Below are 72,089 nucleotides of genomic sequence, written 5' to 3' on the forward strand. Positions count from 1 at the left end.
CAGCCGTGACTATCTGGTTTAAATAAGTGAAACAGGAATGCAAAATATGATTAGACTGCAAGTTCATTACACCAGTAAAACACTGATATTTAATCACTGACCACGGGTCCTCGTTCTCAGCCTGAAACACCATTTGTTATTTAAGCAATTTATAGCAATTTTTATAATCACGATTATAATCATGCATTGATTTATTACTGTGATTTGCCTGGAAAATTAATGAACACCCTTCAAATTCAAGAATTCGACAGTTGGTACGATCAGTTCGAAATTAGCTGGTTAAACAGAAGTTAATTTCATTTTAATTAAAATGCAAAATATGTAACCTATGTGAAGCTTAGCAGTCAATAAAAATTTATAGTTTCCACAGTCAAACATCTTAAATCAAACTTAGCATAATTATGTGTTTGGATACATTTTTTTTTTGCCTTGGACAAAAAAACCCAACAATTTTCCACCACCTAGATCTCTATTTTAACATTTCCTGTAATTGAATCCACTGCAAATCAAATTGTAATCAAATCCACTATGAACTGTGGGTTTGCTGTGGATTTCCGGTGACATGAGACAGACCAAAAGCAGCAGCTTCGTCACCAGGACGACCAAATCTGGCACATTGAAACATTATCATTTGCTAATTACCATTTAGCAGTGTTCAGAGAAATATGAATGTCTTATATCAGGGGTGAAGATCACAGGGCAGCAGGACATACAAATGTACAAGAGTGTCTGGAACAGTTTGATAACCCACCATTATCCACTGATCTGTCATTAGCCTCAATTTCAATAATCACCATGTCAGTGGTGGTGAGACATCCTCCCATGCGACAAGCCAGGATTGGAGAGGAATAGGCAGCATTTATCGATGCGTAGAAGCTTCTAAACAGTGGCTGGCAGGCACCTGGGCCATGATGCAGGATTTGGCCAGCTACAAACATAATTGTTCGAGGGAGGGGCATAGTTGGCAACAGCCGGGAAACCAAAAAACATTGTAATCATTCCCACAATCGCCCAAGCAGAAAGACCCCTCACATTTTCGGTTAAATTGGGGGGGTGGGGAGTGTCTTTCTATCTGTCTATAAGTCAGGGGTGAAAGGTTGAAGTGTTTCTTAGTGCAACTAGAGGTCAGTGTGCAGCAGATGGTATGGCACTGATACCCAACTTGCAGAGTTTGCAGTTCTATTCCCTTGTGCGTGTACGTTAGTTCTATGTTCAATGGCTAATTGGCAAGTGATTGTGTTGATGCCTATTCTCTGACCTGGGTTCATGCCTTGGCTCAACCAAAATTAAGGAGTGAGTGTGGCTTTGGTTAGGACTCTGTGGCTGTGATCTGAAGGTTGCATGTTCAAATCCCACAGTCAGCATAATGATTTCACCATTAGTCCCTTGAACAAGACATATTTGATATATATTATCATGTGGTGCTATTAAACACATACTAGTATGCTATTCTACCAACAAACAGTTACCCATCCATCCATCTTAACATACCACTTTTCCTATTCAAGGTTGGGGGGGGTTCGGAGTCACAAGGCACGGACACAAGACAGGGAACACCCAGAAGTGTGAGGCAACAGCGCTAACCACGGTGCCACCATGCCGCCCCTACAGTTCCCATCATTTTTTGTAAATATTTTAAACTATTTTTATAAAGTGGTTTAATGAACACCAGATTATTATTTCGGCTTCCTAGTTTCAGATCCCAGAATCTTGTGAACAAAGAGAATATGTTGTCTTTGATATTTATTTGAATTCTATGTCTCATGGACCCCTGTCCAGGCAGACTAGGATTGCTGATTTTGATCTTATTCCTAAAGAAAAACACATGAACACAGAACGTCGCTGTTTTGGTCCCTAAAATTTTGGTCACATGACCACATGAGCTAATCCTCCTCTAGTGCATTGTTAAAAAAATGCACTTTTAGGAACATATTCAAAAAAAGAGTAAATGTTATATATTCATTCATTCATTCATTCATTCATTTTCTAGAACATTAATAGGGTCACAAAATGCTTTTTTTAGATGCAAAACATCATGCACAACTAATTTGCATTCAGCCCTGCAGATCATAGTTTCTTATCATTTGGGTTACTCTCCACTGAAGCTTGTATATGCTCAGACTCATATGAAGCACATATATCCTCGATTGCGTTCAGTCATTTGTATGCAGAAAGCAGTAGGGAGTTACACCCAGGTTTTCAGCGTCTTTTATAAATATTCACATTTCTGATAGGCCCCTACACCCACAGAGGCTGCACCAATTAGATGCTGCATTTTAAACAGAGCATTGATGTTGGAAACTCTGTTCAACTGATCTCATATTAAGTTGGAGCCTTCCAGAGCTAATCTGCATTCTGCGTGGGTCCAGGCAAATGCTCAGCGTGATCTTTTTGGAAGGTTTTATGCCTCCCTCTAGTGGCTAATGTTTGAAGTACACCGAGTATGCTAAGTATACAGAGAATGCTAAGTATTCTTAACGTTTCGGTGTGCACATGACTGCATTCACCAAGGCCGAAATAAATTCTCGTCGATGATAGTACACACTCATTTATTTACAACTTAGCAAACTACTTTAAAAATAGAAAATCTGAGTGTGTCTTCTGTTAAATTACAGAATCATAGAATAACCCTACATTCATTCTGGCACGTTGGTCAGAGGAAATCAAGTGTGTTGTGTGGGTGTTTTGTAGATTGAGTGGCATGTTTATCAGTTGAATGACAAAGAATGACAACAAACCTCCACATCCAACAATAATGACCACATACCATTATAGTAATGCCCTAAAGGATGACCTGTTTACGCTTCATGTAATGTATCCAGTGAGTATGGCTGAAGTTGGTGCCTGAAGGCAGACTGGTGAGTGTCACAGGCTTTCCGGGGCCAGATCCAAATGAAGATGGAGACAGGAGTAGGTGTGGATGCAGTATTTTAACAGGGCCAAAGAAAAGACAACAGAGCTAAGGAAAGGAGGAAATCCAGGAACAGGCTTAGGTACAAAACCTATAGAGGCAAAGGAGAAGTCAGCAGGCAGGCAGAGTCTCAATACACAGGGGGGCAAACGATCACTGGCCAGGGTAAGAACAGAGGGCATAAATAAGAACCAGGAAAACAGCATATGATCAAAGACAGGAACAGAAGCACAGGGTAACAAACACAAGAGACCTTGGCAGAGGCCTAAGATAATAAGAAACATGGTGCATCCAAAATCACAAGCTTGTTTGTTATGTAGTAGGTGAAATAAAGTACGCTACGTGAGCAGCAGGTTTGAATCCTCAGTATGGATGACACAGTAGGCGATTGGTAGCTGGATGACATACTACATTCTGCGAAATTCCTATATGCGTGCAACCGATGGATGCTACTCTATCCCACACAGCCACTGGAACTGCAACCAGACACCCAGACCGTCACTTGCTGTGAAGCAAGATGAGTAAGTGCCCTCTCGCTACAAATTTAAGCAAAAAGGAATACCCAGTTAAATTAATTGACTCGAATATGAAGACCTATTTTTTTCGTTGATAATTTTAAATAGCTTTTTAACTTTCATAGGCGTCAAGCTACTTCATTTGGGTCAGATAATATACCAGACGGCCACCGCAGTGTGTCCGAGTGCATGCAAACTGTTTCTCACGCATAGGCCTACATACTGCATTAACGGTCACGCCTTTGGCTTCTAATAGAAATTAACTACCTAATGTGTAAGTATGCGATTTTGGATGCCCCCGGAGAGATAAACAGGCTAGGGCAGAGGTAATCAACGAGGAACCGGTGCTTGACTAATTTAAACAAGCCGATTGGTATTTGCAGTCAAGTGGTCTCTGGAAATGGGAGACTGCATGCACGCCCAAAGCAGATGTACTGGGAAAAGTGAACCAGAATGCAATTAGGGGGCGAAGTGGTACCCATTTACGTTCTCCATTTTGTGTTTCTAAAACGGCGGCGAATGGTGTACCCCGTGAGCTGGAGCTTAAAATGTAAAGGTCAGAAGGCCACCGCCATTCATGATGTGCCCTAACCCTAGATAGACTGGACAGATCATGACATGACACTTAGCCAACTCTGTTTCTTCCCTGATTTTTGTTAAGAAATAGCACGCATAATGGTGCATGAGTTCTAGTGGGACAGCGCATATGAAATAAAAGTATGGCTATGTTACCTAGTCGTACATGTTATTTTTATGTTTTATGTTTTTTGTACGTGATAACAGGCACAGCAACTTCCCGCTAGAGGGCATGGAAACAGGAATCCGGAAGTACAGCGAGTACAAGAGCGTCTTTTGAATATTCGGAGCCCTGAATGATGGACGCGAAAGACATAAAAAGCCAGACCTCCTTGATAGTTCAATGTCTTTTTGATGATGACGATGAAGTACAAGGCAGGAATTTAATTGAGTCTGACTCCCACAGCGGTAAGTTCGTGTTTTAACCGGACTTGACGGGTGGTTACATTTCAGCGTAATTAAAACGAACGCTGTAGTGGCGTATTTTAGGAGTAAACGAACTTTTTTTTGCACAAGAAAGTACATTGTGTGTAGTTCCCGAATAAATTATTATTATTATTATTATTTTGCAAAGTCATATTTCGTTCTTGTTATTTAACTTTTTACGACTTTTTCGCGTTTCTGGTCAAAATAAACTATAATAAAGACGCCCAACGGACAAAATGAAAGGAACTAGATATTCAATACTGTCTATGACAGAGGAAACACGTTAAGGCGAACACAAAACAGAAAAGACCAGAATATAACTCGCAAGGGTGTTATTACGTAGATCCCGCAGTCAGTAGGATACAGTATTATCAGTCATCATTGACATTATCATAGTTAGTATTATAGAGTCGGTATGAGTCACTGAGCCACTGCTCTGCCCTCCGTTTAATGTACATTACTTATGATGTTATACTTTATACAGTACAGAATTTGTTGTGTGTGGCTTTTTTGTCTGCGTTATTTATGACTTGATATATAAAATTTGCCTTGTTATGCAGATGACTCATTTGATCCTATAATCATTGCGGAAAAACTTCGTGAGCTGGGTGATAAATACGAAGAATCCGTGATTCAGCCCCTGCTAAAGAAACTGCAGGAGACTCCTGAAAATCAGGTATTTTTTTCCTTGTGCGTGTGTGTGTTTGTCTTCGGGTGCAGTTGAAGATATAATTAGGTAAAACTATTATCTGCAAATGGCTTTAGTACGAACAATTAAGGAAGTTCACAACAGCACTGACTGTCCATATATGCCACTGCCCATTTAGTGGCTGTTCTGGCATTTCTTGTTTTGTAACTCGGGCAAACGTCACATGTCTGCAAGTCTGGCATAGTTAAGGTGGTCATTAATGGTGTGACGTTTACTTACGATTCATTTGCGGGAAATGAGTCCCTTACAGGAACTATAAGGGACTCAAGTTCCTTTCCCTGATTCGTTCCTGTAGTTCCTCCTCTTGTCCTCTATGAATGCTGCTTCTTTTCTGGACTTTGGTGAATGAGAGCCAGCAAGGCACATAAGGGCGTGCTGTAAGCAAGGATATGGTTGGCTGTAAACTAAACCTGACCGAACGTATATGCCTACGGTGAACCAACGGCTGAGTTGGTGAGGGAGTCGGTGAATGAGAGAGTCAGACCTCGGTGGTGACTGAAATACCCCATCTACTGGTGCAGTATATCCTACATATGCAGTGACTTCCCACATGCTGCAGTTGGGTTTTAGAGATGCAACATTTTCACAATTTTAAACTATTGTAACCAAGATTCGTTTGCGTTTGGATTTACTAGCCGACTATGTGATCAGCTCTTAGATTTGCGTTTTTAACAAACTTGAGTAGCTAAGGTACAATGTTGAGAGATGGTGAATTCAATAACAAATATTATTTTTCGTCACGTGACATACTAGTAGTATTCGGCCTACTCCTTAGCACTATTTAGCCTAAATACTAAACTGTTTTTTGACATATTGGAACACACACGTGTTTGCAATCTATTTTATGCAAATGGAAATGCCACTGAATGAGCTGGTGAACAAATCAGAATTAATCTTTTAGGTGAACTGAATTAAATTTGCTTTGTCCCAAAAGGTCATTTTTCCCATCTCTAGTGGCCATGTGCTTCAAATCAAATCAATGGAATTGGCATCGTTTTAGCAACATGGCGTTGTATGAACCATAATTACCACAGTGATCACCGTTTTGTTCCTCTGCCTAGGCAGGATTACAAAGGAAACTTTGTTTTGTTGTTTGTTTGTTCTGATCCCACCCACTGTCTATGATTTGCTGACATAAATGTGATGTCATGAGGTTGATTAGCAGGACCAACTATGCACTTACCAACATGCCTTGCCACATGCATATGTAAATAGTGTAAATTAATGTGTAATTGTGTGTTTATGTTGTAAATGTTGTAGTATGTAGTGTTTGCCATGGAATGCAAGACTCTAGCTTGTTACCATGAGTTGTTTAAATTGTTGGCTTCCCTGTCTGTGCCTCTGCTAGTATAAAAACAAAAGTGGCTGTTAATAACGACAGCAACTTTCGTTGTAAAGGACCTGTCATCTTCTTTATTAAAATGACTCACGCACTTGCCACAATCCATTTATTTCAGCTCTGCATGTGGGTCTCCTGCATTAAAAACATGCTACGTCCTCTTGATTTGTGTTGTGACATAGAACAAACAAGGCGACAGCATCGTTTTAAGTATTCGGGTTTGTTTGGGCCTGCGTGTTCGAGTTTTGTCTGGATGTCGTTCGAAGTACATGGCTGTATCAGGCTGTATATCTCTGTTGTTGGCTCCAGGTAGAGAGTGTCTTCGGCGAGGTTGTGAACGGCCTGTGTCGGACCCTGAGCTCTCAGGAGTTGGCCCCTGAGGTGCTGCTTCTGAGGGCTGCCATCATGGTGGGGATGGGCGTGAAGAGAAAATTGCCCAACCTGGTTAGAACAGTCCAAAGTGCCATGGTGAACCTCCTCAACAGGGACCTGGTGACATGGATCGAGCAGCAGGGGGGATGGGTAAGTGTCACCGGCACACAGCCTTTCTGCAAGAGCTTCTGTAATTTTTGTGTGCATATTGGCTCTTTTGAAATACATGGACCTCTTTTATGGTTTTGTCTGCAGATGAGGGCATGCTTTTAATAAAATAAAAATTATTTTGCAGCGATCGATAAAGTAAAAATGTGGAAACCTTAATTAAAAATTAGTGAAGATTCTGGGGGGGTAATTCTTGTTCATACAGTAGTAAATAAACTACAAAAGCAAGACAAAGTGTAAGAGAGTACAGGCACATAAACAGTAGGGGGTCAGTCCATGCCAAATCAACCAGGGGCTCCATGGGCATCATTCCTGATTTTGATGAAAACTTGGTATTTTGATCCTTATAGAGAACACTGAAAATTCCCCAAGTTTTATTGAAAAATTCTGATGCAGTCCAAAGTTATGGCCCTTTCAAATTTGGGTGCCACGCCCCTTTTTTGCACTCGCGAATCGCGCATGTCATTTGTAAGGGTTTTCAGGAGACCATATCTTCGCTTCTAAGCATGCTAGAGAGCTGAAAATTGCTCTCCTGGCCCACTTTTCCCTGCTTTTTTACAATTGGTATTAAAATTAAGCTCAGGGGAAGTTATGGACCTGCAAAAATCAGTTTTTGGTTCACTTTTTTCGGATTTTGACCCCAAGCTGTGGGGTCACCACCACACCTACATCCAGTATTCTTCTATATTTTTGTTATTTGAGGAAGATACTGTAAGCAGATGCAAATTCATTCTAAATAACCATTTATTCTTTGCTATATTGCCATCTGAAAATGGTCACAGGTGAGAAATCCCCCACTGGACCCCCTACTTCGGGGGCGTGGTTGACTGTGTAGATAGTTAAGGATGGGAATGAAACTTATACAGTTGAAAGAAGCATATCTGAAATATAAATGCTGAAAATATAACTATCTCAACTCAACTCCTTCAATATAAACTCCCAGGGTCAAATATGACATATTCAAGTCTTTCCATTCAGCTGCCAAGAGGTCATTTTTGAGAATACCCCTCTTGAAATGTGAATCTAATGAGAAGGAGCACTGTCAGACAGAGATACTTAAATCAGATCTTAAATTTGAAAAACCTACTAGTAGCATCATTGAATTAATGAGAAACCATGTTCACAGTTCTTAGATATTCTTTGGTCAATCCATCCGGACTAACACAGTTCCTGTGACAGGTCAGTGCAGAGTACAGTTGAAAGAAGCATATCTGAACTATAAATGCTGAAAATATAACTATCTCAACTCTTGGGGGCGTGGCACCCAAATTTGAAAGGGCCATAACTTTGGACTGCATCAGAATTTTTCAATAAAACTTGGGGAATTTTCAGTGTTCTCTATAAGGATCAAAATACCAAGCTTTCATCAAAATCAGGAATGATGCCCGTGGAACTTTTCTGGACATTGGTTGATTTGACACGGACTGACCCTAGGGCAATAGGGCTGGGCATTGTCAGCCAGCCCGGGATACAATACGCATCATGACCCCAGTGCCACTGTTCATTGCATCATAATATTACCATCGTGTCATAATGGTTAACACTACAGTATTGAAATGGCTAAAATTTAACATTTGGCAAACAGACATTACTAGCCTTCAACTGCCATGGATGAGTCAGTATCTTGAAAATAGTTGTGGACTTGCATGAAGAATGCATTTCTTTTTGCATTCAGGAAGTGTACATTTCTGTTTTTAAAATGGCAAATAGAGAAAAATATAGCATGAACTTGACTTCTACCTGAGGCTGTCACTTCATTGTATTTTTGCATTGCAGTGTAATTAGCACAGGCTACAGAAATAGCATATTTTTAATCAGTAAGTATTGTAAAGTAAGACAGTTGACAGGATTTGACTGAACATGGGTAGTACTGGAGTTTTATGACCACAAAGATGGACTGTTTCCTGATGTGTTGTGGCTGGGAGGCGTTGTGGTGCCTGATAGCAGCAGGTAGAAGGATCTCCAGAAGTTGTTTAGCTCCGCTGGATCAGGGTCCTGTTCTTCCTCTTATCAAATTAATACTGCATGCCATATGTGTACAATCCTGTGCAAAAGATGGGCCAAATCGAAATTGCAGAACATTAAGCTTTGGTCAAGTTTTTTTGCCCAGGAGTGTAGCATCTCCATAGTGGCATGCTGATAGCTTATTGGTCAGATTGGGGCATCAGTGTCAACATTTATGCTAATGTCTCTCTAGTGTCCCGAAAGCAGGCAAAAATAAGCACATGTTGTCATGTGGAATTCTATTAAATGAATTTCAGTTAAAACCAGGCAAACATGGACTGTCGGTTGGAGTATAGCTCTACATCCTCTGAAGTAGAAGGACCAGAGGAAATACCATATAAGACTAGTGTGGAGGCAAAGATATGATTCAGGCTAGTTGCCTTAAAATTTATCTGTGGCTAGAAATAAACAATGATGAAATGAGCCGGTCAGTCTGCAATATCTTCATATTTCCAACACCACAACACTGAGCACTGGAGCCCCCCAGTGTTGTGACCGCTGGTCGGCGAACAAGCAAGAAGCGGGGAAGGACGAGGCAGGTAGGCAGGATGCAGGAAAACGGGGCTTTATTAGGGAAAGATAGAGCAGACGTCGACAAACATCAATGGCAAGTCTGGGGAATACAGACTCAGATGTGGACTAAATATATAAACTGATAGAAAACAGCTGGGCACAATCGGGGAAGCACACATGGATGATCGGGGGAGTGGCACACGCGAGGACTGGACGTGCAGGTCATGACACCCAGGGCTGTGTGCTCAGCACACTGCTGTTCACTTTGCTGACTCATGACTGTGCAGCAATGTACAGCTCGAACCACATCATCAAGTTCGCTCGTGATACTACTGTGGTGGGTCTCATCAGCAAGAACGATGAGTCAGCATACAGAGAGGAGGTGCAGCAGCTAACGGACTGGTGTAAAGTCAACAATCTAACTCTGAACGTGGGCGAAACAAAGGAGATGATTGTCAACTTCAGGAGGGCACGGATCGATCACTGTCCACTGAAAATCGATGGATCCTCTGTGGAGGTCTTCAAGAGCACCAAATTCCTTGGTGTTCACCTGGCGGAGAACCTCTCCTGGTCTCTCAACACCAGCTCCATAACCAGGAAAGCCCAGCAGCGTCTCTACTTTCTACGAAAGCTGAGGAAAGCCCATCTCCCACCACCCATTCTCACCACCTTCTGCAGAGGGGAATATCGAAAGCATCCTGAGCAGCTGTATCACTGTCTGGTATGGAAACTGCACCGTATTGGATCGCAAGACCCTATAGCGGATAGTGAGAACAGCTGAGAAGATCATTGGAGCCTCTCTTCCCTCTATCACAGACACCTATCGCACCCGCGCATCCACAAAGCCGCCAGCGTTGTGGAGGACCCCATGCCCCCCTCACACACACTCTTCACCCTCCTGCCTTCTGGCAAGAGGTACTGGAGCATTTGGGCCCTCACTGCCAGACTGTGCAACAATTTCTTTCCCCAAGCCATCAGACTCCTGAACAATCAGAGACTGGACTGTGATATACACACACACACATACACACCTTTATACACCCCACTATGTCAAGGACTTTTTGCGCAACTCATTGCAAAAGTTGCACTTTACACTTAGCCTGTCTTACACATTATCTCTTCTATTTCCTCTATTTCGCTGTCTCGTGTCGCACTGCCTTTGCAAGGTTTGCACTTTTTGCACACTTGCACTTCATGTAGTACTGTGTTGATGTCGAGTTACATGTCGCACCATGGTCCCGGAGGAACGTTGTCTCATTTCACTATGTACTGTATCACTGTATGACAATAAAAACCACTCAACTCGGCTGTTGTGCAGTCTACCAGCCTGCTGTGAAACGACAGTGTTAATCTGGCAGTCGGTGTGTTTTGCACACAGCAACGTTGAAAAGACACTGAGGAGTAGGATCAGCAAAGCATTAGCCCCGTCCCCTAACAGAAGATAAGTAATCTTTCAATAATTCAGCGTTGGCCACGGCTGTCACCTAGACAGGGCAGGACTGAGAATGGAGGAGACGAGGAGACAGACCAGGGATAATGATGCATGAAGTTGGATCCTCTTTTCAAAAATGAGTTCCCTTCGCTGAGACTCAACCAAGTGCCAAATGTACGTGCAGTAGTAATTTCATGTCTTATGAATAACAAATCTTTAGATTAGAAATTAAACCTAAATCAAGTATCTGAGCTGCTTGGTTGTGATCAAATTAGGATGGCCATAGATTTAATCTGTTCAGATGTATTATTTTTTGAAGAAAAAAAATACATCAACAATAAGTTTATAGCATATTAAACATGCTATTTATGATTGAGATAAATCTAAAAGGTGGATGATTTGAGCCTGCAGTACTTTCATGGTCAAAAGTTTTGAGAATGACACAAGTATTGGTTTTCACAAAGTTTGCTGCTTTTTTTGTTAGATGTTTCTATGGTATACTGAAGTATAATTACAAGCATTTCATAAGTGTCAGAGTGTTTTATAGGCAATTACATTAAGTTTATGCAAAGAGTCTTTTACAAGTTCTCAGCAATTCACCCTGAAATGCTGTCAATCAACTTCTGCGCCATATCCTGACTGGCAGCCCATTCTTGCATAATCAATGCTTGGCGTTTGTCAGAATTTGTGGGCTTTTCTTTGTCTACCTGCCTTTTGAGGATTGATCACAAGTTCTCAATGGAATTAAGGTCTGGGGATGCTCCATCATGCTGAGAAAATTGTTCTTTGATGGTTGGAGAAGTTGCTCTTGGAGGATGTTTTTGTACCATTCTTTATTCATGGCTGTGTTCTTAGGCAAAATTATGAGTGAGCCCACTCCCTTGGCTGAGAAGCAGCCCTGCACATGAATGGTCTCAGGATGCTTTATTGTTGGCATGACACAGGGCTGATGGTAGCGCTCACCTTTTCTTCTCCAGACAATCTTTCTTCCGGATGCCCCAAACAATCGGAAAGGGGACCCTCAGAGAAAATGGCTTTACCCCAGTCCTCAGCAGTCCAATCCCGGTACCTTTTGCAGAATATCAGTCTGTCCCTGATGTTTTTCTTGGATAGAAGTGGCTTCTTTGCCGCCCTTCTTGACACCAGGCCGACCTCCAAAAGCCTTCGCCTCATTGTGCCTGCAGATGCAGTCACACCTGCCTGCTGCTGTTCCTTAGCAAGCTCTGCACTGGTGGTGCCCTGATCCCGCAGCTGAATCAACTTTAGGAGACGTCCTGGTGCTTGCTGGGTTTTCTTGGGCACCCTGAAGCCTTCTTCACAACAACTGAACCTCTCGCCTTGAAGTTCCTGATGATCTGATAAATGGTTGATTTAGGTGCAATCTTAGTAGCAGCAATATCCTTGCCTGTGAAGCCTTTATTGTGCAAAGCAATGGTGACTGCACGTGTTTCCTTACAGGTAACCATGGTTAACAGAGGAAGAATAATGATTCCAAGCACCACCCTCCTTATAAAGCATTCAGTCTGCTATTCTAACTCAATCAACATGACAGAGTGATCTCCAGCCTTGTCCTCATCAACACTTAATTGCAATTCTCTGATCACTCTTCATAACATTCTGGAGTTTATGCAAATTGCCATCATAAACACTGAGGCAGCAGACTTTGTGAAAATTAATATTCGTGTCATTCTCAAAACTTTTGGCCACGGCTGTACATCAGAATCTGAAGGCATAATTAACAACTATACGCTGGATGCCAAATGGATGTTATGATCAGTTGGAAGTTTTTGTTTGTTTGCATGGGAGACTTTTATTGAGATAGTTCAGGTGACTCCCTGCATACGCATACAGTTGGCAGGCACTCTGACATGACGACTGATGTAATCAGTATGCCAGTGGCTCCACCTGACACAGCAGAGAGGGATGTGTCTTGCCAACACTTTGGAATCACCTTTACACATCGGCACGTAGGTGGCGCTGTTGCCCTTTGTTCCCACCTGACATTACTCACATAATTCACAGACCCTTCATTTCCTGTTCTTTGACTTCCAGTCATTTCCTGGCACAAACATGTGCGAAGCTCGGTTTTTACTGGTGTTACTGTCACGCGGCAAAATTCGTCGACATTCACACAGAATGTTATGTAAAAGGTTTTATTTCCTTTGGGTTACGTTGCCGTTTCTTAACTGGGAAGTTCTTTCATCATACAAGTATTTATCTTCAGTTTCAAAAAAAAGCACAATAGATTGTGTCAAGCTTTTACTGCTTAGACTTGATTGTGACATTGTACTTGCGAACATTTTCCTCTGTAATATATACACGTATTTTTACATTAAGAAAAAGATGAGAGAAATCAGTAAATCTCAGCCTACCCGCCTTGGCCGACACATTACTACTTGTGACGTGAGGCAGATGGGGATAAAATGGTGTCTTACTCATTAGAAGGGGCTGCAACGTGAGTGATGTATATTTGTAAATTTTCAGCCAGGTTTAAAATGAAATTTTTTCTTTTGTCTTTTAGGATCGAGTTGCTTCTGAAGAGTGAGATTCCGGTGAGGCTGATGAACCAGCCGTATGTTGATGCGACGCCATCATTCACTCATGAAGGATGAAAACACCTACATGTCAAAAAACCTGCTTTTTCAAGAGTTCTGCTGATTATGGGCCGACATCCGTACGTCCAGCTCTGGATCAAATTACTACTTACACACTTTACTGAACAGGTCAGGGAAAAATCATACATATGCGTGTGCCTTTTGCTCTTCTGTGGTGGGTATGCAGCTTGCCAGAGATAAGGAAAAAGTACAATATGTTAAGGGAAAATGATTTTAAGATACCGTTTTAAACATTCATATACGCTCAGGGTGCATTTTTAGAGGTGGAAAGTTCAGGTCCAGAAAGTAAAAATCCAGACCAAGATTTTGTTTGAACTAACCAGTTCTGCACTCTATGACTAGTTGGTTGAAACAGAATCTTAGTCTGTACTTCTTGGACTTGAACATTCCACCTCTACATTTCTAAATCATGGATCTGGAATAAATCGGGACCCTGGTAATCAAAGGTTGTGCAATTTTATATTTCATTTTACCTCATTTTGTGGGAAGCCTCATTGTCATAAGGCTGAAGGTTTATAATGCTGTGCTGTTTCCTTTAGCACCAGTGCATTATGGGTGCAAGGTTCATGTTAGTTTGTCGTTTTTTTTAGAATCTGAACCTTAAATATGCCTGTCAGCCAAATGAACTTGTTTTATTTAGAATAGATTTCAAAGGTTTACAAATTTGGGTATGTTTGTATGATTTTTAAGTTTTAATGATTTAGTTTTTAAATATTTATAACTATTAAATTCCAAGTAGTGTAAAATCTGTGTCCTGTTTTTTTTAAGTAGTTTTGGGCATTTGTGTAAGCTTGTTTGAGAATAATTTATTTTTTATTCAGTTTTTGACATCATTATCTTTGATACTTACCTTGGTGTGTATACAGGATAGTATGGAGAGTCTATGGAGAGTGTAGAGAAAGATGTAAGCACTTGCCAAATACTCTCATAAGATCTCGGTAAAGAGCTTTATTGCATTATTAGTGGACATCGTGAGTTTTCTAATGAAAACACGACTCCATTTTTCCCTCATTCACACACAGATGTTATTGGATGTATCCCAGAGCCCATATGTCTTTTATTACTAAGGCAAAAAGTTTACCTAGATTGAGATATATATATATATTTGGATTTGGATGGTCTGTCCCTCTTTACATGATTTCCTTCTGGTATTTCAGGGAAATAAGTGGGTATATGAAATGGATGGATAGAATGCATCAAAAAGTTTGAGTTAGAATTAGGTCATGTTAAGTTATCAATGAGGAGGACATAGTTACACACTTGTAAAAGTGGATCATGTACTGGTACTGTACGTATGTACACACCCTCTGGGAGCCACTGATAAGTACCCTGCTTGCCTGCGTACTTTGCCTCCTAATCATCCTTTCCTCAGGAATTTAACATTCATTCCACTGGGCGAGGGCTGGCAGGGTGTGTCGTGCCTGGTGTATCAGCACGGCGAATTTCCGATTGCCTCTCTGTTAATATTCAGGTTTTTTAGCATGCCTTTACTCTTCTCTTTTAGCCCGGGTCTTCTGATTTGGTAAATATATATTCTGTGATTTAGATGGAAGGGAGTTAATTACCTGAGTTTCTTAAGTATGGTATTGTTCAATACAGAATATTTCATACCCATTGTTCAAGGTGTACATTTATATTTTATTTGAACTATGAATTGAGTGTAGCTCTGTTATTTATAAATTTGGTCCTGTATTTTTTTAATGAAAAAACACTGCACTCATATGCCACACTGGTGTAATAATCATTAAGGTATGTTCTGGAAATGCAGCGGTTGTAATGGTCAGGCCAGAAAGCCTATAAGGTCTGGGGAGGTCTATATATGGTCTGTTAAGTCTTAATGATTTGAATAAACTGTGAGACTAAACTAAATTAAATTAGTCATTTCTAGAACGGAGATGGTGATTCCTTGCTGTTGTGCCCTTACCCGGTTGCTTGAGATGACTTACTTGGCTTCACTGAGACAGAGCGTTGCAGCAGCTGTACTCTGGCGGATTATGCTGCCCGCGTGTCAATGCCCAGCCTGGTTCTTTGGTGTTGACACACAGCTCCCATGTGACCTAGTCTACTGACCACCAGGAGGTGCTGTTGCCCTTTGTTTTCACCTGTAGCAGGTTCAGTTTGACTGAGTAACGCGAGTTAATTCGCTGGCTCCAGCGTGGACCGCAGGCAGCGCTAACACAGTGGGGAGACTCTGCAGTTGCTCCAGGAATCCAGCATAGCATCTTTGTACTATTCAAAGAGAAACGATAGAGACGTAAAAAGAAGTGGAACATTTTCTGTGTTAGAAATCACCCCCACCCACCCAAAAGCGTATACTGGGTAGGTGGTTGGAAGATGGATGGAATTAGAAACTAGGTCAAGTCTTTTATTAGCCTCTTGCAACAAAGGTATCATTGATACTGGAATGGCCTCATATTTTAATGGTCTTGTCCTGGCATGATGTGATTTGAGTAATCCTGATGTGCTGTGCCTGTAGGTTGTGTTCTGTTTGATTAATCAAAGGAATACATGTTAAAACAAACATCAAGTCAATGAAAAGTTTTGTTGAACATTAATGTACATTGAACAATAATGTATATTGAAGAAGTGCCCCTGGAAAGCTGTAGTTGGTAAGTGATGGTAGAATGTAGCTCGCTTAAATAAAATATAAAAATCCTTTGGTCTATTATCTGGGTATGTTATTGCTGGTCTTGCTGCAGTCCAAAAAAGCAATAGCATTGTCTTTATCTGGTTTTATAACTAGGTGATAGGAGTCTTTATGACTGACAGAATAGGGTTTGAAAGGTCAAGCATATGAAATTGGGCTGAATTGATTTGATTGGGTTGAATATTATTATTTAAGGCACAAAGTAGAATTAACTTAATTAGGATTAATCATTTGGTCTTTCATCGCATCAGGAGTTTCAGACTATTAGGTAATGAAGTGTTAAAATTGCATTTGAATTTGTATTATTATATTAAGGGCCAAAATGAATAAAATCGTGTAGTTTTCTTATTATAATCTGTGTTCAACAACTGGCCAAAAAATAGTTTGAAAAGTACTTAAACTTAAGAAATGTCAAGATTAGTCAGCATTCTATAGACCATTTTAGCATATTGACATACATATGTTTTATTTGTCAGTAATAATTTTTTGCCAATAACTGACAAATGTAATATGTTCTTAGGAATAAATATGCATCAGAAAAGTTATTAAATATACAGTGTGGTAGAAAGATTGAATGCTGTAAGACTAGAGCCAGCCCTGGTCATCAAATCCCAATTCCCAGGTGTCACCTTTGGTCCGGCAGATTGCTGTCATTGCAGCTTCAGCTGCCTGTGAAATAGTTTTAGTTTCTTTCCACAAGCCAAAGATTATTATTATTTTTTTTACAACTTTAATGGATAGGTTTCTGTAAATTGTGGGCTGCGTGTGTGTGTGTGTGTGGGGGGGGGGGGGGGGGTCCAAGTATACTTTACCTTGTGGGGACCACAACGTGATGAATGCCTGTTTATTTTACCTTATTGGGGTCCAGTATGAGAAACCAATATTTTATTATAATCCGTGACTGCAATGAAAAATCTAAAAAAAAAAAAACTCATGTATTTTGTTTGGTTACTTATGGTTGTGGTTAGGGCTGGGTAGGGGTTAAGGTGGTCAAAGTTAGCATTAGCATTTTTCCCATAGGAAATGAATGAGCGGTCCCCAAAAAGATGTGATTACATAACTCTGTGTGTGTGTGTGTGTGTGTGTGTGTGTGTTTGCCAGGCTGGCATCCTGTCCGGCGTCCCCAGCCTTGTGCTGTGTGGTTATGAATGGTCTCCATGTGCAGTGTGGCTTAACGAGTTGGAACATGTGCCTGTCGAAACTTCAAACCTCATGGTTGGCAGAGTAATTTTAACATTGGCCCTTAACCCCCAACTGTTTTTGAACTGTGTGTTGCTTTGAATAAAATCATCTTCTAAGTAAATAAAAGGTGCTATAGACAGTGTCTGTGCACAGATCATGCTTCATGTCCTGCATTCAGGTTGAAAACTGAACAGGTTGTAGGAGTCTCCGTTCACAATCCTGGGGAGCTCTGATGTGGGGACGTATACGTTTCTGTGGGGCTTGTTGAGGTGGTCACTTGTTTAAGGATCAGAATTTTGCTGATAATCAATTGGATAGCTCACTAGCATTTTTGTCACGACACCATCCAATGAATTTTTAACACTCATCGATTATATTTTGACCCATTAATGTCACACGAATGACAACAACAAACCACTTTATTTCCAGGCCCTGTTTTCTTCAGGAGACACATTACTAAACAGGTAGTTTCCAAAGTCACAGTCTACATATTGACAAATCCATGGCGTGTTTCTCTTTAAGGAAAAATTCGATATAGATATCTTACAGGCGATATTAGATGTTGTGCATTGTAACATTTATCAAACAGTATGTTTTGTGGTTCAGGAGTCGTAGTCAGCCTTTACTATTTCATATTTGTTATATGTACTCTGAAAAAAATCCATTAACGATACACTGCGATATGGTCGAACAATTGCTTGCAATTGTGTTAAGACGACCAAGTGATAATGTAATAAAAGCAGCTATAACACTATTTGGGTTGATGTTCTACTGGAAATGAATGGTCATTTTCACATGTAGCAACTATCAGAAGGGACGGAATATAAAGACTCCCCATAACTGCATTCCATACCAGCTGAAGGCAAATATGTTCCCATAACAGCTATGAAAACACTTATAACAATGTGAAAAAGTTCATCAGAGAGTTCATTCTGAATAATATTTCCATCCAGTAAGGCAGTGTCATTGTTCGCCATCTTGAAGCAGATGTACTTTAAATGGCTGATGGTCAAGAACCAAATGTGTATTAGTTAGCAGTATTTCACATGGCTTCATATTAAGGCATGGAACTACACAAAGACATCATCTGGGCAGCGTAGCTTCCTCTCACCGAGGTTAAATTCCAGTTTGACCCATGGTGACCTCTAGCTGATTAAATTACTACATTTAAATGTTTACGTTTATAGCCCTTATTTCATTCATCAGAGGCTACGTACGGAATTACATGATTGGGTAGCAAGGCCCAAACCCTTGCTTTAGTCCTTTTTGGGGTTATCCTCCCTTTTCCATGTTCCATACAGGATCAAAAGTCACTGTTCTGGAATCGTTTAGTGTGACTTGGCTCTCGGTCGTCCTGGTAGCTGTTCGGGGGTGGTACCGCTTTGCAGTAGACGTACTGTTCCCATATTCGAAAAAAGGCCATTCGGAACTTCTTGATACGGAAGGCGTAGATGACGGGGTTGACGGCTGAGTTGCCATGGGTGAGCAGGATTGCGGTGTACATGAGGAAGATGGACTTGTGGCAGTCGGGGCAGAAGAGGGTGATGCAGTTCAGCACGTGAAGCGGCAGCCAGCTGAGCGCAAAGAGGAAGAGCACTAGAGCCAGAGACTTAGCTAGCTTCAGCTCTTTGCCGTAGTACTTGCTGGGGTCGCTGTGGCCGGAGGTGACCTTCTTGCTGAGCTGCCTGTGTATCATATAGAAGACCTCCACGTAGATGAGGAGCATGACAAGCAGTGGCGGCAGCACCCAGCCAAAGAAGTTGAAGTAGACCATGTACTTCATGCTGATGACCGTCTCGAACTCGCAGGTGATGATCAGGTCGGATGTCACCGAGTTGTTTCTATGCAGTGTCTGGAGATTGTTCCAGCCCAGCATGGGTGTCAGACCCACCACGAAGGCCACCATCCAGCAGAGCAGCACCGCTAATCCGGCACGCCGTGGGGTCACCACCCGCTTGTAGCTGTGGAATGAATCAAGACAGGAGAAGATTCGTCAGCCCGCAGATGCTACAATGACTGCAGGACACACTCATTTTGGTCCCAGCTCAGCCTTTAAGTATTTCATTAAAATAATTATTAGAGTTGCATTAATTTCCAGGTAAAAAAGGTGCACAAACAAAGTCTAAAACCTGCAGTTAATATTTGCTTATTTATACACAGAACATACCTAATACTTCATTTATTACATTCTGTATTGTCAGTTGCCCTTCACTTATAATTACAAGTGTAATCCCATATTCATTATTGAGAGTACGAATTGATGTGAGGTGGCCATGGAATTTGATAATGTGGCATTGAATTGCTTTGAATTAGTTTTTAACCTGCGTTAAATACCAACTAAGATGAAAAAAAAAAAAACTAGTAGGGCACTACAAGTGATTCAGCGCAATTTGTAAACGCCGGCATTCTGCAATAGTCGTGAATGTCGTCTTCAGAGTAGTAGGTGTGTATGCTTCAGTTGTGATGATTTTATAACTGGATTGGCAAGTTTTAATCAACTTACAATACTCCTCCAGTCTCTGAATGTGGCAGACACCCAGAAAGCAAATTAACCCTTTTTAGTGAGGATTCCCAAAGGTGTGCAAGACAGGCTCCAGGTGAAAGCGAGCAAAGTGTTCCGTCTTTAGTTAACCTGAGCTGATTACATGCTGCTGGCCAAGACCAGCCTGCTCACCTGAAAACACAGCATGTCGACTACACAAGGCCAGGTACTAAAACCCAAATTGATTTTAAAAAATGTCTTATTTTCCTCTCTAAACTTTGCAATACTTCTCTCTAAAGCTAATCAAGTACATGGAAAGGCACATCATTCATATACCAGAAACCACACTCAGCAATCCTTAATGAATCCTTAGAAAAAGTGGTACCACTTTACTTAAGGGGAAGGGGGGGGGGGTCAAATAATATAATATAATGCTCTAAATTAAGCATGATCCAACTATTTAATCACAAACTAAGTTTTACTTACAAGCAAACTAGTGATGATGTACTACTGTAGGTATTATTGCTCATTCACTATTTGCTGTAAGCTAGTTATTGTGTTTATAATGTTAATAATCTGCCCCTGGCTGCCACTGTATAAACTACTAGATCTATTAATCTATAAATAAAACTACTGAGACAACAAACGATGAATAACAAGAACAGTGAAATATCAATCTCATGTTTCTTAATAACTAATGAACTGTAACAGATCATTTATTTCAAGCAGTTACTATACTTGTTACTATATTTGTTAATTCTATAAACCTTTGCGTATTACTAAGGGAAACAATTACGGGATATTGATGTAATGTGTTTATCATTAATGATTTGTAATGCATCTTTTATCTCAGGTTGGTATTATATTTGTTCACTGTTTGTATTTGAATAATAACTGATTTATTACTAAGTTACTAAGGAATCTTATTGTAATTGTATCAAAAATAAACAAAAGTGATATTCCTCTTTCCTTGAAGTGTGAAATTAAATATTCACAGAATATGCAAATATCAAAAATGCATGAAATATGAAAGCAATGTGGCAATGTTAACCACATACTTTCAATAAAAAGAAACTCAAATATATGCAAATGATCACTGGTACTCTCCACAAATCCAGTTATGTTCTACAAATTTAGCACTAGAAACTTGACGTTTTATTACAAATTCATTTATTTAATTCAGACTGACAGATATTATTGCTAATTATTTTTGGATTTGCCACAAAAATTATTTTGCAAGAAGATTATTTTTCTGCGAAGAGTAACTGGAGTAATCAAAATATATCAAGATAAGAATATGATACCTGCTTATATTTTTTACAACTCTGTTGTACCTCAAAACAGCCAATGACAAAACCTCCCCGTACATAAAAAGTTCACAACTAGATTCTTTCCAAGATACTGCTGCCAATTTAAATCTGAATTCAGTTTCCATTTCCCAGCACCCTTCCCAAAATCGAAGCCACAGAATGTTTTGCATAAAAATCCACACGGTACACTGGAATCAGTACTTTGGAAAATGTTTCCTTTAGCATAGCTCAACCAGAAAAATAGTAATTATTGAGTAAAATTGCTACATCTCCATTGGGCCTTTCAGCCAGGCTCTTAGCCCCCAAAAATGCCATAGTGATGCTGTAAATGGTGACCCTGTGCTCAGACCACGAGCTTCATCCTCACCTCTATACGTGTGAGTCTCAAAGGAGAGAATGATGGGATATGCAAAACCTATAGAATTCTCGTGAACCTGTACTGGTGCAAATGGCAAATAAAGGATCATTTCATTTTACTCAATCCTTTGTTGTTCAAAATAGTTTTGGCAAAAAAAAAAAATTCTACAAGCCCCCGCCATAAGATAAGACTTTATTCATCTCAAGGGAAATTATTCTGCTAGGCATAGATCTCACTGCAGGATTAAACAGCAGAGATTACAAATACCAAGAATAAAGAAAACAATTTAATACAAGAGTACCATAAAATACATAATAAAGTAAGGAATCCAGGGAGACTACTATACAAGTATAAAGACAAAAGGATAAAAAGATGAAGTATGTATCTAAGATTAAAGTGGACAGGTGCAGAGTGTGTAAAATCGTATAACAGGGGCGATGCTAGGATTTGAAAATTAGGGGGGCTCAGTCCCATGAATAAATTTGGGATTCACCCCCCCATGGGTCAATCTGAGGGGGGGGGTACTCAAGAAGAAGTTTGCCGAGCTGGGGGTACAAAATGTATATGGAAGTCTGGGACAAATCACTAAATGGTTTTAGTGAAACTACAAACAGGGTGTAGAACCGCCGATTCTGTATAATGCATACGGGATAACTTATAAATGTGTAAAGGGAAGGCAAACACTTCTAATAAGTACTATTAAAAACAAAGTCCGACAGTGTCAGCAGCGAGACTCTAGCGATCCCACTTGTTTATGCTACTGTGGAGGTTTCTTCTCGACAGGAACGAGAGGAGATATACAGTCTAACGGCCGCAGTGATATTAGGATCCTGCTGAAGGAGTTTCACAGCATTCTCTCCTCAGCCACAGTCAGTGGGGAGTCCAGCCCCAGGAGTCCCTGCACTCAGCCAGCCCTGCTGATGAGCTCGATGAGCCTGTGGGCCTCTGCTGCCTTCACCCTGCTGCCCCAACACACTACAGCTTAAACGGTGACACTGACCACTGCCGAGCTGTAGAACATCTGACCAAAGCCTCGGTTCTGGCCTTTCTGTGATTCTCTCCAGTCCAGCTCGCTGTCCAGGTTCCCTCCCAGGTATCTGTAGTGCTGTACTGTCCCCACTTCTGTCCCCTTGATGCAGATGGGTGTCTTGGGGGACTTCCGTGTCCTGAAATGCCCCACCATTTCCTCATCTGCCCACTGGCTCATTAACTTGCATCTTCCTGAACTTATCTCCCAGTAAGGCTGGTATGATGGTAATATAAACACTTCAGAAGTCAAAAAACGTGACTCTCACACAACTGCCTGAACCATCCAGATATGTGTAAGCCCAATGAAGCATGAAGATGATGCCATCTTCAAAGCCCATGTGTGGCCAGTACGCAAACTGTAGGGGGTCCGATGAGTTGTGCATCATGACCTGTGCTGTGACAACACCAGTCTCAGTGCCACTGGCCTGTAGTCATTGCGTGTGGTAGCTTGTTTTCTTGAATATGGGCACCAGCCAGGAAAATATCCACAGCACAGGGACCTTCTTAAGAATCAGACTCAGGTTAAATATGCACTGCAGGATGCCAGACAGCTGGGCTGCACACCCCTTGAGCCCCCTTGGGCTGATGCCGTCCCGACCTGCTGCCTTTCCTGGCTGCATTCGGCTCAGCTCTTCTCTATCCTGCTCCATGACCCTGATGTTGATGCTGCAGGCTCTATAGTAACCCTGAAGAGAAGCAGAGAGAGAAGGGGAGGAGAGATCGGTGGAGGGAGGGTAGGAGCTTGGCCGCTGGTGGTTTACCACCTCCTTGTCAAGCCTGTTAAAGAACCGGTTCAGCTGGCTGGCTCAGTCCAGGTTGTCCTCAATCCCCCAGCCATTGTTCTGTTTACAGCCAGGTTTTCATGCCCCTTCATACCTTCTTGCTGAAATTCCAACTCTAACTTTCTCCTGTAGCAGTCCTTCATCTCCTTAATTGTCTCTCTCAGTTCCACCTGTATCCTCTTCATCTCCTCTCTGTCTCTGTTCCGGAAAGCCATCTTCTTCAGATTCAGGGTTGCCTTGATGGCCTTGGTCACCCAGGGTTTGTTGTTGAGGAGGCACTGCCTTGCCTTTGTCCGTACGGTGATCACCACATAAAAACATGTTTGACCGTACAATCATTTTCTTTCGATATATTTAGCTCTGATCATGGCTTCCGATGGAACTTCTTCATGAGGACAATGAGGTACACAGCTCTACCTTTTTTACTGAGAACATTTCGTAGTTTTACATAATCAGCACAGCCATCGGCTCTTTCGTCATCAATGAAACACATGTTGACTTCTTCTGGTGCTGCCTGCTTATTTAATTATTCATTGTGCGTCAGCAATGACATCTCAACCTCGGCCTTTTCTGCTTCCAGACTGAATATCCATTGACTCTATTTTTATGCAAGGCTCTAATCTGTATCAAATGATTTTCAGCATAACCCTATCATCATGTCAAAGAAATAAAACTGCACACTATTTTGCACACTGTCATGAGTGATATTGGGACATAAAGTCTTCCAATCTTTAGGCTGTTGTTTATTGGCATAATTTAGCCAACAATTATAGACCGGTCCCCTATTTGTACAATGATGCCCCAATGCCTTCCCTTTTTTGGCAGTGATCTCAGGAGTAACATAACCTCCTGTTACACTGCTGAAGGTTCCTACATGTATCTCACCCCATTAAGTATATCTTGGCTGTTGATGTCTTTGCTGTAGAGGTTGTGCCCATTCTATCTCGGCTTGATCTTTGTTCCATCAGGTATTATTTGCCTTCTTACGTCCTTCACCCAATCCCTCAGAGTCTAGAACTTCTAATCTCATGGATATGAAAAGGAGCCCCTGTTTTTACATGTTCATTTGCATCATTCATGCCTTGGCAGCTGTTTTGATTAGGGTCTTTGTATTATTAGTATTCCAAGTATAAACTTGTGCATTTGTTAACTGCATATACAAGACATACCCACCACAGAACTGGCACAGCCAAGTGCATGGCTACCCAAAAGTATGACAAAGTTTACTGTTAATGAGTCCCCAATAAGAGAGTCCTTCATTCAGTGCATGGGGACAGCCGGTCAAACAGAAAGGCAAACCCAGATCCCATGTATGCGTGAAAATGTAGCATTTATTGTTGTTCAAATGCATTTACCAAGTTGGTGTACTTAATTCTTTCACTGTATGCGCCAGAAGTCATAACAGACAATGCAGTGTTGCTGGCTAACCTACTGATGAATTTTTAGCAACAGAGCTATGACATTGGAATGAATCCCTGGCTAGCAATTCATAATCTGAGATATGTACGAATAACTGGCATGTTAGCTAGTTTTCCACAGACATGGTAATTTAATACACCTGACAGTCTCCCATCTTAATACATTCTGAATTTTCCCAGAATGTTCAAATCCATTGAGGTAAGTAATATTCATCTGGCTGCAATTTAGGACTGGATGTTAAAGAAGGATCACAAATCATCCAAAATCAACACTTCCCTTTCAATCTGGCTGGAGTTTGCGCACAAAACCTTAACATTCAACGTACATTGTATTGCTAGGTAAATGCAAGTAAATACAAATTCAAATTTAAGTATCGGTAGATGTTTGTAGGGGCGGCATGGTGGTGCAGTGGTTAGCACTGTTGCCTCACACCTCTGGGAAACCAGGTTCGAGTCTCCACCTGGGTTACGTGTTTGTGGAGTTTGCATGTTCTCCCCATGTCGTCGTGGGGTTTCCTCCGGGTACTCCGGTTTCCCCCCACAGTCCCCCCACAGTCCCCCCCCCCCCCCCCCCGCGACCCAGTAGGATAAGCGGTTTGGAAAATGGATGGATGGATGAATGGATGTTTGTAATTTTACCACAGCCGGAGTCATCATTTCCAGGAGATTAAAACTCCAGCAAAGGCGTGTGATTCAGAAGAAAAACAAATCGAAAACGAAACAAAAACTAGCACGATTTATTTCTGTGGGGCGTAGTCGTCCTTCGCATAATATGATCTGTTACGCTTAGTAATTTAACCAGTAATACGCGCGTCGCAATCACAAGTAATGCAAGTTTTGGTCCAAACCATCTTAAGTCAGGGTCGCCAAATGTCACGCATGTGGCGTGAAACTCCAGTTTTCAGATTCTCACGCTCACGCAGGAAATTTTACGGCAAATCTATATTATTCCATTATAAACCTAAATTATATAAATGTGGTTTGCAAACCCTACAGACTATTTACAAGGTAGTAAAACTATTACATACATGTAAATAAGTGTGCAGACTTATGTCGAATTGAAAATGTCCCGCCAGCCATCTAAGGTTGGCAACCCTGTTAAGTTACCGTACGTAATGATCTCTGAATTCGTAACATATCGAACACCGTTTATATTTATGCCCGACTGCATTGCCATGTGTAAACAGACTGGAATGTTTTTCACCTGACATAATGCATTATCAGATTGCCACAAATCATGCTTCGGGGAAAAGTTATACCATAGCCGGGTCTGGAAATAGTAATAGTAACTATTCTTGTGGAGGCCTAATTTTCAGACTTGCCAATAAAGCAGGTAACTGATCATTAAAACTTCTGAATTAGCTGAAAAAGCTGTAAAACATCCATAAGCGCGGCTCAGACGATACGACACGCATGACGTTTTAGAAACGCCGTGCAAAGTTCCCGCATGTTGCAGCAGATATTTAAAAAATAAGCGAAACATCTTGGCATCATCAGGCAGAGGCTCGCATATACCGGATCCATACACTGTCTGTGTGCACCCCAGATGTCGGACGCTGTAATGTCCCATCAGTACCACGCCAAGCAGGCTACATTATTTTACCCATTTGTAGCGATGAGATGACAGAGGTCACAAAATCAAAACGCCCATGCGAAACAGTGCCCTTTTAATATAGTGAGACTTACGTGCATATAGGATGTAAATATATAGGCATATTTGCATCTGCGTAAATAATACGTGGTAACTAATTACCCATACTGTACCTGACTGGGATTTTGACTCGGAGGTAGCGGTCGATCGCTATGGCCAAGAGGGCAAGGATAGAACTTTGCGTCAGGACCAGGACGCTGCAAGCTACAAGCAGGCAGCTGTAAAAGTGCGTCTGTAGTCCGATGCTGATGGTGATGGCCAGGGGGATGACCAGAGCCCCGACTGCGATGTCGGCAAATGCCAGAGACACGATGAAGGAGTAAGTGGTGTCCCTCAGTGACCGGTTCGTTTTTACTGCCCAGACGACCATCACATTTCCTATAACCGATGCCACAGCGATGGCTACCTCCATTCCAATATAAAGCATCCGGGCGAGTGATAAATCGTCCGGCATACTTGCGTTTCAGCTGATAATAAAGGGAAACTGTCCTACTTAAAACAGGACTGAAAAACAGCAGAATAAAAAAAAATACATATATTATATTGATTCATTGATGCAGCGAGTGATCCTAAGCTGCAAGGTGTTTCTTTTAAAAAGCGTATAAAAGCAGGCAAAAAATACTGACGGTATAAAACATGACAGGCGCTGAGAGGGAGAAGGAAACACTTGGAAGGTCACATCATTCCTTTTAGAAAGTAAGAAAGGACTGTATCCGGCGAAGATGCCCGTCCTCCGCTTTTGGACATCCAAATCACCCACGTCCAGGGGTGCATGAAAAAGACCTGTCCTTCACAGGGAAATATCCATACTGCTTAAGTGACTGTAGAGTTAACCTTCATGCAAGTAAACCAGTGGAGGTGGAAAACACCAACAAGTAACCAAAATCGGTCATCATCAAAAACAAAGTGACTCCGTTGTCTCTTATACTTAGACGTTTCCACTAGTTCTGGTAAATACTGTTGTAACGAGAAAAAAAATGCGTTCACCTGTCATTGATTAATAGGTAAAACCCGGCCCCCATTGAATCAGATTTTGTTGTTGTCGTTGTTTTAGTCTCCTCCGATTTGCGGCGTCTTTCAGATTTCAGAGAGGGCAGCAAAGAGGCAGCCCGAAATATGGAACAGGGCTTCTCTGCGGCCGGATGCATGATTTAAGGTGCCGCCGTCCGGATTCATTATACTTGCAGTTTATGGAATCACGTGTCGGTGATTTCGAGCTGCATTCGCCAGTTTGCTGTTGCGCAAATCTTACTCCGTGCGGGGAGTTTTCATTCAGCCCTATTACACTGCCAAACTGCAACTGAAGATCACAGGAAAACAATTAATTGTTAAGTAGTCAAAATACCTATGTATGCGCAACGAGTATGCGTAAACCATATTATAGATGAAGAGTATGCAAATACAAATAGTAGTTTTTTTGCCTTGCCTAGCTCGCAATAAACCATGGCTCAAATAGCCTTTACTTGGTATTAAAAGATCGTTCGGTAAATTCAGCAGAAAACAATAAACTTAAAGAGTATACCATAGAACCTTTTACTTGATCCTTAATGCAACGCTATACAATTATATTACAACAAATAGCGTACATGTATCTCATATACGTATACATTTTTACAACAAAATATTGGCAAAAGTGTATTTTTTGATGCAGCTTACTACAAGCGACAGAAGCAAATACAAATAAGACATACAGTGGGCCTATTAAGATTGAGATGGACTTTATTGTTCCTGTGGGAAAATTCTAGATTTGGTAGGCTAAACAAAATAAATGCGCAATACATGACAGAACTAGCAGAATTTAAATGTAATAAAGAATCCGATTATGGGAAAGGTAGGACACAGTGCCGAATAAATCTTTAACATAAATGACACGATAGGCTATACCTCAAAAGTCACACACTGAATAGCAAATAAAGTGCAGACCAGTTGCTCTGTACATGTGAATGTAGAAACAGCGCACCTTAGAGCATCTAGTTAGAAGCTATTTTTAAGTCATGTGGTTTTGGACGTGAGTGATCTAAAATGTCCACCAGATGGGGGCAGCTGAAATAATTAATGCGCAGTTTAATGGGCACTCTACCTTCTTATTGGCACATTTTGTAGTGCGCTGGATGTACGGGGATTCCGCTGTCGTAGTTGTCAATGCCGAGTCTCCTTGGTGAGTTGATCACTATGTTGATCATATGTTGTTTTAGGGGAACTGTAGATATGCGTCTTTGCATGTATTTGCATCTGTCTTTGCATGGACAAGTACTGTAACACGAAATATGTAAAAATAACCATCTTTATAAAGTTTTATCTGGTGAACTATATGTCTATATTAAAAATGTTTACAGCAAATATAATAAGGTGTATTATGACCTATTTTAAGACTGATACACTAGGCAAGCTTCAGCCCCAGCTTGGTAAATTTGCCAATAGGATGGTTTCCTGTATTGTAGACATCAGCCTGTCCAACACCTCATTCCAAAACCAAGGGTTTTAATATGAATTTAGTTGGACCATTGTTGCTATATTGACCTCTATGCTTCTTGAAAGGCTGCCCATTAGACGTTGGAACATTGCATGTGGGATTTACTGCCATTCAGGTTGGGTATTGATGTAGGTTGATGGTGCCCAGTGGAAAGTCACTAACCTCTTCTGTATGACCTGCTGATAAGGTTTGCTGCATGAGATTACGTGACTGTTTAATTATACACCTGTGGTAGTAATGACGGTGGCTTAATTAGACAATCTAACAAAAGGTGTCCACTTTTGACCATATAGTATATGTTATATATGGGGAAAAATTAATGAGACTCCTCGAATGTCCTGTTTGGGTTTTCAAGTTTTATTGTCACGTGTCCAGAGGAACGCAGTGAAATTCTGGCTTTGACACAGCTGCAGGGGAGGGAGCAGGTGTCTGGGGAACATCAGCACAAAGTGCAGAGCAAGACAGGACAAACAGCGATGCAATAAGGGACCATTCAGGTAGGTAAGGAGCATGCACTGATTACACTGCATGCCAAGATATAAATAATATAAAGGAATATAAATGATAAATAAATAATAATTATGTGTGTGGGGATAAAGATGTGCAAATAGATCCCAGTATGGTGAATAATAGTGATACAGGGCAGAGGTGAACATTTGCGGGTCACCAGTTGTTTAGTGACCTGACAGTGGGGAGAAGATAATGTCTCTGGAACAGGTAATATTTTGTTACCTGAAAGCCCTCGGTTTTTTGCACAGCTATATTATTTGAGTCTAGTGGGCGGGTCACTCTCTTCCTTTGACCCCTCACATAAATCCTCCAAAACCGTCAGGAAGTCACAGCGAACAGAGGAAGAGTCAGGCCAAGTGGAAGAGGCTTTGTGCAGCAGTTGCTGACCGGATCCTGGAAATTCCACAGTGCTTCAACGATCAACATGGGAAATCAACATGAGACTCTTAAACTCCACTGGAAATGGCATGCGAGGAAGTGAAAGGGATCATGGGAAATTTGGTGGCAAACGTACATGTTTCCCTACAATAGAACTTTGTCGACTTGGTTGAAATATCCCGGTGGTTATTTTCAGCCCTTGACATGGGACGGGGGTCTCACAAAAATGGGGGGGGGGGGGGGGGGGGGCTTGAAGGCTGTGGTCTAGTGCACCAGATTTAGACTTCATGTCACAAGTGTAATGGGAGGTGCTAACTGAAGAAAGGAGCCCAGACACATTGGAGAGTGGTTGGCTTCGATTGCAGCAGGACTACGTGCAGTAGAGCCATGATTAGGACATTCATAGGCAGGTTCAGGTTGTAGGTTAGGACTATCTGTGCAATGCATGATGGGGAGTAGGAGGTTGCGAAGGTCCCTGAATTACTGTGAAGAATAGTCCTATATTCCTGGAGCCCAGCTGTTTTTCCCTATACTCAACATACTCAACTGAATTAGGGTGAATCTCAATAAAATTCTAGGCCTTCGTTTCGGGTTCTTGGAATGACACAAGCAGTATAATATGAGAACATCTGTTTATGGCTAAAACCGGAGGTCTTTCCTTGCAGCCAAGTTAAAAAGCTCAGTTGATGGGATGCGCTTCCTGCCACCTTTAACCTCTCCTCACATAAATTTATCCGCTAGTCTTACATGCAGCCATAACGTAATTTGAACGGTCCGAATGATAGCAGTCATCAGTTTTCTGTGCGTGGCAAGGCCTTGCAGTGCTGATGCTGAGGTCTGTCGGGCTGAGCCCTTTATTAATAATTGCTCTCCCTCTGGTCATATTCCTGCTGCTGCTGTCTCTTGCTGTTGAGATCTCCCTGCTAAGCCCCCCCCCCCATACTTCACTCTTTGGCAGCCTTGGGACATCCTCGTTGGGGCTGCTTTGTGTCTGTCCCAGCACTTCAGACGTTGCAGCGATCTTCTATATTGGCATCGAAGGCTGAAATGTAATACCCTTGTCGTTACAACACCCTGTCCAGAATGTACCCCAGCCCTGTGGCCCGTGCTCCCTGGGATAGGCTTCAGTGCCCACCCCCCCATGTTTAAGTGACTAGAAGATAGATGGATAGGTTTCTTTATCCTTGGCTGCACATACTCCCCTGGCATTCAGCAAGAAGCAATCTGATTGTACCCCCCCCCACCATTATCCAGTTTATTTTGACCGCCTGTGGTTCTTTTTGCTGCCGCAAGGGTTGTCTGGTACCTTGGCAGAACCTTTTTTATGCTCGGTCATCTTCATTTCCATGGCCCCTGGGGCTCTGCCTTTTATAGGCTGAAATGACATCATCAAGACAGTTGTGGGTCCAGTTGGAGGCGCTGCTGCTGTTCATTTCACCTGCACACAGCTTCGGGGGATTTTTTTTGGCCTACCTTTCACTCCTTCTCCACACTCCATTCATCTCAGCTTCATTAGCGGTGCTGCTCATCTGTTAGTCCATTGTGTGGAACACCAGTTTGACCTTTACACCTGTCATGCATCACTGCTTATCCCACCAACAGCTGTAGTTAAACCAACAGCTCACTGGCTTTGAATCATTAACATTTCAGTATGGGATCTGCAGTTGTATTTTAGGAATGAAAAATTTCTAGTGTTTGCATGGATGGTTTGCTAAGAATACATCTTAATTCGTGGTATATGACTTGCTTATATTATTATGTGAGTGTTATATTGCTGTCAAGGTTTCCCACTGGACAATAACCGAAGACAAATATGTTACATCGTTATACTTCTCATTCAGTGTCCATCTCCGTCCATCCATCATTCATGAGAACTTACCCAGCAGAGTGTCATGATGAGTGTGGGGGCCCATCCCAGGAAACACAGGCACACCCTGTTTTTGGACTCTGGGAGGAAATCCACAAGAACATGGGAGAACATGCAAACTGCAGACACACGGAGTTGGGATTTGAACCCCCAAACCCCCTGGGGTTTGAGGTCACCCACTGATTGACTATGCTGCCCCCAATATTATTATAACATTATGTTTTTTTTGCAGGGTGACATGGTGGTGCAGTGCTTAGTACTGTTGCCTCGTATCTCTGGGACTAGGGTTCGAGTCCTTGGCATGGCTCTGTGTGCATGTTCCCCCCATGTCGTCATGGGTATTTTTCTGGGTACTCAGTGGGTTTCCTTCCACTGAGGCTGACTGAAGTTACCAAAGGGCCCTGTGATGGGTTGGTGCCCCTGTCCTGGGTTGTTCCCTGCATTGCCCCCCCCCCCCCCCAATAGACTCTGGACCCCCCTGTGATTCTGAATGGAATCAGTGGTTACAGATGGGTGGGCTGATTCTTATTTATGCATTTTATTTATCTCATTTTCCCATACAGCATTTTGAATGACCTTTATGTATGAAAATGCTCTTCACAAATAAACTTGACATGACTTTACTATGGCGATATGCCAGTGACCCTGCATGGCGATGTATCAAATCAAAACCAAATTACAGTTTTATTTGTTACTTAGACAATTATACTCAGTGCCATGTGCAGTGAAATGCTAGGTTGCCTAACTCCAAGACTGTGAAACAGGGAACTTAAGAGACAAAACCTTAACCTTCAAACCATAATCATGACCATAAATAGGATGCAGTTAGAAGTTGTTAATTGTCAGGTGGCAGTACAACTTTCAGATGAACAAATAAATATTTACATGTGCAAATGTATCATGGGAGTCTATTTACAGTCCTTTTACAGTACATTGACAGTACCTCTACAGTAAATACTGACAGAATTAGCAGAAGATACAGCAGAATATGCTGTATGACGCCATTATCTGGGAAGCGGACGAGCTGCTGGCATGTGTTTGAGAAACCCGGAGGAACACCACTCGACTTGGAATTCATGCAGCTGGTCGGCTGAAAAACATGTGAATGGTGAGTTTCTGCAGCAGTATGAAAAGCTGACAAGAGAATTATCTACAGATTCTGCGTGTGTAAACAATCTCTGGGGCAGTCTGTGAACCAGAGGCATGTTTATTACAAAACCAACCTAATTTTCGTCTTAATAAAATATTCCCTCAAAGCAATTAAATGATCAAGAAAGCATGAAGCTTTGTGGAGTGCCGGATGTTAGCTTTGCCAGAATATTCTACGTATTCCGAAGGCTGGGGTAATATTAAAAATCACTTAACTGTGCAGAGACTTTTGTTAGCCAAGCTATAAACATGATATCAGTCATACTTGTAAAGCGTTCTCTTTAAACACCTTTCAATACACATGGTATTTTGCTTTGTCAGTGTTTTAATGGTTTGTGTATAACTGGAATTTATGTCCCCAGTTTTTGACTTTAAAAAGACTTTTATCACATCCCTGCTATGGTAACTTGTACTTAGGGATATAAAATACGGAAGAAGATAAATGTGTAAAAGTTAAAACCAGTGACCATCTTTCTCCTTGAAACTTCAACCAGTAACACTTTACGTAAGACCATGCCTTTAGTAATTTATAAACAAAGTCATAACAAATAATAATGCATTCATAAAGCATAATAAACGTGGCTATAAATATTTGTCAACAAAGGATTGATACAGTGCCTTGCCGCACCCACCACACCACGAACCACCTCAGGGGTGAGAATCCAAGTGCAGTCAGGCAACAGCTGACACCTCAGCACCACACTAGTCCAAAAGGACCCATGTAACTTTTTTCCTGGTGATTGAAGTGCCAATCCTGCCAACAACACCCACATTTCCCTGTAAGTTGGAGGACAGCCTTGCAGGGCCGGATGTAGATTAACATCATACTCAGTATGAAGCAACAGCAGGCTAAGGGCCTTGCTCAAGGGCTCAACAGATTCAAACCGACAACCTACTGATTGCTGGCACAGACCCCTAGCCTTAGAGCTATCAGTCAAGATACTTGGTTAAAGTCTATAATGCACTATAGATACCTTTATAATGAAGTAAAAAGCATCCCAAATGCTTATACCCACCATTATAATGCATTACAATTAACAAACATTCATCTTATAATCATGTAATGTATGATATTAATGTAAATTAAATCTTGTGCTGTTAATATATATGCACTGCTAGGACAGTGTGGAGGCTACACTGGGTATTTTCACTCAAAATTTCTAAGACAGTAGTACACAAAAAAGGTGAAACAAAAGGCACTGGGGAAAAGTACCAATTTGTACCTTTGAGGGTACAATACTTGACACTGGGGCTGTACCCTCAAGAGTCTGGCAAGTGAACCCTAGCTGTAGGTAAATGTACTTTTCAAGGTACAGAAGTAGACTCTGAGGAACATTTTCATACCACTGGGGGAAAGTCAATGTTGTTTGTACCTTGGGGGACAAAACTGTACCAGGACTGTACCCTTTTTTCTGACGGTGTAATGCCAGAGGTGACCGTCAGTTTCTCATGAATCGTAGGATGACGTCAAGTGGCCTTCAAAAGGAATGGGAATCATTAAGTGCAGGTGTGAAGTGCACTGCTAGGACAGTGTGTATCAGGCTCCTAGAAGCGGGACTGTGGTCCCATAAAGCAAGGAAGAAGCCCTTCAATGAGAAGCAGAGAAGCTCCCTGCTGCAGTTTGCAAAAAAATATATTATTCACACATGCACACCCATAAATTGAGAAATGAGGGAAACAAAATACTCTGCTGTGGGCTCTTAATTTCAGGAATTTCAGGAAATAGAATACAATGTGCACCGCTTAATCATATTTCTCATAGACTCAGAACTGTAACTATAATTTTCAGGTTTTGAGAACGTTTAAAAATGCCATTGGCAGTGAAGCTTGGCAGGACTGCGGTGTTGGTGTCGGCCTGATGTCGCCTTGACCCATCCAGGGTGCAGCCTGGCCTTCCACCATGCTGCCTGAGAACCCGTATTGGATGAGGGATGGATGGATTGCTTGAAATTTTTTCTAGGGAAAGTGAAAATGTTCTGAGAGAGTGATCTCTCACAGCGTCGCCGAGGACAGCTGCCTCACAACTGTCACCGGGCCGTGATGCTCTCCCAGTGAGCACTTCATCACTGAGATGACTAGAATAGCCTGTGATGTTTTGGAAAGCTTTACAAAGAGCAGCCTGTATTTCCCTTCCAAGTGGGGGCTTTAAGGCAACGGCTGTCGAAGCTTAAATAACCTGAAGTCACTGGCTGGGAGGTCATCTCCCAGTGGGTCACTGGAGCTATTTTTTATTAGCCGAAAGAGGAGTAAAAAATAATGTGATGTCAATAATCAGGGTCAGAGGGCCGTGCCAGTGGCCAAACTGGCTCTTGGTGATTAGTGTGGGCAAAACGAAAGATCAATCTGTAGCCAGATTTGAAACTGCATTAAAAACGTGTCTCGGGCTGGCATTTGGACCTCTGCTTTAAGTGCTGTTATATACCTGTGATAGCATCAACCAGCTTCTCCCGGGCTGCCAGATTTCAGCCAGCAGGCACAGTGAGTCTGCCAAGTATTAGTAACAATATGGGGAAAACACTGGCCGGGAAGTGTGGAATTACTGAAAGTCAATGACAGTTATGCTTGGCAATTTCATGTAATTTACATTTCTTACTTACAAAGCAGACACTATAATTGAATATTTTATTGAATGACCAATGTAGCTGGTATGGTACAATGTGACATTTGATGTTGATCTGAAACATGGTGATGGTCTGAGTCTGCAGGTCTATACATAGAAGCTGTCTGAAGCACTTTGGTACCAAAAGTGACCAAATGAATGGGCTGAGGACCACGATGAGCACTGTGGAGTGCAGATTCTTCTTCCTTTCTGAAATGGCTCATTCCAGTTTGTTTGGTCCATGTGAGATGTTCACGACTGTGACCATCACGGTTCTGCGAGAGGTGACGATACCACACATATGGTTGGGGGCTGGAGACAGAGCAGTCGTGTCAGCCAGTTGGTCACCAGTGATTGAACAATAGGATCACCAATGTTTGGCCAGACCAGTCACTCAGCTCGTGTCAGTGACCTGCTGACAGCAGTGACCTACTGTACTGAGTTGAAATAAACAACAAAAGCCATGTTACTATGGCAAACAGACAGTTAACCTCTCCACTGCCTGCGGGGGTGATTATAGGGCAGGGTTAAGAGTGAGACAGCAGAGTTTTTTTTCTGTTGGCTCACTGTTATACCATTTATTCAGAAATCCCTGGAGTAATTGCTCAGGGGCCCAACAGTGAAATCACTTGGTTGAAGTTGAGATTTGAACCAGCGATCTTCCAGTCACAGACGTAGGATCCTAACCCATTGAACCCCCAGCAGAGCACAACACATGCATATTCTTACTCGGTCTCTCGGAAACCCAAAATCTCAAACTTAAAACCACTTCTCACTCAAACGACTCTCCCTGGCAGAACCACACTCTAGGACAGGGGGGTCAAACTCCAGTCCTAGGGGGGGGTGGAGCCCTGTGTGGCTTAGTTCCATCCCTGTTCCACCGCAAATGATTCAGCTCAAGAGTGACGTGGTAATTAGCACAGGGAGTTGAATCAGGTGTGGTAAATGAGGGAAAACCCAAAAATGGGCACGGATCTGGCCCCCCAGGACTGGAGTCTGACACCCCTGTTCCAGGAGATGATGACTACATGGTATGTGATGCCAAGATTTTTTTTATTACTGAAAGGATTCTGGGAAATGTGGCTTAATACTATTAGATTTCCTGTATGTTCAGTTTTTTCAAAAATGACTAATTCTCCAAAAGAGGGAACAGAACACCATTTCATAATTTCATTAGTTATAATTTCTTTGGATTCTCATGTTACAGTATTGCAGAGCTGTGTCAAAGTAAAAAAAAAAAAAAACTGCCCCAACACCACTGACCTTAATGGTTAATGAGTCTGGCTGGATGGGTCCGAATGGAAGGAATGCCGTTATGAAAACAGCATCTCCTGGTTTTATTTGGGATGGAGATTTGTTTTTTTAATGAAATACCTCAAGTGTGTGTTACCAGGCTCCCATTCTAACAACAGACCCTTATCAAAGGAGGAATTTCAGAGTAGCTAGGAGATCTGTGAGCAGTGTAGATCATCCTCTGAGGCCGCAAACCACGAGTACTACAGCATGCTTCTTCTTCACATCATATCATATCAGTTGTTATTCTTAGCCCTTGTCCACAAGGTATTTAATACCCAAGAAGCCCTGTAGGACATGTACAGAAATAGCTGTTTAGGTGCAGGACCATCTGAAATAAGGTCTCTATTACAGAGAAATATGGGTGGAATATAATCTAGACACTTTGAGTCAGAACAGAGGTGAATATGTTTTTTATACTTTCCCCCCATTTTTATGGGATAAAAACCATATGGTAGGATTAAGGAATTCGGTGTCCGGCTGAAAAAAATATGGGTTTGAGTGTCAAAGGCAGTTAATTTTCTTGTGATCTTGAAACAAAGTTATAATCTCTGGGCTAGAAGAAAATGAACTCTTTTGTCATCTCGAGATCACAACTTAATTTCGCTGGTGATGTTGGGCCATGTTGAGCAGCTTGGCTGGCTAAACATCGTCATCATAGATCAACGCGCTTCATTTCACTTTGATCATGCACAAATAGCGGTTCGTCTGTCAGGGCCGTACAGCAGTCATATTAGTGTCTGTCACTTGTGAACATTGAGGACAACTAAGTCACAGCTTTGAATGAATTTTCCAGTAAAAGGGAACATTGCAATGATGTCGAGATAACGTCGAGCTGTTAAAGAGCGAACACTTGTCACCTGTAATCGAAAGGACATAATTGCAGACTGCTAAGTAATGATTACTACTAACTAGATCTCTACTGGGTAGTTAATGGTAGTAATGGCCAGGAACACTACATTTTGAGTAGGAGTAAGTTTGATTATTAACCTTCATTAAACAGTGAGTTTATTCGATAGCATCGTCCTGCGTGCTGATGCTGTGGTGTGCACAGTGAAGCAGACAGCTATGGCATCATGTACGTCACCACGTGAGGAAAGAGAAAATAAAAGCTGTCAATATCACGTGAAAAAGAAGTCGTGATCTTCAGATAATGGCAAGATAAAAAACAATGGTGAGCATCCTCTCTGCACCTCTCTGCACTATTGTAAATAATCGTGTAAGCTATTTAAAATATCTCGGCAAATATTCCGGGACAAAATAAAATGACATGATGCGAAGAGTGGAAATGCATGGGCCTCGATTTCCAACGACTAAATGATCGAATCATATTATACCTGCAGCCTAGTCAACTGAACTCTCTGCTGGTGACTCTCAGTTTTCATTGGGACAAACTGATGAAGAACTGCTTCTTTAGGAATCCGCCCTCTCATTAACAGATGAATCAGAATCAGTATTCTTCATTGTTATTGCATGATCATGCATACTGTGGAGTCAGTTTTGGAAGTTACAGAAATGAGAGATGAATTAAACTACACCGAATATATTTACTAAAAGTGTAGGAAGCACCAGGTATATGAAAATTTCACAGAGGACAGAGATTATACAGTATGTTTTTTTTTATTAAAGCCCTCTAGGTTTTGGTAGACCTAAGTGTTTCTCCTAGTGTAAAGCAGACCAGAATAAGACAATATTTATCATATCATACAATATTTAAACACCGGAGCCTTTGAAGTCAGATTAGTGCAGACAGTGCAGGCCTTGTATAGAGATGGTAGCTCAGCTCAGCCTTGAATATACATGACTGTCATTGAGGCAAATAAGCATGAAGTGAGGAAACTACAAACCTTCAGATTACAAATAAAAGACATTTATTCTGCCTGCATCTTAAGAAATAGAACTCAGACTGAGTGATTCATTCCAGTCTAGATCGGACTCAGTGATTTGTTGTCTCCCTGTACTTTTTTGAGATGAAGTGCGCCATGCAAGTCATAAAACATATTTGTCTTTTATTATTTTTATTTTTTCTCAGAAAAAAATCACATATGTTGCCAGAAAGTCCTCATTAAAGAACCGTCCAAGTGCATCATCAATTCGGCGAGAATTCGACAAAAAAGTGTTTTGAAAAATGAAGTGGACAGGCATTCTGAAACAGACTAATCAATCTCAACGTGCAGTGGGAGAAAAGACTCAGAAGTTTGTGTCTGACTCAGATTTCGATGGCAAGCAACAAAGAACATGTAACTGGTTTAGAGGCGGAGTCCCTTATGTCCTGGCTTTAAGGATGTTTATAGTATCCATACTGAAATGAAACAGAGCATTTGTGATTGCCTGAATAATGTCTCAAAAATGCACAACACTGCTAGTAAGTTTTGTGAAAAGCACAAAACCCCTAAACTGCTAGTATTGAAAAAAACATAAAATTACATTGTACTCCCTTCAAAGAATATGACTTAGTAAAAATTTCTGGAAAACTACATTCATAAATCACAAATATAGCTGGTAATGATAATTCAAGGTCAGTCCAAGATTGGGAAACAGGGAAAACAAAAAATGAATTTCTTGTAAATATTTTATTATGAATCAAGGGCAGTTTGGAAGAGAACTTATGAACCATGCAATGGACGCTTAATAAAATGGGATCAGGCGGAGCCCTGTGGGATACCTTAGCCAGCTCCAAATCTTGGCACAAAACTATTAACATTGAGCCCTAGGCTTGGCCAGCATCTGTCCACCTCAGGGTGCCTTTAGCTGAGGGAGTGAATAAAGATAGAGGCTTTAACCATAAATTCAAATGTAGCGTTTGAATCTCACACCTGAGGAGGTACATTGCTCCATAAATCATAATGCGGTAGCAATATAGTACAAAATTCTGCAGCTCTGTACAGTAGATATGGGGGTAACGGTGATGAGTCACTCTTTATCAAGTGTTCAGGGATAAATGAGAAAAGAGGCAGAAGCCACTATGGAGATCTGCACTGTAAACAGCCGAAAGGCCCTCGAGGAGGAAGACGATGTACACGAGCATATGGATACAAGTACAACTGTCGCACCGGAAGCAGTGCGGCATCAATGTGTGGTTTGTCATTGCCGAAACACAGGCCATTAGGATTCTGGCGGCCTCAGGTTGACTGTCCATTATCATTAAAACGGCGATTTTGAAGCAGCGTGACAACGGCACATAAAAGGCAAAGAGCTTCTGCTCCTAGTGCCACGGAGGATAGCAGCCTGAAAAAGGCACTTCTCTGCTGAGGCGTCACACTGCTCCTCCACATCTCATCATTTCCCAGCAGACAGCTGGGGGACGTGTCCCGTGCTGCCAGAGAACTGGACCCCCGGCACATGAGTCAATTATTGGCCGGGGGAATTATCTTGCTGTTTGCTCTGTTTGGTTTCTTGGTTTCCCCTGGTTGCAGTTCTAACGTGTGACCTTTACCCTGTGTATACTGTGTTATGTGAGCTAATTAGGCAGCGTCAGCTCGAGTCGCTTCCGTTGTTTGAACCCTGATGGCTTCCAGTACCTGTCTATCAGGTAGTTACCTTTGAAATGGAGTGATGATTGTTTTGCTGTTTGTACAAGTATGAGTACAAGTGCGTGGGAATTATTTCATTTTCACATATCAGGTGAGAATGGAGCACAGGGCCAGACATTTATCCAGGACCAATGAAGCAGTTTTCAAGGGGCTAAGGGTCCTGCTCAGTGGTGATGTGACTAATCCATAGTGGATGGGATTTGAACCAGTGACCTCTCAGGTACAGAGGTTTAACTCCTGGAGCCATTCACAAATCTGTTGTAGACGACCCTGTTAAAGTAACACCTTCTAATGAAAAAACTGAGGATGCTATCACAGTCGAGGGAGTTTTGCTGAGAGAAGCCATACTTCAGAAAGTGTACTTCCTCCCTGGAGGGTTACTCAGGAAGCATAGATGAATCTTCGGCTGGAAATCCTCCTTTTGACCCAATTTGGCAATGAACTACATCTTCAAGGGCACCTGCTACATAGTTTTCTGGATTCTTTCCAGTACAGATCAGCCCCCCTGCCGATCTTAGATACACTCCAGTTGGTGTCCAAAGATAACTGCCCTTTCAAAGGTTATCTTTAAGTATGAAATTGCGTGTCTGGGGATGAGACAGTGGAGTGGGATTGGATGAGTGCGCAGAAGAATGGAATTTGGAAAAATAAGAAAATGCTACCCATTTGCTTGGTAAAATGCAATAGTATTATGCATGCAGCTCTGTAGTGACCTTGGTTTTCAGGTAACTGGATCTTTGTTGCTATGATCCTCCTTTGCTGGCTGTGAACACCAGCTTGCAGACCTGTATGACCACTGGAGGGTTCGAGAACGTCATCAGTGCATTGACCAAAAGAGGCCAATTCAATGATCCCATCTATGATCTCATCTATTGAACAAGACCCAGCAGAAGAACAGTAGACTCCCATCCACGGCTCTGTCATGTTTACAATGAACATTTAAGCTAAACAAACTTTGTTTCTCCTTTTCCCATTTTGATGTAAATATATTTTGAATTATAAGTTCAGACCATTTACAGACATTACAGGTTGACTGCTGGAAAACTTGAGTCTGGATCACAGTCTCCTGAGACCAATAGGTTGGGGGAAGATTCAATTTCACTCACTGTACTTATTTAATTATATACCAAATTACTTATTGATCTTACTTGTGTCTCACTCAGACTGATTCCACAGATTTACACATTTTTTTTTAAATGTCATCCTAACTGCTGTAGGTCCAGACCCATAGCCCCAGTACCAGCTACATCTTAACCTGCTTCACCTTTCATGCTTCATGATTTCTTCATGGATTTATTTTGTATGTTGGCTTTTGAAAATTGTGCCAACTGGGGATATGTGTTGGTCAATGGTACCAAAGACATGACCAGTTTTGTTCTCTGTTCTTCTGGTCAGCATCTGAACATTAACACTTCGCAGTGTTGAATCAAAGACCTGTACGGCAAGGTCTACAGAGCACTATGCCGACATCTGCGAGTGGGAACTTTTATGATATTTGCAGAGCTATTAAATTTGGCAAATACTAACAGGTAATAAATGGCCATGGGTGGTGTCTAACATTTTGGTAGCGGCATTGTGTATCACCATTCAAACCAGGCATTTGCCTGGGGCCCCCTGTTGGCCACAAACAGTCTCTACACTTAAAACATTCTATACTTGGAATACGCTGAAGCAGCAGGTTCTGCTAGCCAACTAACTAGCCACGATCATCTGTCTCTAGCTGCTAGCTATTTATTTCATTTTTGACACATCTGAGTTTGGACAGGGGTCCCCAATGTGACTTTCTGAGTGGGCCCTCAGGAACAAGCCGGGCCCTACATATCGGACATGTCTGTTGGCCCCTGAGCTGTGGGTCCAGTCTTTCAATGTTCTACACACTCATTTCAACCATGAAGTAAATTTAAGGAATAACTTCATTATTTCCCAAGAAGGATATATTTGTTTGGCACTGGGACAGGAGCGAAAGTAAATCAGTGACCTGAAATGGTTTCCTAGAAACAGGCCTAATGGCTGTCTGTCGATTGCTTCTCTCTCCTCCTTATTGAGTTACTATTGCATTTCATGCAAGAAGGTTTTTTTCATATTATTATTATTATTATTAAGACCCTGACAGACCATAGAGATTAATGTCTTGTGGAATTGATGCAGCCCCTCAACCAAAAATAATTTGAATGGTCAATCAGAGCTTAACGTCCATCCATCCATCTTCCAAACCGCTTATCCTACTGGGTCGTGGGGGGTCTGGAGCCGATCCCGGAAGCAATGGGTACGAGGCAGGGAACAACCCAGGATGGGGGGCCAGCTCGTCGCAGGGCACACTCACACACCATTCACTCACGCATGCACTACTATGGGCAATTTAACAACTCCAATTGGCCTCAGCATGTTTTTGGACTGTGGGGGGACCCGGGTTTGAGTCTCCACCTGGGTCACATGCGTGGAGATTGCATGTTCTCCCCATGTCGTCGTGGGGTTTCCTGTGGGTACTCTGGTTTCCCCTCACAGTCCAAAAACATGCTGAGGCTAATTGGAGTTGCTAAATTGCCCGTAGGTGTGCGTGTGAGAGTGAATGGTGTGTGAGTGTGCCCTGTGATGGGCTGGCCCCCATCCTGGGTTGTTCCCTGCCTCGTGCCCATTGCTTCTGGGATAGGCTCCGGACCCCCACGACCCAGTAGGATAAGCGGTTTGGAAAATGGATGGACGTTTAAAATGGTATAGGTGCACCTTTTACATTTTTCTCAAAAATCGATTCGACAGATTTCTCTTTTCAGCCATGATAGTTCAGCTTTCACTATAAAAGTGAGCTGTGATATGTCCAAGGCGGTGGTCAGATATTAGATCTAATTATTAAAGTAATCAAACTAATTAAACAGATGGCACTGTCACCTCACACGTGCAGAATTTGGGGTTCGAACCCCGCCCTGGCTTCTGTATCCATGCAGTTTGCATGTCTAGTTTGTTTGTGTCTGTCTGTGTGATTGTACCCTACCGTCAACTGACATTCCATCCAAGGCGTTCCACTCATCATAGAAGATGGAGGTTCACGGCACGTTAAAGTAGGGCTATTAACACAGCTGGTGAGAAGCTAGCGACAGAAAGGTTGCAGATTGAAATCTCAAAAGGACTTGAAGGTATCTTCTGTTGAGTCGTTGCAAATGGATTACAAGCATTAATAGCGAAGTAAATCTTATACTATGCTACATAATTTTTTTTTAGGAGAAATATGTCCCCTCAGCATGGGTGGAAGGCAATCGCTTCACACCACTGGAGACCAGGGTTTGATTCTCTCTGAGTCTTCATGAGGTTTCCTCCAGGCTCCTCTCCCCCCAAATCTGCAGTGAATTGCAGTTGCCATATTGCCCGTAAGTGTGAGTGATGCAGGTGCCCTGTCCTGGTTACTCCCTGCTTCGCATCCGTCGTGTCCAGAATTGTGTCCTTTCCCACCCTGTGTAGGACAAGCAATGTAGAAGGTAATAATGTAGAAGCAATGTAGAAGAAAATAATGAACCTCTACTTAGCTTCTCCATAGGTGCCACAGCAATCTGCTCATTAGATGATTCCCCTTTGTACGCACTATGGCTCTTTACTCTGGTTTTTGTTCTTATGGCTGAGGTGTCATTCCTTAGCTAGAGGATCCTGTTGGGTTCAGCCTAGGTGTTGAACCCCTGCTGGGTGACCAGTCTCTGGATACAAAGCAAGACGCCACACTGGTGATCTCTTTATCTCGCTGCAGGGAGGCCCGGTCCGGTCACAGAGACTTGTCTCTTGACTCGACTCAGCCGACTTCGGAGGAGAACTTCCCTTTCAGCTCCTTTTATTTTGCACTTCTAGCTACAGAACAGCAGAAGGATCCCATGATACAGTTTGATTTCCTTTAATACCATATATAGTTGGTAACACATGAGTGTATCTATTAGTACCTGCTGTTGCTAAACGGAACAAAACGATTAGACGTACAAGCATATGCGATTTCACAATATCTATTTCGCTATAGCTTTAACTGAACTGAAACTCTGCGATTAGCATTAAAACATGTCTTGTGCACTTTAACCTGCACTCTTTCCTGAGCGGCCCAAGTGTCGCTCTGCAAACTTACAGGCTCTACATAAATGGCAACAAGCATAATTTCCAACAGATCTCGTTCACATAGGAAGTTACTGACTCACGCTGGGATCAGACTGCCTTACGAAATACCTCCGTCAGCATGCAAGTGCACATTTATCCTTATCTTCTGCTGTCTTTCCTGGAAATTGCATTTCTTAAGGCAATGGACATTCAGTCTTGGATTGACTTTTAATTTACCAAAAAGATTAGCAGGAGAAAAGCCAGATTTCCCATTTTTACGACTGATCCTTTTTGTTTTTACTTATGATTTTTTTCTTGTGCTTTATTTAATCTAAAGGCTTTTGAAACATAAACAGGAAACAAAAACTACCTGGTCACAGAAAACAGAAAATAATTATTCTCCTCCCTTGAGCACAGATTTTGTTGCCCTTTTGCGATCAGACCAAAAGCGCAACGCCTGAAATATTCCCTGGAAAAAGGAATCGAACGTGACGGGATTGTCAACTGTGGTATGATATTGTTGCGAATTGGGCTTTGAATGTCTGGCACCTTTCAAGTTAAAGAGGAGAGGAAAATGCACAATGGCTTTCGGCACGGCACCCATTCTCCGTCGCTCTTTTTATTGCTGATCCTGAGCGAACGCTCATTACGCGTGTTGTTGGAGGTTGTGGAATGCTTTGTGAATTCACGCTCGCGTGACCTTGACGTTCCGTAAGCTGAAGTGTGAAGTTCACTAGAGCCGGATGCCAAGTGACAGAAGCTTAAAGTCCATTTCCTGCCAGAAAGCTCTCCATTACCAGCCAGGAATCAAAAATGTCCCTTTCAAATGGAGGCTATTCCCATGATTATTGTTGATATTGTTTGGTTTTTTGGACTCTTTTGGGATTCTACATGTTTTTTTTTTTTTTGGGGGGGGGGGCATTTTACTATTCATGCTGGAAAAACAAAACAAAATAAAAATGAAACCTACTACTTAAGTTATATTCTCAAGCATTTCCCATGTCCACTTTGTATATATGACAATTAAGAGAATTACATTGCGATTTTAAGGTGCTTCCTTTGCATGTTGCCTGCTGCTTCGTGTCATTCCGTGTCCTGACATACATTCGCAGTATTTGTGTAAATCACTGGCACAATAACAAATAAAAATCCTTGATTTCTTCAATCCTTCAAATGACCAGGACTGCCAGGGGTCACATGATGTTCACAGCCTGCCTCACTGGCTCCCTGAACCATTGCCCCCCAAGTTTAAGGTGAATGTACATTAAACATTTTTTTTTTACTTTTTTGATGCTTGTAGGAAATGGAATGGGAATTAAACTCATACAAAACAAGTAAAAGCAGAGTCAGGCTTATTTATTCTTGAGTTACATGCTGCATGGATTTGGAGCCTGATGGATTGATTCTTGAAATGTTACACTCCAGTAAGATGTTTCATAAAAAGTCAAGTGAAAATAAAACCAAGCTAAGCTGATCTCACTCTGACATAATGATGTCATCTTACTGCACTGATTAATTTAAGAAATGTCTTGATTAATGTACTACAATCATTTCCTGCTTTGATTGTAGTACATCAATCAACACAAATGGTAATGTGACTTCCTGAAAATGATGAACTGCTCACAAAGGATGTTTGTTTTGTGGATAGGCTGATGCTGCAAATAACAGAGAGTCTGGATATATCCTGTACACACTTATGTAGATACAGTGATGCCAAGAAGACTGTTTGCCACCAGAGTCGCAAATATGAAGTATGGCCTTGGATATTAATGAGCTCGACATAGCCCATCTGTCTTATCAATGAATTGAGTGCATGAGCAACTTGGGGGCGGCACGTGTGCTTTGTGGGTTTGCCTTTTGTGTCTGTGTTTAGAAGGTGACTGGTTCAAATCCTATACTTCCTAATTCAGTCTTTAGGTTGAACTTGCAAGTAAGTCAGAACAATAATGATAATGCGAGCTTGATGGGCCGAATGGCCTCCTCTCGTTTGTAAATTTCTTATGTTCTTATGTTCTAAGACAGTACTAATAAAAGTAATTACATATGATACTGTCCGTAAATCAGAGGTTCTTTACCCGGGGACTGCCTGTAATCACATTGCCATTGGGCCCATGGGCACGGCCTTTAACCCTCCCCATCTCCCCCCCAGGGGGCTGGATGAATATTTGCCCCTGTGCTCAGACCCCAAGATTAATTCTCACCTCCATGTGTGCATTTGTGTTTGTGTATGTATACATGTTTGTTTGTGTGTGTATGTCTCAAAGGAGAGCATGATGGGATATATGAAAACAAAGTTATTCCAATGTACATGTACTTGTACAAATGCTACAGTAGATAAAAAGTTTCAGTTTTAAGCAAAGCACTCTTCAGATAGAAGATGAAAGGAAACCTTATGGGTAAATTGTGTGTGGTATTCAAATACTTTTTTCGTTTCCTTGCGCCTCACACCTCTGGGACCCGGGTCCGAGTCTCCGCCTGGGCTACATGTGTGTGGAGTTTGCATGTTCTCCCCATGTCGTCGTGGGGTTTCCTCCGGGTACTCCGGTTTCCCCCCACAGTCCGAAAACATGCTGAGGCTAATTGGAGTTGCTAAATTGCCCGTAGGTGTGCATGTGTGAGTGGATGGTGTGTGAGTGTGCCCTGCGATGGGCTGGCCCCCCATCCTGGGTTGTTCCCTGCCTCGTGCTCGTTGCTTCCGGGATCGGCTCTACGGGCCCCCCCCCCGTGACCCAGTAGGATAAGTGTTTTGGAAAATGGATGGATGGATGGATGGATGGATGTTTCCTTGCAAGACAGGCAATGTCCGACTTCATATCCTGAATTAGCATGCATTACGTTTAATAAATGGATCGTTTTCTACAGTAGCTGAAACAAACACCCTTAAATGCAGGACTGCTTCCCTGCTGGTCCCTGTCACACCCTTGTCTGGGATCAAGCATAACAACAGGGTCCCTTCTGAGAATTTAAGCTGACAGTCTATCACTACAGAGTTGGAAGCTGACTGTGTCTCCTGGGCTGGGCAAGAAACCTACAGACAGGCAGGATGCACAGACACCCCTGTAGAATAAGCTGGGAGTCCAGCAGCAGGAACAACCAGAATTTAAGAGCACGTCACTGTTAAGCCTCCACGCACCAACAAGCACCGCATGAATAATACATTTCCAACTGTCCCAGTCAAGGTTATTTGTCAATCTGTTTCCATAAAATCCAAAAGGAGTAGAATAGAAAAAGCCAGTTTTGAATGCAAATCACTGCACATAACCATATCTCATCTGTAAATATATAGTCTCCCAGGAACGACACATAATTGTCTTATTCAGTTTTGACCCTTCGATCACAATCTGAGGTTTCAAACTAAGCTGCTAAGCATTAATATCATTATGCTGTCATATTGCAAAGAACAGAATTTTGAAATGATTCTCGATATCAACCACAGAGATACACTGTTATAAAAGATTAGTTATTAATGGGCCTTTAAGGGTTTACGCCTGGATACAAATGTAATAATAATAATTTAATCACGTCATGTATTATATAACATGGTTTAACTGATTTGAAGATATAAAATCATTAAATAGTTTGTAAGGAGATTAAAGTTCAAAGAAAGCGCAAAAGGTTTGTGAATTCCAAAGATCTCTAATGCAGAATTTGCATGTGAAGACAGAAAGCTTTTCACGTCTGACAGATCACATCCTTGCTGCGAAGAGAGATGTGCTTCTTCCTAGCCTGTCGCTTTTCAGTTTGCAGCACAAACATGACCCAGAATATTCCATTTTACTGATGTTTTGGTGTTTTGCCCCAAAAAGTAAGAGGCAGTTCATAATGAAACTGTAAATTGGCAGTAGAGTCAAATGAAGAACCAGATGGGGTTTGGCGTGTGTGACCGTGCATAGCATATGTTTGCCTAATGTACCTGGGAAAAACACGACAGTGAAACTGTGCCGTGACATTTTGACACTTCAAGGCTTTAGTTTTATGGCAAAATGAAATATGTGTGTGGAGGTACAAGTAGTCATGGTGTTCTGCGGTTATGTTGGTGGTGTAAAGTGGTCGTGAGTTGTCATTAAAACAAAAATATAACAACTGAAATTTGAAATTATTCTGTCTCTGTGTTCATTTTTGAGTTAGGGCACCATTTCGGAGTGACGTTGAATTAGGATAAATTTAAGCGACCTGTGTGATGTCAACTGTAAATGATCCAGTAACGCTTTACATTAACTGCACCTTCATAAAGCTTGTATGTTGCATTCATAAAACGTTCAGTACACCTTCATAATGGATTCATTAAGTATTCATAAAACATTCATAAACGTCACGTATGTACAACATCACAGCTGTAATATACATTAATAACAAACATTGTAATTGTATAATCATGTAATGCTTGTTATAAATGTATATTAAAGCTGTATAGGGATGCTAGGATGTTAAGGTGTACTTGCATGCTGCTTATGAATGTTCTATGAATGCATTATGAATGCATTATGAATGCATTATGAATGCATTATGAAGATGCACTGAATGTAAAGTGTTACCGAATAGAATAGAATAGAACAGAATAGAATAGAGAAAGATAAAACATTTAAATAGTGCAACACATATGTTCCTGAGTAAAGTGCAAGGCTCATATAATGAATAAATGTAATATTAGGTATCACAGAAGCCCCCAAATGTCCCACTGCACTGTTAAGAAGTTACACAGGGTTGTACAGATATACATAGCAGAGCAGGCACAAAGCCCGGATGTCTTTGGGTGTCTCTATGATGCCTGCTAACCCCGTCCCCCGTCACGCTAAGCCTCAGGCATATTCCAGCATATAAACTGCTCAAACATCATCTAACTGCAGACATTCTTTACCCACAGAGGGTCTGTATTGCCTTTGCAGGACTATTCATATATCCTCCATCCTGCTGCACGAGGCCTTAGCATTTCCCATTAATCAAGGGCTCAGGGCCTCGGAGGGGCAGAAACAGTGGGAATAGCAGCAGACCCTACAAAGAAGCAACCGGAATCCCGAAGAGGCTCCCGGCCAGGTGAGATAACAGATTGTACATTGTTTGCTACGGAAGGTTCCAGTACTTTGCCTCGATGAGGGGGGGGGGGGGGGGAATCTGTCGTTTCCATATGCTCCCTACAGGAAGTCGTCCCCATTGACGGTGTGAGTTGTCTATAAATAACTTGCTCGCCAGAGACTTAGGATGCAGTCACTGCTGCCTCCGTTCCTAATGATGGATGTCAGAAACTCCTGCTTAGGACCGTGAAGTGAGGGCAATTCCTCAGCCCCCACCTCCAAAGTTTGGCTATTTTTAATTCCGCAGTGGCCTTAATGTCCTCATTATCACTGATGATAAGGCTTGTAAGAAAACGTGCAAAAAATACCTTAGAAGCCTCTGAGGTTATAGAGTACAACAAGATTCTTTCATATCGCAATTCTTCACTCATAAAGGCAAATGTGCTTGATACTTTACAGAGATTGAAGGAATTATCATTAGGACTTCCTGCTGGAAATTATATGCCACAACATGCCCTTAAACCCTTGAGACGTGAGTATTTTCCTCCTCATTTATCGTCCCACCCACCCTGCCTCTCCCAATATCCCTGATCTTCCGTAATGTCCTCTGAAAGGCTGCCTGCAGAGCAGACTAGGTGTCAGACACAGAGCCAGGAGTGCAATGTCACAAGGTCAGAAGTCACCTATCTGTAAATAATGTGTTTTTAACAGATCACCCTATGGGTGCCTAAACACATTCATTCTATGGGTGCACAAAATACTCCAGGGGCAGAGATGCAGTGACAGGACAGGCAGGGCAGGCAACAGCCAGGGGGCACAAGCCGGGAGGGGGCCCCTGAGGGTGGCTGATTACATAGTACGTTGCAACGACAAATCTGCTTAAGTTGTGTATTCTGTTTTTACGAAAGTGAAAATAAAGGTCTTGTGTTTATTAAATTCTCTTTGTTGATAATATAAATCTACACTTCCCGGTAAAATAAGGGTAATGAATTTTAACACGACGGGGGAGGGGGAGTAGGAGGCCCCCAGAGTGTATGGAATCACCTCTGTCCAGGGCACTGGGTAAATGGCTGCCCCTGTGCTCAGACCCCAAGTTTTTTTCTCACCTCTTTATGTGAATCTGTTGTCGAAAAAGAAGCACAAGGTGGCATATGTGACACATTTAAATGAACCTATACAAATATCAAATAAAGCGTCATTTCATTCGAACTTTCCATGTATGTGTTTAGTCCCATGACAGCTAAATTTCCAGCAGGACTGGAGCTGTGAGAGCTGCTCGATTCCTCAGAAAATTTCAGAAGTTCAGAGATCCACAGGTATTTTATTTTCCCATCAGCCTTCTGCTGAGTTTTTTTAGAAAACAATCCCCAACAGCAGGAGGGTCTAAGCTGCAGTTCTGGGCAGCTGTTTCCACTACAATAACAGCTAATCGATAAACCCATCGCCCTTGTCAGATTCACTATTCCTGTTTTTTTTTGCCCAGATCATCTATAAAAATGCATAATAGATGTCCACGCTCAATATGTCTTGCTCCATAATCAAGGAGGCTGCATTCATGAAGGAACAGACTAGGAATACTAGCCCAGTGATTCAATAACAATACCATCTCCTGTATACAGATACAACCTGCGTGACTGAGGAGCAGAGTTTGCAAATGAGCATCTGAATGGTATATTTAGCAAGACAAAAACAAATAGCTTCGGCATAATGACATGTAGAAAGGGGGGGAAGCAAGAGAGAGAGAACAGTTAATTCAACTGGAAACTACAGGGAACAGTTTGCACTTAAATTTTAATGAGATGTACACACAGAATGTGATTGGCATGAGGAGCTAGAGAGCTGCCACACCAACTCACCTGCAGCTTCAATATATCAACACCAATCACAACCGCAATAAACAATTACATTCACTGAAAAGCATCTGCTGAACACTGACTGGGACAGATGTTTGGGAAATGAATGGATGGACATTTCATGGCACATTTCCATGGGCACCCAGATACTTGGCCAGACTCGACCCATACCACAAAGCAGAGGTTGGCAATTCAGGTCCAGAGAAGTAAAAGTCCAGGCCGGGATTTTGCTTCAACCAACAAGTCGAGCACTCTGTGACTGTGACTCTTTATGCTCAACTGGTGGGTTGAAAGAAAATCTTGGTCTGGACTTTTGCTCTCTGGATCTGAATTACCCAACTCTGCCACACAGAGACACAGTGTTATAGCGCAGTTCCAGATTTTCCACTGCAGAAGGGTCGGCTTCACAAAGGTGTTGGCAGGGTGATAGTGATGTCAAATTTGGCTAGACACTTTTACTTTTACTCTTCACATGGTGTACATCATGATTTACAATGTGCTAATTTCCACCAGCACGTTTGTGGGAATCTGTGTTTTGTTGCTAACAAATGCTAGCTGAAATAGCATTAGCTTGCATTATGAATGCATTGCATTCAGCCATTCTACAGCACCTTTTCAAATAGCAGGCTGCAAAGTTTGTGTGTCTTAGCTTAAGGAGTAAGATGAGAACTGTTTATTTCAGAGAAACGTGAGACAAAGAGACTAAGATAGATATGGAAACTTTATTGATCTGAAAGAAATTGCAGATAACTGGGCTGTTCGTGTGCAACGTTTCAACATTTTGCTTAGTACAGTTGATGCTGAGGAATGTGTGATGGAGTATTTTCAATATTGATTCCATTTTTTTTTTCCTATACGCATCAGCCGGTTGGAAAATGGATGGACAAGCCACAGTGACCTTTTGTGTTTTGCAATTCTCCCAGCGGAGAAGAGCAAAGTCAATAGGCCAGACCCTTAAAACGGAATTTGCAAAGAGCAAATCCCAGAGAAAACCAAGCTATCAAATAATGGTGCCTGATCCATATTTGTTTATGACTAATAAGGGTTACCAGGCAACGGACCACGCACGGTGCACACAGCAGAGTCCGGCATGTGGTTGGTAATAGATGCATGGAGGCAGCAGGTTATGAAGGGAGCACGATTGCCAATGACTCGCTCCTGATACCCTGTTTACTGTCGTGCAAAGAAGTGTGGTAGATTGATAGGTGAAGAGATCGACTAGTAATTGAGAGAATCCCCTGGGACGTGCTGTTTCTGCTCAAATTTTCTGTTCATCGGTGCGTGAATAGACGCAGTGATCTTCATGGAGGAGGTTTCTCGAAATGCAGTCTCATGAACGTACTGAGTCCACTTTTCCTACCCGTCCAAACTGAACAGCCTGGAGATTCTGCTTTTGATCCATCGATTTCAATTGATCCCTGTCATCATCATTCATGTTCTCACGTGTTCTTGTCTTGGTAAAGAGTCTCAGCGGAAGCCACATCACTCAGGCAGCAGGATGAAGGAGTGCGACCAGGAAACCAACTTGTCTCTTTAAGTGCATATATATCTCATGGAGAATTTAAAGATCAATAAGCATGATGCTTTCCTCAGCAGTTTGGATTGTGATCCTCAGTGTGTTAAAAGAGACACTTGATGAAAAAGGCTTGTTTTACCGCGTTCTGCGACAGGCCGCTGTGCCCTGCGATGAAGTGGGTGGCTCTATCATAGCAAGTACAGTATGGAGCCTGCTGTTTATTATCAGCAGCACAAAAGGGTGGCGTGTGGCTCAGGAGGCTAGGTCTCTCGGCCTGTGATCAGAAGGTCAGTGGTTCAAATCCCTGCAGCATAGCTACAGACCCCAGAAAATGCTACTAGTGCACTATATGGACAAATCCTGAGTTTCGCTCCCACATCTGTGCATCTGCTAAAAAGGAGAACTAGATGAAGAAAGTTAATGCTCTACAGTGGAATCTGCTATAGTGATCACATCTGTCTGAGTGAAACTAACCACTATAAGCGGATGATCATTAAAAATCGTTTTTTTTTCCCCTTTCTTTTATATCTCAGGCAGATTATTATCTAACTGACATTTGAATATTTATTACATGGATATAATGTAATAGAACGGACAACGTCGCTATTTACAGAATTTTTTTGACTTTTTCAAAACACAGTACAGTTGTTTCAAACGTTTTTCAAATTACAGTACTATACAAATTAAATTACTGAACTGTATGTCCAGTATAATACAAATACACTATAATATTGTAGTGCCGGTGGCATCTGCATATCCCAGCATGCCTCACGAGCGCGTGTATAGCCCCGTCAATATCTTGTATATACTGTAGCCCCTGTTTGTTTTCAGTGTAGGTACTTGCGCTGTGTGTCTGGGTAACGCGTGTTCCTTTAACTGTGGTTGTACTTGCTTGATCTTCGCGTGTCTTAGCCATTGTGTAATTAGCCACAGTGTGTGTGTGTGCCTCACCATCCTTAGTGTAACTTCCCCGTGTTTCCCAGTCGTTTATGGCCTTCGTGTTGTTGTGGCTTGTTGTTCGGTCCCTTTAAGGAGTAAGATAAGAACAGCTTCGTGTCAGTCCGCCTCTGGCTTTCATTCGCCGATTCCCTGATTCCTCCGTCTGCTCGGCGCTTCTATACCTAAAATATAACTTATCGTACTTTTACTGTTGCATCTTGGTGGCTAGTTTTTGGTGGTTTATCATAAGCTTCGATGAGTCCGTATTTGTCATTGTGAGAAAAAATTTGTCTTTACGTTTTCTGTGCTCGCAGCATTAGCCTCAGGTAGCTAGCAGAAGCAGGTGAGTTACTGCAAGGCAAAGTAGGCTTACCAAAGTAAAGTAACTATAAGCGGGTTCCACTGTATTTACATGTGCAAATAAAAGTTTAGCAGGGACACCAATAGGTCCTTGGTTATGAATGCTAACTCGTAAAATGCATCTTTTTATAAATCTTACTTTAAAGTATTGAAATTCAAGGACACAGACTTGTTGCTACCCATTCTTGCATTTATTGATTCTGTGATGGTCCTGGACAGAATTTGTCATCATATAGGTCAAATTAATGATTTTAGAAAACAGGAAAAGCATATTCAACAAATTAAGATTAATTGATGGAAATCTAAGCCCATGACTCAGTGGGAATGGCTCTAGGGAAGGAACACTGTCCTCTCTAAATGACAGCATTGGACCCGTTTGTCATTAAATGTGTCATGTTGAAGGAATGATGGATCCAAGACCTTTAGGATGACGTACAGGGAGAGGGAGCACAGAGAGAGTGGACCTGCCTTTCAGTGGATAGCACTGCCTCGCATAATGCGGGTGACTCAGTGCTAGTCATGGGGAATGGGCGAGTTTCCTAACCAGTCTGGTGTCCGACTGGAGATACTCTACCTGAACCCCTTATGATGATTCACTCTGCTGGCATAGACTGTTGTCTGTATAAGTGCAATTGGAGAATCTGTACTTGTGGTAGAACTGAAATGTGTCTTTCCTAGAACGGGGTGGTGTAAGTCATGGCAGGTTAGGATAATGTGTCTGTGATTGGAAGGTCACCAGGTCAAATCCCACTGTCAGCTGAGTAATTTTACTATTTGCCCCCTGAGCAAAGCTCTTTAACTCCCTAAATACTCAAGGGAATGCTTAACTCTTCTATCTCAAAAAATGAAACGCATGTCACCAGGCTTGGGGGGAGGGGGGGGGGGGGAGAGAGATCTGATTAAGCCATTCTGTATGTTTGTTATCATATGCATTTGTCATTGAGAGAAAATTGCCTCCTTTTTTTCATTTTCTATGCATGTAGATGGAATGGTGGCTCTGAGGCTAGGGATCTGTGCCAGCAACTGGAAGGGTGCTGGTTCAAATCCCATGAATGGCCAGAGTGATTCTATACTCTGTTTGGCCCATGAATAAGGCCATTAACATGCAATTGTTTCATCTTGAGTATGATGTTAATCTACATCCAGCCCTATAAGGAGGTCCTCCAACTTACAGGGAATAACTGAGGTGAGGTATCACCTGCCTCAGGGCTGCACTCAGGATCTCATCCCTGAGGTGGTTTGTCCTGTGGTGGGTGCAGCAACACACTGTAATCAGTGCATGATCCTTACACACTGTAATCAGTGCATGCTCCTTACACACTGTAATCAGTGCATGCTCCTTACACACTGTAATCAGTGCATGATCCTTACACACTGTAATCAGTGCATGCTCCATACACACTGTAATCAGTGCATGATCCTTACACACCGTAATCAGTGCATGATCCTTACACACCGTAATCAGTGCATGCTCCATACACACTGTAATCAGTGCATGATCCTTACACACTGTAATCAGTGCATGCTCCTTACACACTGTAATCAGTGCATGATCCTTACACACTGTAATCAGTGCATGCTCCTTACACACTGTAATCAGTGCATGATCCTTACACACTGTAATCAGTGCATGATCCTTACACACTGTAATCAGTGCATGCTCCTTACACACTGTAATCAGTGCATGATCCTTACACACTGTAATCAGTGCATGCTCCTTACACACTGTAATCAGTGCATGCTCCTTTCCTCTCTTCCTCACTGTGTATGTAGCATTGGTCTCTGCTAGCTAGCTGGTTACCGGAAGGCAAAGTTGGACTAGTAGAGTAAAAAAAAAAAAATCACTATAAGTGAGTTCCACTGTATTTAAATGTGCATGTTAATCAATACAAAATGCATTTAAAAAACGTGATCAAAAAATTTAGTTTTATATAGGTATTGTACATATCACGTGGTTAAATAGTATTTGAATTTTTTTAAACATAACATGTACAACAAACTTAAAAATGCATCCAAATGATGTATCACTAAATACTCTTGATTATAATCTTCCTATGAAAATGCATTAAAATATCAAGTTATTCACGGGTTGCTCCTTGCACGCGTCTTACCTCTAGCAGAGTCTAGCTAGTAAGTGAAGTTTGGGTGGCAGCACGGTAAGTAAAATAAGTCGAAATACAATAAAACTACAGGGGAATTAAGGCATCGTGTAGGAATGTCTCATTCAATCGAGAAATGAATGTCTGGTCAGAGCTACTAATGAAAACGAACATTAAAGCTGAAGAAAAAATGTGTTTTTAGTGCCAAACTGAATTTAAATAAACCATTTACTTTGAATCGTTTATTTACCAGTTACCAGTTGTAACTGGTCGTAGGAGGCCAGGAGCCTGTCCCAGGCAGCACAGGGTGTACACCCATAAAAATTCTCACTCCATTGTCCCGTTAGGGTCAGAGCTGGTGTATGACCAAGTTTCAGCCTGGGAACGTGCAGGCTTGTGGCGTGGACCATGGCAGCTAACATTAACATTAAATCATTTGTTCACCCGCCCTCATCACTAGTATACTGATTAGGGTTAATGTTACTGTCCTGCTGCAATTGAGATGGTGGTTAAGGTGACAGGTACACCTGTTCAGCCAGGGTGTCACAGAGCTTCTAGCACCAGGGACAGGTAAGACGATCTTCTCCAGCCTATGGCTGGGTTCAGAAGACATCGTCGTTGGGAGCCTGATGCTAGGTGACTGAACACAATTAGGACCATTTTGAAACTCATTTCCCTGGCCAACAGCCTTCTCACTGAGCCTGTAATGAAAAGGTGATACGCTTCAGGCTTCAGCGTGTTAAGTGATATGCTGAGGAGTGTACATGTGACGTGTGGGCTGCAAGCATGGTAGTCACCAGCCCCCCCCCCCCCCCCCCCCCCAAGGTCCTCTTACACCATCCAAGGGGTGGGGGGCAGTGGTCATACAGCAATATGATGTCATTAGGAACAAGGAACAAAATACAGCGAGAGAAAGATGCTCCCCAAACTGGTTTGTTGATTGTAAACCACTTGGAATTAAAAATATTAATACTGAGATGCTGGCTTGTGTCTGCTTGTCAGCCTAAAAGCTTCTCTGGAATTCCTGGCAGGGGACTCTCCTTACCAGGTCTTCCTGTGAACAACCTCACAGGACAACCATGGGTTTTGCATAGATCACGTGAAACAACTAGAGGAACACCACTGTCGCCTCATTCAACATGCATCTCTATCTGAACCCCATATCTCGGACAGCGTGTGGCTCAGCATGTTCGGATGCTGCAACTGGAAGGGTACTGCTTCAAATCCTGTGTTTGCCTGAATGGTTTCACCGCTGGATGCTTGAGCTAGGCCCTTAACCTCCAGTTACACAGAGGAGCTCCTCCTTTCTTAGTCAGATATCGCCAGTGCCAGCTAAAATAACTAAACGTAATAATAATCCAGGCTTACACTTGATATTTAGGTGTGTTATCCTTTTAACTTTTTTTCGTTAGATCATTGTTTTTCGAGAGTCGTTCCACATTGGAAATGTGTTCGGAGCCCTCTGCACTCGCTATTAATCAGCCTTCCATTAAAGTGTATTGTTCCGGGATCTGACTGCAGTGGAAGACTGGGAAAGGCTTTGTGCAGAATGACGTTTTCACTGCTGTGTACATTGAGACTATGATCAGTGCTTGGAAACAGAGATGGATCTTGGTTCTGAACACGATGAGAAGAATGTCTAAAGACTTATTCTGGAGGACTTATTGAAGCAGATTTACTTCTTTTATACCCCATATGAAAAATATTGTTTGAAACTATACAGAGTAATATGTTTTGGACACCATGAGTTAGAAACACAAGACGTAGGTGAGTCACTCAGCCTCGGATGTAATGCAATCTTGACAATCTGTCATACAGGTCGGTTTGTAGGATAAAAAGCTGAAATAAAACGTTGCTTAATTCTTTTATTTATATGAGTTATCAAATCTGCTGCTGGCATCTTGACACCTTTTTGAGGCCATGCTTCGGAAGATCACGCCACAGGGTGTGCATGCACATACACACACTGATCAGTCATTACAATATGCTCCACTGACAGATGAAGTGAATAGCTTTGATTATCTTATTGCAATGGTACCTGTCAATGGTGTCATTATATAGTATGCAAGTGAATTGTAAGTTGATGTTAGATGTAGGAGAGATTGGTAAGCATAAGGATCTAAGTAACTTTGACAAGGACCAAATTGTGACGGCTAGATGACTGGGTCAGGACATTTCCAGAACAGTAAGTCTTGTGTGGCGTTCTCAGTATGCAGTGATCAGCACCTACCAACAGTGGTCCAAGGAAGGCCCACCGTGAACAGGTGATGGGGTCATGGGTGCCCAAGACTTACTGATGTGTGTGTGGAGTGAAGGCTAGCCTGTCTGGTCTGATGGAAAGCTACTCTAGCTGAAGAAGATAACGCTGGTCATGACAGAAAGGTGTCAGAACACGCAGTGCATTGCAGCTTGCAGCATATGGGGCTGCATAGCTGCAGACCAGTCAGAGTGCCTACAGTATGCTGACCCATGTCCACCACCAAAAACACCTAAATTGGGTACATCAGTGTCAGAACTGGACCATGCAGCTTGTTATAATGAGCATGTGCATCAGAAATTTTGTGGAAATTACCTTAGTAATTCAAGTCTTCTAAAAACGGGTTTTGAAGTTGTAACGGAGGAGATCATTACAGGAGCACTTTGTAATATCTCAGGTTGAAGCTAAAATTGAAAACAAATCTCTGTCAATAGAACTAGCTGAGTACCAGCCCCCTTTTGCCCAAACGATCGAAAGTACCCCACCTCCAAGCGTCCCCTTTCAATCACCAGTGATCATGCTTACATTTACCAAGCAGAAGGTCTCTGCTCAGGCTGAAACAGCTTAAACTTCATATTCTAAATGGCTGAAGCTGGGTTATATAGCAGGGTTTAGTCTCTCTCTCTCTCTCTCTCTCTCTCTCTCTCTCTCTCTCTCTCTCTCTCTCTCTTTCTTTCTTTCCCATGATCAATTCAGAGATGAAGGTCAGACATTCACTAGTAAAATTGAGGTTCATGGCCTTACTCATCTTTTCCAGAAGCTGAAGACCTTCACAGAATCACGGAAGACACACTATCAGTCAGTCCGATTATTGCCAATCTGCTGCAATTAACAAAATTGTATTGTTTCTTTTTTGTAACAACAAATGTGAACGCCTCCCTCCAAACCCAGGTTATTATTGCATAATTAATGGACCCTGTACAAATCAATCTTCAGTTTACATAACAGCTCTGGAGACGTGCCTATCGCTTGCTATTATTCCCCATCATTAGGGTGTGCAACACATTTTCTAAATGGAGATGGTTAACAAATATAATTGGACAAAAAATTCCAGCCGGCATTACTTTCCAGGCCAGTGATCAAGGGCTGGGCCACAATTAACGAGGATTCAGCAGTGCATGTCCAGAAGTAGCTAATTTTATATTTTGTTTATTTAATGAGGTGGCCTGAGAAACAATATTTAAAGAGGCATAAAAGCTCTTCTTTCAGATCTTTGGAAAGATGGTTGTCTCGTCTGTTCTGTAAATAATGGCTTTTATACAGTATACATTCTTTAAAAAATGTCATTCTTGTCTCCTTTAAAATGAATCATTAACCAATCTTTGGTATTTCTGTGGTCGCTCAGCAGCCAGTGATTGATTTATATATATTGTATTACACCTTTGAGTTTTGTTTATTTTTAATTGTGCTAAATCCTGGCACAGATCGTTTCTAACGACGGCAGACTTTGTCGGAACTCTTTTGGAAGCTGACAAAGCAGTGGGATTTTTATCGGCAATTTTCATCAGCTATATTTTAGCATTAATTCAGTGGTGCGGCACACAGGTCTGATGCTGCTGTCAGTAGACTGTGTCCTCGAAGTCCTACAGTAATAGAATGGGGTTTCTGATGCCTTGGAATAATTTCATGATCAGTGTTTTCATGTCTTGAAATGGACTTGGAAAGGATCAGTTTTATATTAGGACACCTGCTTTACATTTCGTTGGAGCCCGTGACCCTTGGATGCTGGGTTTCTGATTGTGTGCTATTGGGGCTACCGCTGTTGAGTGTGAAAGTTTGAAAACCAGGCTAGCCTTACAGCTGTCCTCTCAGTCGAAGGTCAAGGAGGCGACGGAAAATACTATGGCATTCAAGAAAATTGATTCCTTCAGCTCAATGAAACTGTGTATTTCTTGACATGTACACCGTTCTTTCCCATTTTCCTTGGTCAGCCATACAAGTGGTGACGCCCCTCATCGGTGTGAGATTGATTAGATTAACTCTCACGAAGGTAACTAATGCTGCACCCCATTTACCTCGGAGGTTGGAAGTCACACCTGACAATGATGTCATACCTGAGTTAAACGCCTTGCAGTACAACAAGTCGGAAAGCCATTTGGTATTGCCAGTTCTCGCCAGGTTCATTGTTAGCCATTGTTAGCAATATCTATTGATAACAGTGCATTACATGGTATTTTGCGCATACAAAGGGAGTAACAGCATGTCCACAGGTATAGGTTGGACAGTACTGAGCATGACCAATATATTGAGACACAAATAAGACGTAAATGCTAATAAACAGTATATAACTATACTGATACCATACTGTTTTTGTGAAAGGAAAAACCAATCACAGTAAACTACTGCTACACTGTTAGCCAAGTTGCTGTTGGGCAGTTATACTAAATGTTTATCTGGGATGGTTGTTTTATTTTTCTATTTTCTGAGGAAGTTGCATCTACAGCAATTCCACTTCCTGCCCAAAGCACACACAAACACACACAAACACACACAAAAGTATTGCAACACCTGGCCATCACCCCTACAGGAAATCCCATTCTAAATCCATAGTCATCAACACAGAGTTGGTCCCCCCCCTTTGCAGCTATAACAGCTGCCGCTCTTCTGCAAAGGTTTTCCACAAGATTTTGGAGTGCAAAGACAGGGAAGTGTGATTCGCCAGTCCACAGAACACCTTTCCACTTCTCCAAAGTCCAGTGGTGGCAGTGCGCTTCACACCACTCCATCTGACGATGGGCAGTACACTTGGTGATGTGAGGCTTGCAAGCAGCTGCTTGGTCATGGAAGCTCATTCCATGAAGCTTCTGGCGCAGAGTTTGTGTGCTGGGGTTAAAGCCAAAGGAAATTTGAATCAACAGAGCATTTTACACACTATGTGCCTCAGCACTTGGCAGCCCTGTTCTGTTACTTTACATGATTTGCCACTTTGTGGCTGAGTTTCTGTTGTTCCTAATCACTTCCACTTCGCAATAATAATACTTACAGTTGACCGTGGAATATCTCGCAGGGAAGAGATTTCACAAACTGACTTATTGCAAAGCTGGCACCCTATGACAGTACCACACTTGAAAATTTACTGAGCTCATTCTTCCAAAACTGTTCGTAAACCTGACTGCATGGCTTGGTGTTTGATTTTATGGACATGTGGCAATAGGTCTGCCTGAAACACCTGAATTCAATGATTAGGAGGTGCGTCCCAGTACTTTGGTCCATACAGTGTATATATTGTATATATATTGTGTGGTTTACATTCTTAGGCGGTCAAAGAAAGTTATGCTTAAAAGATCAGTTGTTGCGTAGCTATTATATTATATCTGTCAAAGTGTGTCAACCATTTAAAAACCTTTCCTGAAATCACCCCAGAATTTGTAGGAAGAATCGAAGGCTCCATGTATTTCTCATCCACTAGCACACCTGCTAATCAATACCCGATCGACCTTTTAAACTAATTAATTAATTAAATGATGTTCTGGAACTGAAGCGATGTTCATTTAGCCATCCAACATGAAATCAGTAAACTGTTTGGAGAACAGATTAAATTTTTGCTAGCTTATATTGCGCTAATTTGTTTGCATGTTAAACCATGTTTTTTTTTTTTTTTGAGTGATATATACTTATTATTCAGAAAAATAGCTTTTTCACTTCCTGAGGCTTCCGTATTATTATTATTATTATTATTAGTATTATTTCTACTTAACATGGTGCAGTGTTAGCAGTTTGTACTGTTCAGTCTTAAGAAAGAGCTGAGCAGGAAGGCAAAGATCGATCTATGTTCCTACACTCACCTATGGTCATGAGCTCTGAGTTGTGACAGAATGAATTAAATCACAGATACAAGCGGCAGAAAACCCCCATGACCTGGTTCTGAATAAGCAGCAAAGGATGGATGGATGGATGGATAATGGATTCTTACTCACTAGCACCTGATCCAAAGTGTAGCGCCACCTTGTGCTTGTGCCCTCTGCTGCCTGATATGCGCTCCAGGCTGCCACATGGTCATTAAAAGATGGATGTTCATGATAATCGTGAAAAGCTTAAAATATCGTAAACCAATAATCAAAACATTTCAGGTATCATAAATGCACTGGCATCATACTGTGGCCAGATTGAAATGGTGCTGCATTTTTGGAGATAAAGAGGAGAAGGCATTTTGTGCTGGAGGACTAATTCATCTCTATGGCAATGAAGCGCTTAGCCTTTAACCATCTGGTGTTTGTCTTCGCCGGAGCCCAGCTGTTGACACGTATGAACCCGGTAGAATAAGCTAAATTTTAAACAATTAGGCTTTGATTTATATTGCAGTCTTAAAAACCAAAACAGTGATAATCATGATAAAGTTCCGACTGCGCTGTTATATTTAAAGCGATCTCACATACATTGGGCGGTTTTTAATTTTTACGGGCACGGGTTGATGTTGACCAGAATGTTGTTGATAATGACCCTTACAAATGGCACAGATATCTGTTAGAATTTAACCTTTCCAATCCCGAGTGAAACGTTCACTTTGTCATCTACTGATTCCTTTTCAGGAAAGACATTGCTTCTACATGCTTAGTGCAAGATGAACCAGTTCTTACTTTTGTAGAGGCCCCTGTGTCTGTGATTGAAAAGTCACTGGTTCAAATTCCAGGGCCGCAGTGTGATGTCACCACTGGGCCCCTGGGCAAGACCCTTAACCCCCAATTGCTCCAGGGACCGGTTGATGCTACTTTCTCAACTGTTGGTGGCTTTGCTTAAAAGAATCTGATAAATAAGCAAATTTCCAAAATCCTCTCCTGCAATTCATTTGCCGAGAGTTTCACTGTGTTAGCTGTTGCAGAAAGTGAATGTGATCTTTTCCCTTATATGGTATGTATTCATCGTTATTCGGATGATTGTTTATGTTTGACTGCACTGTGTTTATTTAATATGTTGTACACTGGCATAGACCACTGCGGCTGCAACATTAGCTACAGAAGGAAACACTTTAGGGAATGAGATCTTATAGTGGCAAAATGATGGTGGGCAGAATATTAATATGGCCTTCATAAAGAACATCCACACAAGACACATCCCTGGGTATGTATGTAATCTGGGTAGATATTATTTCACTGACATAAAATATGCTAAAGATATGCTAAAATCATTAGCATGCGCCAATCCAAAAACCACCAGGTCTCCATCTTCTAACCAGCGTGACCAGTGAAGTGGATTCAGAGGCCCACCCGTGGCTTTTCATATTGAATCCGAAGTGCACCTAATTTGGGAGCAAGATCATACTCTGCTGGAAGGTTATCAGGCTCATTTTCACAAAGCTTTATTGATGTGTCACAGTGCATTGTGGGTATCATATGGTCCATGGCTTGAAGCTGGACTGTGGGGTAGAAGGAGCCGGTATGAGGGCCATTAAAAGTTGGGGTTGCATCCTTCCCATAAAAGGGATCATGTAGTAATCATTCACAGATGCAAAAATGACAGATGTTGTAAAGAGTGAATAAGGGCTACTCTGCATGCACTTTTCAGACAGCTCAGATAAGATGGATAATGGAATTGTATAATTAGGCAAGAATGTTGGTTCGATGGTCAACACAACAAAAAGAAATTTGTTTGAAGGTAATTAGGCTTGTAGTATGCAAAATGAAAGGCATTATGAAAAAAAGCTAAAAATCCACAACCCCCAAACCCCCCCCACCAAAAAAAAACCCAATAAAGAGAAAACAGCACCTCCCAGGGATCAAGCCTCCATCTCTCTCAGCTCCATCTGAAATCCTACAAAATGGTCCTCTCGAAGTACTAATGAAGTGGTCCAATCAAGATTACCTACAGTGTCCGTGAGTATGTGGCTAATCAATCGCCATGGAGACGCAATAGCTCACCCAGGAGCAGTCAGGTGCCTCGGTTATGTTAAGCAGCAGCAACAATAATAATAATAACGATAATAACGATTCATTAGCAGAATCATACTGTAATGTTAATCTTCAGCCACGAAGTCCTTGGACTAAGAGCACTTCAGAAATAATAGCCAAAAATAAAGTATAGTAATCATACTGAGAATAAAATAGCCTTGAAACAAATGTCTGTGGCAGAAACGGAGTCACCACATAGCCTGCGAGAGGCTCCTCCCTGCAGTGACACCTGTGACAGTGATGGATGAGGCTCCGTTCTCTGTTATCTTTGGCTTTAATGCAATGCTCAAACGCGAGCTTCTCCTCCGCCTCGCCGGTCTTCCCGCACCATGAGATCTGCTTTTTTTTCACATTCCCGCTGTGCGCGTCGGGGATAGAGTGACAGGCGGCCACGGGACGGTGCCTTCAGAGGTGTCGAAAGGCACCGAAGTGGAGACATGGGCTCTGGTTTGACCCTGTGGCCCAGCAGGCAAACAGACCTCAGAGCCAACGCTGGGCACCAGGAGGTGCAGTGGCTAATCAAGGTCCTTGTAAAAGGGAGGAGCTGTTATTACCTTCAGCAGGGCTCTTAATCCGGGGGGCTGCAGCAAAAAAAGAAAACCTCAGCTGAATAATTAAGAGCTGCTTTAAGCTACCAGTGTTACTTGGAATAGAGGCCATATATGCATCTGTCCATCCCCTGACCCCGTATCCAGTCCTTAGTCATGGGGGGTGGGGGGCAGAGCCAATCCCTAGCATCACAGCATCAGAATCAGAATCCTTTTACTAAGCAGTAAGAGATCTGTTTTGGCGCAGGTGCAGGTATGAAGGGCGCTATTAAGCATGCGATCAAGAGAAAAATACACAAAACAACAAATGGAACAAAAATAGTGGCAGAAACAGAGCAGAGATGTGCAAATGATAAATAAACATGTCGATTTTTGACTAAAGGCGAGACAACCAGATGTAGGGTACAAACAGCTGCGGGAAATGTGCCGATAAGCTTATAAGGCAAATGAGAGAAGAGAAGTCAGACAGTGGTTGACTACAGTATGTGTGGAAAGGTGTCGTACGCGCCTGGGTGCTTCTTGTGAGCTTATTTAGGAGGGCAGCAGCCTAGGGATGCACATCAAACAGGATGCCAGTGTAAAGCAGGGCAGATATGGGCAGTCACCCGGGGTAAGAATGTCCGACTTATGGGCAGCTCATACTTATGCTGCCATAAAGCCTCCTACATGAAAACCCAAAGGCTCACAGACACGAGACGACAGCAGGAATCTCATTCATGCTATAACTATAGTAACAGAGGAGGTGTATCGGCTCACAGGTTACTCAAGAGTCCTTGGGCTCAATTAGCTGAGCCTTTTCCCATGTTTGCATTCAAATGAAAAAGGACAGTGAGTGTAACCCTGAAGAAGGTGCTTAATGTCGATGGCCTCAGCAAACCCAAGGAAAAAAACTAAAAAAAACAGTTTAAAGGAGCACTTTCTGAAATAGTAACGCCCATAAGCACATATAAGTATGTGCATAATTTGCTGAATGTCACGAATTAAAAGAAATATAAAAGCATAACTCTATAAATTATATGTATCTATTAATATGGGCAGGTGTCACTATTGCTGCCATTTATGTGGGTTGAAATCCCGAGGCTGGTAGTCTAATGGCCATATTGCCATGGGGACCCTGGGTATGGTCCTTAACTATAACCGCTGAAGGGTCGCATGGAAAAACAAAGGCTTATCCACGTCTAACTAAAGTAACTCTGTAACCCTTTAAAGTAAGTGAGCATGGGAGGGAGGAATAAGGTCACTGTTTAGGGATGGGAGTGAGGGCGGGGTTAGCAAACCTGTTGGGGAGGAGCGATAACGATACACAGAGACGCCAGGTCAGGGAAGGCTGGCAGCAGAGGGGTCAGTCAGACCCCGGAGAGGCGAGGAAACTCAGTCTTACATGAAGACTGGGAAGAAGAAACAGGAAAAGAGAGAGGGGGCTCATCGCCCATCACCCGACTCGGCTCAGTTATTTGCATTAATTTATTTAGCAGAAACGTTTATCCAAAATCGCGTACAATTGAGAAAGTGTCAGAAAATCACCGTAGCGACCAGGTGGTAAGGGCATCGTTTCAGGCTCCAACAGCGAAATCACTCTTTCGATGGTAGCTGCATCACTCTTTTGACTGTATAATCATGTCTGATTAAGAATCAAGTCTTGGCTACTCTACAAATCATGAGATTTGAACAATCAACCTTCTGAGTAATGCCTAACATGGAGTCACACAGCACCCCGGAAAACTTGCCATTTGGCAAAGTTCTGGGTACGAGTTACATGAGTTTGCCGTGATGAAGAAGCCTGCAAAATGGACGTAAGCCATGTAAAGTGGTTGGAGGACGAGCGGATGTGATGTACAGTCCGTTGACAGGAGAGCACCTGTGATAGATAATCCTGAAACATCAAAGCTGAAGGTCTTGTTGATGTCAACACCGATTTAAACAAGGTCAAAGCTCACTGTGTTTCATGATAAGATTCATCATCAGCCTGGCCAGTCAATACATTCAAATCTTTCTCAGTTGCAATATAAGCTGCATTTTGTGACATGGAGCTATAGGCCAGAAGTTAGACTGGATCGAAATGACAACTTGTTCACTTCCGATCTTATCCAGGCAGAAGCATAGAGCTCCAACCCTGCTAAGTTACAGGCTGCCAGCAAAGGTACATGAGGGACAGACAAAGAGCTTTATTTGTATATGAATGTCTGCTACATCAGCATAGCTACATTAGCTACAAAGCTGCAAAACTTCAACGAAAAGTCAGTAAGGGAAATGGAACACATTCAGGGGATAGGTGACTTTTAGCCTGCCTTCTAACTATAAACGGGAGATACGCTTTGCTTTAATAGGCATTGTAAAAAGCTCAATAAACACCTTTTATGTGATCTGAAAGAGAGGGGAGCGTGAAGGTGCTGTTGCATCGAGCAGGAAGCATTTTTCACTAAAAACGGCACCTTCTCGACCAAAATAGAAGCAAAAACAGGACGCTCTGCTTTGTCATTCTCCTGCTTCCGGTCACTGCGGCGGTCGCACGTGGGACGGAGCCTCTTTTGACACAAAACAAAGCCACTGACTGATCAGGGTCCTCGATGCAGAAAGCGAGACGAAAAAAGGCATCAGTGCTTTAGAGTCCGCCGGCCTGCGCTTTTCAGAACGCACTGAAAGGCCGGGAATGTAGCTGTGACGTCCAGGAAGCACTTTAACGAAAACGTGAGGGAGTCGAGTGCACGCCAGCAGCACTAGCTGGCTAGAAAACTGCTCCTCTCGCATTCAGTGAAACAAGGTAATTACTGCTGTGACTCAGAGCCCGTCTCTGTTTTCTGTCCTCTGGACACACTGCTTTTTGCCCTCGCTGCCCCTCGCTCAGTCTCTCCCTGGGTAAATGGGGCTTTATTACCACCAGGAATAACATTTATTTCCCCTTGGCATACAAATGCACAGAAATTTCCAGTAAATTTCTTATATTAAAATACAGCATGGAAAATGATCCATGTATGATCCATTTTTGTAGAGCGGTGTTGGATAGGCGGCAGGGACATGTCCCACAGCAGCGACAGCCGTCTCACATTTAGAAACTGGATTTAGTAGGTGTGGACTGTGGAACCATTAGGGGGTGATTTGAGCTGGATCCCGTATGGCGAGGAATTCGTTCGGACAGAAAAGCCATTATTGATGGTCTCCACCGGCATCAGACAGTGGAGGGAAGAGATGGAAGACTGACACAGTTTTGGGGTGAATTTTCCTGGAAATGGCAAATTCCCCATCTCTGCCTGGTAACAACTTTGCATAAAGCAGGGAGGTAGAGACTACTAATAACTTATGGGCGTAATGCATACAAATGACCAGATATAACTCATAACAGCATCGTACTGCATTCTGGAACAAATTCTATGATAGGTGAAAAGCGTCATTTGCTGCATTAAACAGAATGACAAAGGCAAAGATTCTGACAGGGATGGTTAATTTAAAAGGCCAGGAAGCAAAACTTGACAGAGGTAACAAATCGAGCTGTCATTTTATATTCTGTTCCAGTGCTTAACTGGACAGCAGGGTGCCCCACTTAAAACTAAATATACTGAAGTATATTACTATGTGGAGTGTAAAATACCATGTCCATATTCTTATTCACATTTCAAACCACAGCTCTTACGCTATTCTGCTCTTGGCATAAAATGAAATATGTCAGCTTGTATTAAATCCAGTTCACTTTAACATCCATTTCAGATATAATTGGTTTGGGGAATTTGCACTTTTGCCCCCTCTATTCAGTCTTGAATAACACGTTCTTCTGACGTTGTAAGCCGCTTTTTCAAAGTACTATATTTTTGAATAACCGAACAACATTTGGATGCTGATATTTAGCAACAGCAGAGTTAAGCATATTGTCTGGCCCGTAATCTGACGGGGTTGTTTATTTAACAATCAAAGAGGATGAAGAAAGAATGTGTAAAAATAAAAATTGGGCTTATTACAATATAAACAAAATAGCACAACAGGAAAAGGACAGATTTAACATAAAGGATGATTTTCTGCAGAAAAAAATAAGATGTTGCGATGAATAGAACAGGATGATGGAAGACAAACAGCCAAATGAAATGAACAATGCACAGCAGCACCAGCCCTTCCTCTGAGCTCCATGGGGGGTTTCCGTTTCTGTCTTGCAGGGGCTCCTCTGCCGGCGCCGTTTTTATCCCTGGATCAATCACCTGCTAATAAGTTTGGTGGTTCAGGCTTTGGTGTCTCCTGATAGGAAATTGAGTACTAGGGTAGAAATAATTTCCTGAATCACTCCTCTCAGTCGCGCACAAGCTTTTAAGCCTCTTTCAGTTTCCTGATAGCAACATTGGCGATTCCCACTGAGTGAAAAGGACCTCAGTCAATTAAATAATATTTTCATAGTTCAGAGAAAGGCTGTCGTCGCCGCCTGCAGGCTGCGAGCTCATCAAAGACCTTCTCCATATTTCCTTAATTTGCCCATCGGTCAGTGTACCTTTGAACGGGTTCGCAGGACATCTTTTTTTAACGCTCCCTCTTCTAATTATGCACATCAAATTAAAAATATATTAAGAATTATGTAAACAATCCTTTGTGTTTGAAAGTTAATCAACTGCAGTAGCAGCAATAATGGACTCTCTCGATTGAGAGTAATAGATACACTTACCACTTGAGAGCATCAGCTCATAAACATACATCCGTCCAAGTCTTCAGCTTCTGGAAAAGATGATCCTGAAAAATATAAATTTTGCATAAAACTCATATGATTGGAAGGTCGCTGGTTCAAATCCCACGGCCGGCAGAGCGATTTTACTGATGGGCACCTGAGTAAGGCCATGAACCTCAATTTTACTAGTGAATGTCTGACCTTCATCTCTGAATTGATTATGGAAAAGAAAGAGAGTGAGAGACAGAGAGCGAGAGAGAGAGAGAAAGACTAAGCCCTGCTATATAACCCAGCTTCAGCCATTTAGAATATGAAGTTTAAGCTGTTTCAGCCTGAGCAGAGACTTTCTGCTTGGTAAATGTAAGCATGATCACTGGTGATTGATGCTTGGAGGTGGGGTACTTTCGATCGTTTGGGCAAAAGGGGGCTGTACTCAGCTAGTTCTATCCATCCATCCATTTTCCAAACTGCTTATCCTACTGGGTCGCGGGGGGTCCGGAGCCTATCCCGGAAGCAATGGGCACGAGGCAGGGAACAACCCCGGATGGGGGGCCAGCCCATCGCTGGGCACACTCACACACCATTCACTCACACATGCACACCTACGGGCAATTTAGCAATTCCAATTAGCCTCAGCATGTTTTTGGACTGTGGGGGGAAACCGGAGTACCTGGAGGAAACCCCACGAGGACATGGGGAGAACATGCAAACTCCGCACACATGAACAGAGATGGACATTTCAGGCCCAGAAAGTAAAAATCCAAACCAGGATTTTGTTTCAACCAACCAGCTGAGAATAAAGAGTCACAGTCACAGAGCACAGAAATGTCTGCCTCTGCATATAAATACAAGAAAAAGTAATTATGAGCAGAGGTCAGTATAGGCCCCATCCAGACAGAGATAAGGATGTGCTCTATGTGCTGAATATGAGAGTTCCGACTACTCAGACAGCCAGGGCTACCTTTAAAAAATGTGTTCTGCTTATCAGGCTAAATGCAACTGCTTCTTCTTCGTAAGGCAACATCGAGAGCATTGATTAGCAGAATAGACAATTAAGGCGTATAAAAGCATAACAACTGATGTAAATCATTTACAAAGTCTTCGGGATCTAAGATGTTTTAACCCTCCTTCGCCTACCAAACATGCTTTAAAGAGAAAATCTTAGGCATGATAAACGTAGCAGAAATATAACTTTCAAAACCTGGAAAATCTGAGAAAATGAATAGATATGGAGAAAATAAGGAAAGATTTGTATAAAATATGACAAATTCCCTGTCAGCATTTTGTGGTCCTGACAGTGCCCTTGCTTTTGCGGTGTTGTATGTTTGGTGGGTGGTACTGTCAGGATGCGTGTTTGTCTGGCCCAGTCCCACGTGTCTTGTCCCTATTTGCCCAGTAGGTGTCACTGGCCAACCTGTTCCCTCCTCTGACTCATAGCCCCTCAGTACTTAGTGTGTTTCTGTGCTCCTTGGGCCACCATGTGGCTTAATGGGCCAAGCCAGTGGCCAGTCCCGACTAGTTGTGTTTTCAACCTTTTATTTAATGTTCGCTTTGTTTATTACAGTCCCTTGTGTTTACTCCCATCTCCCTGGCCGTATTATGTTTTGTTTTCCTTGTTTTAGTTTCTCTTGGAGTTTGAACCTGCTGTAATTGACTTCACCTGCTCCTCGTTGCCCCTAATTGTATGTTGCCCACACCTGCCATTCGTTAGTCCTTGTTTTCAGTGTATTTAAGTGTCTAGCTTTGTTCTATTGCTCAATCAGTCATTGTAGTTGTTACTGGGTGTTTTAGCTGTGGATGGTTCCCAGTCTTGGTCAGTTCCCTAGTTGTGTTACTTTGTGGTTCCTTTTATTTAGTTCTTACTTTTCCTGTTTTGCTCTTGACACCTCATGGTCCCCTGAGTTTCTGGTTCCCCCTTTTTGTGTCCTGTTTTGTTAATGAACCCTGTTTGTTGTGAGCTGCTCCATGAATCGTCCCTCTTTTCCCTTCTTCATCATGTATCGCCATGACACCAGTAGCCTCCAGCGACCCATTACCTAAAGTCTGTAAAAACTTTTATCGCAGCAAAAGAGCCTGAGAAATAAACAACCTAATATTTTCCTACAACTGCTCTCTCTTTGATCAGTTTGATGAAACTGATGAATAATGTCAGCTGCACTCTGACATTATTCATCTGTCAGACTTTTGTGGGAATAGGGAGAGTTACAGATAATCCATTAGGTTTAACTAGATGTCCATCTAACTGGACCAGATTTCTGCAGACCTAATTCTTAAACTTAATTTTTATTAATTTTCACAAATTATTGGTGCGGGATCATTGTTTCTGAAAATCCCCCACTGAGAAACTGAATTCAGCCCCCCCCCCCATAAACCCCTAGGATGATGATTGTTTGTGGCCAATAGGGATTCCCCCCTACAAAGCTGTGCGTTTGTTCCTTCTCTGTGCACGAGTATAGTCTGCATGTTCTTGCCGTGTCATATTAGGCTTCCTCTGCGTACCTTGATTTACCTCACAGCCTGAAAACATGTAGTCAGGATGATTGGCGTCACTACATTACACATAGTGTGTAAGTAAGTGTGTGTCTACCTGCCCAGAGATGGACTGACATCCCATCCCCAGCGGACCCCAGCTTGTACCCTGTGCTGCTTAGGATAGACTCAAGACCCCCTGTGAT

General features: G+C 42.2%; 1 protein-coding gene and 2 long non-coding RNA genes across 3 annotated transcripts; 2 read left to right on the forward strand and 1 right to left on the reverse strand.

Moving 5' to 3' along the window:
* Positions 1 to 17,810: 17,810 nt before the first annotated feature.
* Positions 17,811 to 28,675, reverse strand: LOC125748014 (adenosine receptor A1-like). Its single transcript, XM_049023801.1, has 3 exons — positions 28,520 to 28,675; positions 26,553 to 27,739; positions 17,811 to 19,370 (listed from the first exon to the last, which is right to left on the reverse strand). The coding sequence occupies exons 2-3, from the start codon at positions 26,891 to 26,893 to the stop codon at positions 18,713 to 18,715; spliced, it is 999 nt and encodes a 332-aa protein (XP_048879758.1). The 5' UTR covers positions 26,894 to 27,739; positions 28,520 to 28,675; the 3' UTR covers positions 17,811 to 18,712.
* Positions 28,481 to 30,010, forward strand: LOC125748028 (uncharacterized). Its single transcript, XR_007399438.1, has 3 exons — positions 28,481 to 28,597; positions 29,320 to 29,409; positions 29,745 to 30,010. It is a non-coding gene; the product is annotated as an uncharacterized LOC125748028 (long non-coding RNA).
* Positions 30,011 to 30,063: 53 nt separating this feature from the next.
* On the forward strand, positions 30,064 to 50,604 carry LOC125748027 (uncharacterized). The gene is made up of 4 exons (XR_007399437.1): positions 30,064 to 32,775; positions 49,193 to 49,340; positions 49,778 to 49,850; positions 50,548 to 50,604. It is a non-coding gene; the product is annotated as an uncharacterized LOC125748027 (long non-coding RNA).
* Positions 50,605 to 72,089: the final 21,485 nt, after the last annotated feature.

The sequence above is a fragment of the Brienomyrus brachyistius genome, chromosome 8, assembly GCF_023856365.1.
Source record: "Brienomyrus brachyistius isolate T26 chromosome 8, BBRACH_0.4, whole genome shotgun sequence".
Lineage (NCBI taxonomy): Eukaryota > Metazoa > Chordata > Actinopteri > Osteoglossiformes > Mormyridae > Brienomyrus > Brienomyrus brachyistius.

What these genes read in the sequence shown, in the direction of transcription:
- LOC125748014 (XM_049023801.1), bottom strand. Translation starts at nt 26,893, where the DNA reads ATGCCGGACGATTTATCACTCGCCCGGATGCTTTATATTGGAATGGAG. An exon ending in CGAGTCAAAATCCCAGTCAG is followed by an intron (nt 19,371 to 26,552) that starts GTACAGTATGGG and finishes TTCATTCCACAG; the next exon opens with CTACAAGCGGGTGGTGACCC.